Source organism: Crassostrea angulata, chromosome 7, assembly GCF_025612915.1.
Source record: "Crassostrea angulata isolate pt1a10 chromosome 7, ASM2561291v2, whole genome shotgun sequence".
Taxonomy (NCBI): Eukaryota; Metazoa; Mollusca; class Bivalvia; order Ostreida; family Ostreidae; genus Magallana; species Magallana angulata.
The window spans coordinates 57,471,962-57,544,050 of NC_069117.1; the positions used below are offsets into that span (position 1 = coordinate 57,471,962).

The 72,089-nt window shown below is 33.8% G+C and overlaps 3 protein-coding genes across 10 annotated transcripts; 1 reads left to right on the forward strand and 2 right to left on the reverse strand.

The window, feature by feature from the left end:
- The first annotated feature begins 5,380 nt into the window (after positions 1 to 5,380).
- LOC128155371 (uncharacterized) lies at positions 5,381 to 22,929 on the forward strand. Of its 6 annotated transcripts, XM_052817051.1 has the most exons (11): positions 5,381 to 5,482; positions 6,925 to 7,320; positions 14,516 to 15,157; positions 16,879 to 17,160; positions 17,244 to 17,279; positions 18,077 to 18,091; positions 19,054 to 19,375; positions 19,470 to 19,663; positions 19,886 to 19,930; positions 20,086 to 20,237; positions 20,583 to 22,929. In XM_052817051.1, the coding sequence occupies exons 3-11, from the start codon at positions 14,524 to 14,526 to the stop codon at positions 22,335 to 22,337; spliced, it is 3,435 nt and encodes a 1,144-aa protein (XP_052673011.1). In that variant the 5' UTR covers positions 5,381 to 5,482; positions 6,925 to 7,320; positions 14,516 to 14,523; the 3' UTR covers positions 22,338 to 22,929. The 6 variants fall into 6 exon arrangements, with proteins under 6 accessions (XP_052673011.1, XP_052673015.1, XP_052673010.1 ...); XM_052817055.1 differs by lacking the exons at positions 5,381 to 5,482; positions 6,925 to 7,320 and adding an exon at positions 12,833 to 13,070 and having other exon boundaries at positions 14,516 to 15,049; XM_052817050.1 differs by lacking the exons at positions 5,381 to 5,482; positions 6,925 to 7,320 and adding an exon at positions 12,834 to 13,070.
- Positions 22,930 to 24,112: 1,183 nt separating this feature from the next.
- On the reverse strand, positions 24,113 to 37,078 carry LOC128155180 (snake venom metalloproteinase ACLH-like). Of its 3 annotated transcripts, none has more exons than XM_052816766.1 (17): positions 36,597 to 37,073; positions 33,031 to 33,218; positions 32,571 to 32,660; positions 32,296 to 32,428; positions 30,797 to 30,977; positions 30,355 to 30,433; positions 30,192 to 30,269; positions 29,924 to 30,075; positions 27,636 to 27,670; positions 27,410 to 27,515; positions 26,063 to 26,245; positions 25,787 to 25,946; positions 25,562 to 25,681; positions 25,414 to 25,465; positions 25,104 to 25,220; positions 24,688 to 24,834; positions 24,113 to 24,315 (listed from the first exon to the last, which is right to left on the reverse strand). In XM_052816766.1, the coding sequence occupies exons 1-17, from the start codon at positions 36,715 to 36,717 to the stop codon at positions 24,128 to 24,130; spliced, it is 2,130 nt and encodes a 709-aa protein (XP_052672726.1). In that variant the 5' UTR covers positions 36,718 to 37,073; the 3' UTR covers positions 24,113 to 24,127. The 3 variants fall into 3 exon arrangements, with proteins under 3 accessions (XP_052672726.1, XP_052672727.1, XP_052672728.1); XM_052816767.1 differs by lacking the exon at positions 36,597 to 37,073 and adding an exon at positions 34,115 to 34,192; XM_052816768.1 differs by lacking the exon at positions 24,688 to 24,834 and having other exon boundaries at positions 36,597 to 37,078.
- A 21,516-nt stretch (positions 37,079 to 58,594) lies between these two features.
- LOC128155491 (cephalotocin receptor 1-like) lies at positions 58,595 to 71,129 on the reverse strand. Its single transcript, XM_052817215.1, has 3 exons — positions 70,938 to 71,129; positions 59,845 to 60,806; positions 58,595 to 59,124 (listed from the first exon to the last, which is right to left on the reverse strand). Exons 2-3 carry the CDS (start codon positions 60,728 to 60,730, stop codon positions 58,880 to 58,882), a joined length of 1,131 nt encoding a protein of 376 aa, XP_052673175.1. The 5' UTR covers positions 60,731 to 60,806; positions 70,938 to 71,129; the 3' UTR covers positions 58,595 to 58,879.
- Between the last annotated feature and the right edge of the window lie 960 nt (positions 71,130 to 72,089).

Sequence of the window (72,089 nt, forward strand, 5' to 3'; positions counted from 1 at the left end):
TACCGGTAACCAGTTTTTAACCGGGTTTCCAACGGAAAAATCCGGTTATTAAAATGGTGAAAATGGCGGGCGGGCGGGCGGCTCGCTGCCAAAAGGGTACCCTCATTGTACGGATAACCTCTCCTACAGTTCTCAAGATAGGAAGTTGTTCTTTTGCAGATCAATTGTACATATATCAGAGGTATGCATATTGCTAGGATTTTGATTTTTGATAATTTATGAAAAAAATATCAGGTTTTGAACTTAGTCATTTTTTGGCAAAATTTTGCATATAGGGTACCCTCATTGTACGGATAAATCCTCCTACAGTTCTCAAGATAGGAAGTTGTTCTTTTGCAGATCAATTGTACATATATCAGAGGTGTGCATATTGCTAGGATTTTGATTTCTGATAATTTATGAAAAAAATATCAGGTTTTGAACTTAGTCATTTTTTGGCAAAATTTTGCTTATAGGGTACCCTCATTGTACGGATAACTTCTCCTACAGTTCTCAAGATAGGAAGTTGTTCTTTTGCAGATCAATTGTACATATATCAGAGGTGTGCATATTGCTAGGATTTTGATTTCTGATAATTTATGAAAAAATACCAGGTTTTGAACTTAGTCATTTTTTGGGAAAATATTGCATATAGGGTACCTTCATTGTACGATTAACTCCTCCTACAGTTTTGAAGATAGGAAGTTGTTCTTGTGCAGTTCAATTGTACATATATCAGAGGTGTGCATATTGCTAGAATTTTGATTTCTGATAATTTATGAAAAAAATACCAGCTTTTGAACTTAGTCATTTTTTGGGAAAATATTGCATATAATGTACCCTCATTGTACGGATAACTCCTCCTACAGTTTTCAAGATAGGAAGTTGTTCTTGTGCAGATCAATTGAACATATATCAGAGGTGTGCATATTGCAAGGATTTTGATTTCTGATAATTTATCGAAAAAATACCAGGTTTTGAACTTAGTCATTTTTTGGCAAAATTTTGCATATAGGGTACCCTCATTGTACGGATAACTTCTCCTACAGTTCTCAAGATAGGAAGTTGTTCTTTTGCAGATTAATTGTTCAAATATCAGAGGTGTGCATATTGCAAGGATTTTGATTTCCGATAATTTATCGAAAAAATACCAGGTTTTGAACTAAGTCATTTTTTGGCAAAATTTTGCATATAGGGTACCCTCATTGTACGGATAACTCCTCCTACAGTTCTCAAGATAGGAAGTTGTTCTTTTGATTTCTGATAATTTATGAAAAAAATACCAGGTTTTGAACTTAGTCATTTTTGGGGAAAATATTGCATATAGGGTACCCTCATTGTACGGATAACTCCTCCTACAGTTCTCAAGATAGGAAGTTGTTCTTGTGCAGATCAATTGTACATATATCAGAGGTGTGCATATTGCTAGGATTTTGATTTCTGATAATTTATGAAAAAAATATCAGGTTTTGAACTTAGTCATTTTTTGGCAAAATTTTGCTTATAGGGTACCCTCATTGTACGGATAAATCCTCCTACAGTTCTCAAGATAGGAAGTTGTTCTTTTGCAGATCAATTGTACATATATCAGAGGTGTGCATTTTGCAAGGATTTTGATTTCTGATAATTTATGAAAAAAATACTAGCTTTTGAACTTGGTCATTATTTTTCAAAATGTTGCATATAGGGTACTCCATTTCACTGGATACGTGTTGACATGGATTATGGATACAGTTCACATAAAAGAAAACCCGGTTTGCTGTCACATTGACAGCTTTTCTCTTGTTGAAATGGATGTTTTTAGCTCACCTGAGCCAAAGCTCAAGTGAGCTTTTCTGATCAAGATTTGTCTATGACTGCTGGTGTCATCGTAAACTTATCACTCTATAATTATCTCCTTCCGAACCACTGGCCAATTTTAACTAAGCATAATACAAAGCATCACTGGGTGAATGGGATTCAAATTATGGTGTTCATGGGTAAAGTAGGGCTACAATTAGGGGGACCATGTTTTACATACTAGGAATATATAGAGACAAGTGAAAATCTTTTATGTGAACAGTAGCCATCATTAATTTGTTAACCCTGAATTGATAAACATTACCTATCCAGAGAAATGGAGTACCCTATACGCAATATTCTGCCAAAAAAAAGTAAGTTCAACAGACAGCAATATCACCATTTTAATAACCAGATTTTTTCCTTTGGAAAACCCTGTTAAAAATCTTCTCAAAAACTATTAGGCCAGAAAATCTCAATTTTGTGTGGACGCATCCTTAGACAGTGTAAATTCAAGTTGTTTAAATCATGGTCCCAGGGGTAGGATGGGGCCACAATTGTTGTCTAATTTTTACACAGGAATATATATAGAGAAAAATCTTTAAAAATCTTCTTTTTAAAACCATCGATGACAGTATTAATGGAGTTCGTTTTCCATGGAGTGACGTGTAATAAGACTGCTACCCCAAGAGGGGGATAAATCCTGCTCCTGGGACAATGACAATGAACTTTATTCTCATAACTGAATTTACAGTGTAGAGAAAAAACATATGTACAGTATGTACAAACTACAATATATATAATAAATGAAAATCAATGGTACAGGCATGATGAAGGGATAACAGATATAATTTAACCAAGAGAGCTAACTCTCTCAAATATAGTATCTAATAGTTTACAGGTTTATGTTTGTGACATTAAACAGTTTTTCAAATTTTGCAACATTTGGATTTGTTATGAAATATTTTGGTAAACATCTAACCCTTGAATTGGATATATACATCAGTGCATTTTAAAAGGTAGTGAAATTCATCCCTAATTTCATTGCAGGTACATAGTTTACAAATTCTGTTTTCTCTAGGAATATTAAACCATCTACCTATCTCAATAGGTAATTTAGCATTACCAGTTCTAAAGTTACAATATTTCTTACATAATTGTGTTGCCAAAGTCAATAAATATTTTTCAAAATCCAGTGAGTTTTTAAAAATCCTATAATTTAAACCTTTTGGAGAATTATGTACCTCACTATACCATGATTGCTTAAATTGGTCTAATAAAATATTGTATACTTTAGATTTTAACCAGGGTATGTTTATTGTGTTTTGATACCATATATATGTCAATACATATTGATTTAAAGTTTTCTTAATGGCTTCGCACCATGGGTTATTAAAATTCTTCAATACATTAAAAAGTTTTGCTGACAATTTTGAGTTCTGGAAATTGACTAATTTACCCCAGAAGGAAATCATTCTAACTTTAACATTAATTGTTAAGGGGTGTCTTCCAAGTTCCCCATATACCATAAAGTTTGGAGTTGAGGTTCTCAAGTGGGACAGTCGGGTACGGGGGTGACTACCAATTATCCCTAATTGCTGATTAGTAGTCAGCAAAAATAAATGAAGTCAACAAAAAACAAAGTTTTAAATTAATAACAAATTTATTTGTAACAGATGAATGTAGATGAGAAACTGGTACCTCCAGTTGAACAAATCAATGAAAAATATGTATGAAAATGACAAAATTTAACCATGAAAATATTACAAATTTCACTTTAGAGTTTAAATAAGAAACATGAAAACAAATTCCTACACGTTTTTATTTTAATTTTTATCGGGCTCGAAATTCAAAATATTAATTAAACTATGGCGACTAGTCTGAATCAATTTCTCACCAGAGGGCGCGTTCCGCAAGCTTCACTGAAGCACAGCGTAATACGCCCTCTGGTGAGAGATTGAGTCTGAATAAGATAAACTTCTGAGAGAAAAGAATTAGTTTTTATTGAACAGTGCCTTATCAAAATTTATACCGAAGTCGGTATAAAGTGCTTCGAACGGGAAGATGAGCTTACCCGAGAAGTAGGCTGCTCTAAGCAGTGGACGCAAGGCGAGCAGTCCGCCGAACTACTCAAAACACGCCTTTATATAGTGTGAGTACACAAAAGAAACGATCAGCCAACCATGAAATGTTACCCTACCCCTTAATGGATAAAATTACAGGTGATAAACCTATCAGGTAAACCCTAGTGAAATACGTTTTGAAATAAGGACCAATATGGCTGACCTGTATAAACAAAATAGCACTTGAACCGTAATGTAAGTGTAAAATAGCTTATCACAAGAATTGCCGTTACTATTTAAGTATCTTATATTGAATTATCCCTAGCTTAGTTAATTATTTATGTAATTTATGATTTTTAATAAATTAAACATATGGTATTGGATGAGTTTTATCACAGACGTTTTTGTGCAACAAGTTCCAATTGAGTGTATTACCAGTCAATACAGCTTTAGTACCTCATAAGATTGTTTAAAAAAGAAAATTTTACATATTTGGAGCTGCTCGTTCATGTTCGTGGAATTTATTAGGTCACATACATTCAACACGATTCAATTTTATATAAATTGCGTATTTTCAATTACTGTCTTTTATTTTATTTTTTTAATAAAACAATGCTAAAACCGGTAATATTAAAAATGCAATTTTTAATTCCCCTTTTTAATACTAGTACGTGACGGAAGATATCAAAGATAACGTTGTTATTTGCTAGTAAACAGAAATCCGCGGACCTGGCCAGACCACTCTCGGACGATCACGTCAATCAAACTGGGTGCTATTGTTTCAAACTTGGTTGACAAGCGGCATCATTTTGAAGTTTGTACAGGTAAAAAAGGGGGCGTTTGTAAAATGCGTCATACAAGTTTATGCTTTTAAAGGCATCCTCAGGTAGTGTAGATTCAAGGTTGTTCAAATCATGATCCACAGGGTATGGTGGGGCCTCAATAAGGGGGGGGGGGGGGTTACATAGGAAGATATAGAGAAAAATCTTTTTTCTTTTTTTTTTTAATCTTTTGAAAAAGCATTCAGCCAAAAACTCTTAACCGTGATTTTCTATAAAAGGGGGGTTAACTAGGAATAAAGAAAAAAATCTTCTAATATATATTATAAAACAACAAAAAGGGCTTGATATTTACCATAAAATCATGCAGATAAAAATCGGTAGATTTTAAACTTATTTTTACACGATCTACCCTGTCTACTGTACTTAATTGTCAAGATATTTTGAAATTGATGCCGTCGTAATGCTGATTTGATCAAAGTTAAGGCTATTATTGCTCAGGTGAGCGATTTGGCCCCTGGGCCTCTTGTTGAAAGTGCGAAATAATTCTTTCAGGGGTACCAGCTGATAAACAAAGGATTAGAATAAACATTTAATTGTTATAATTAAAAAAAAAAACTTCCTGACCAATAGAATGAAATCGATTACACGGTGACCCCCCTTTTAATTGTATTTCGTGTCATCATCATCAAAATAATATATTGTGATATCGAAAGCTGATGTACACGTACATGTCTCAAGAAAATTTTCAGTAGAGGTTGACTTATTTTTAGCCACGGGGATTTTAAGTCCCATTTGAAAATTTTCTACTTTCACTTTGCTAAACAAAAAACAGGAAGAATACAGTATGGTGTAGCTTTACTCCCACAGACTAATTATAAGGTAAATTTACGTTTCTGAGATATTTGATAATGCAACAATTCTACAACTTCACATATGCAATTATATTAATTATTCTCTCACCTCTATATTAAGAACATTTTATAGCTGCTTGGCACCTGTACTCGTCAGATACATGTAGTTCTGTTTTGTTGATTTTATTTACGGAGAGAGTTCGTTACCATGCACTTTCTCAGATAACTCTAAACTCGGTTAAATGATGGAATTAAAAATGATCTATAACTGTCCAAATAAAAAGAATCTTAATTCCACGTTGAGACATAAGGTAGGTAAATGAGATTCGCTTTATATAGAATATAAGATATATATGATAAAGGTGACCCGTCACACCTTGTATCGATTACTACGTCATCATACCAGACAGGGGTGGAATACTGATTCAATTAATGTAATGATGACGCCCGTGGGTATATAATTGAATGGTAAACATTGCAAGCATCTTCACGGAGAAATTATCAACGTACTTATGAAATTAAATTAACGTGTGTATTTAACTTTGAATTGTTATGATGTTTACTAGCTGTAATTCTGAATTTTTTTTTAAATATTCGAAAATTAAAATAGAATTTATCTGTACCACGAATCAACTACATAGCTTAGTGCTACAATATCGTTTCCAAACGTGTAGTTCCTGTTGTATTGTTCATATGGTTAAAAAAAAAACATTTTAAAAGTGTAATACAGGATATATTGTCGATACGATCAGTTAATGTGATGGTGATTGTTAAAATAAATTTAACGGCTTAAAAAGCAAGGCAATGTGAAAGTTTAAACGATAGATCACACTTTACCCTGGTTAATATGTCAAGGTCTATAAATGGAGTTTATTTGGTTTATTTATCCCTTTTAAGTTTAATAGGACATTCCGTCTATTATGGCTATGTTTAGTGTATAATAAATACTGATAATAGGTTTTTTGTATTTTTTGATAATTTATTAAGATAAAACGATTCACCATGTAAACTTTCAAATAATGGCCGATTTAAATTTATCGCGAACAGAAATTTACATTGATGTAAATGGGGAAAACTTTTTTTCTACCATATGAATTTGTTTAAGCTTTCTTTTTATTAAAACGCAAAATACTCTTATAAATTATCAGAGGTTTTGGAGGTTTTCTATATGATAAAATGCAAGGCATATATTTCAGTTTCAAGAACAAAAAATCTTAGTTTGGTAACTCTGAAGAGTCTGCTGAATATTTCATAGATAATAGTTATTTTCTTAATTTTAAATAACTCAAATTATATCACCCCCCCCCCTAAATTATACACTGAATGTCTTAAAGCCATTAATCTTGACGACATGTTTTAATTTATTATATTTGTAATCCTTGCTATCTTTCCTTATAACCCGTTTTCCGTGCCATGTGTTAGCAACATCATTTCCTTTTAAGTAAAATTAGATTTTCACTTTTGTCATAGGGCCTAGTATGGAAAACAGTGATATTTGTTTGGGAGATAAGAACAAACAACTGGAGTTTTTGAAGAGCGTTTGGAAAAAAACGGATACTTCTTCGACAAAAACAACAGATGCCCTTGATAATTCAGACAGGCCAAATATAGACCCCAATGACAAAGAAAAAACAACACCTCGGAAACTAAGCCACCAGAGGCCATACTCTCCGGAGTTTTTCGACCAATCAGACGACTCCGAAGACTACTGGAGTCCATACAGTTTCAACACTCACCCAGTCCGGAAACGAGCACCTGCTGATGACGAAAAGGATGACGTCATTCACAACAACTTTTTTGAAAAGGAATCCAAACGAGAACCCAAACAGACGGGGGAGTGGGAGAAAATCTTATAAAACATTTCAGGTACTTAGTTTTAAAATGCAAATATTTATTTTTTTATTTCGCAAATCGTGTTACGTGACAAGCTTAAAAATCCCCTTTTATAAACATATTTCTTATGGACGATATTATTCAAATAATATTTTCAAAAAATATAATGGAAAGTTAATACTGATATCGACATTTCGCTGTTATTTTTACTTGAAATTTTCTTCAATGGTTGGGCAAGGCCAAATGTCCTAGTTATGCTGAATCCCATTAAACTAATTTAATTATACCGAACTACAAAGTAAAACACCTTATCAATTTTATAAATTGTTAACCTGTTAACAATTTTCAGTTACATCACTTTGACTTGCATGTAATGATGTACACTTTGATTTTTTCCATTAATGTACATCCAATTGTTCAATAATGGATGAAGACTAACATCTTTAAAATGTTATTTTTTTACTCTATCCAATTTGACAGAATCCAAGGAAGGATAAATCATGTAACCCCGGAGGAAGTCAAAATATTGAAGATTATTTCCAACCAGAAATGTTACAAGATCAATGGAAATCTTGCACCCCTGTGCCAGTTTAAAAAAAATTGAAAGAAAAAAAAATTACCCTCAGATTTTAATATTTTCCAAGGGAATACTATGTGAAGTTTATCTGAATTTCTTCAACCAGGCAGCACATTTTTCAATTATTGCTTCCATATATGAGACAAAGGAGAAAAGTCATTATCAGGACAGTTTCACAATCTTGTCCAAATAACATTAGTTCTAAACGAATTGGAATGCCTTTTTTAAGTGAAGTATTTCTAAGTTGAAATGACATCTTTTAATTTGAAAACTGAAGACACTTTGTTGACACCGAATTATTTGCTAGCAAAGATGAAGTATTTGTGTTGATGAACATCAAATTTTTTAATCAACTACTGAGCCCGTTCTTGTGAAAAAGTTTTACAATGACAAATTGCAAAGCAGTTTGTCTTTTTAATCATAAAATGAAGTGTATGAATTTCATAATTTTATGTTGAACTGTTAATAATGAATTTTTGAAAGTTTTCTTTAATGGTTTTGTTTTCACTCTTCTGCTGTAGTTCTGCAGTATAATAATACATTAATAACATGTATATGGAGAACATTTTTTTTTAAAATTATAATTTACTGCAATATTTTACAATGGGATGAGACACAGGATTCTAAAAACTTCATTTGCTTTCTCCTGACATGTGTTATAAATACATTGTACAACACTACAACTATCATATATTGAAGTTTGTTCCTATATAATTAAAACATACATCATTATTAACTGCTTTATTACCTTTAATGTGAAATGCATTTATGTAAATGTTCATCAGCACTAAGTATTCCCCAGGAATAGAGAATGAATGTCTTTGGTATGGGATATTAAATCTAATATAATAATTGGTTCATATTAGAAAGGTTAATGTAGATTCAAGTTTCTTCAAATCATGATTTCTGGGGGTATGGTGGGGCCGCAAAAAGGAGTGGGGCAAATTTTCACAAAGGAATATTACTCCTACCTCCATCTTTTTCTCCCCCCCCCCCCAAATGATTGGAAATGAACATTTTTTTATTTTTAAGATGAAGTTTTCTAGACGAGGACTTTCCCATGGATTTGACAGATTTGCAAAATTATTGTTTTTATCAAATTTAATTTTTATTTCTTTGCTTATTGGGACAGGTCTAGCCCAGTTTAAAAAAATGATGAAATGTGCAGAGCAAGGGTTAATTACCGGTAACCAGTTTTTGAAATGGATGTTTTTAGCTCACCTGAGCCAAAGCTCAAGTGAGCTTTTCTGATCAAGATTTGTCCATGACTGCTGGTGTCATCGTAAACTTATCACTTTTTAATTATCTCCTTCCGAAACCACTGGCCAATTTTAACTAAGCATAATACAAAGCATCACTGGGTGAATGGGATTCAAATTATGGTGTTCATGGGTAAAGTGGGGCTACAATTAGGGGGACCATGATTTACATACTAGGAATATATAGTGACAAGTGAAAATCTTTTATGTGAACAGTAGCCATCATTAATTTGTTAACCCTGAATTGATAAACATTACCTATCCAGAGAAATGGAGTACCCTATACGCAATATTCTGCCAAAAAAAAGTAAGTTCAACAGACAGCATTTAAAAAAAAAATTAATTATCAAGAATCTAAATCCAAGTAACATACACGTAAGTATACAATTGATCTGCAAAACAACAACTTCCTATCTTCAAAACTATAGGAGGAGTTATCCGTACAATGAGGGGTACCCTACATGCAATATTCAATGAGAAAATGAATAAATTCAACAGCTGATATTTAAAAAAAAAAATCAAAATCCAAGTAATATGCACATATCTATGTAGAATTGATCTGCTTAAATAAAACTTCCTATCTTGAAAACAGGATGAGGAGTTATCCGTACAATCGGGGTACTCTTTTGGCAGCTGCCTGCTAATATCACCATTTTAATAACCAGATTTTTTCCTTTGGAAAACCCTGTTAAAAATCTTCTCAAAAACTATTAGGCCAGAAAATCTCAATTTTATGTGGACGCATCCTTAGACAGTGTAAATTCAAGTTGTTTAAATCATGGTCCCAGGGGTAGGATGGGGCCACAATTGTTGTCTAATTTTTACATAGGAATATATATAGAGAAAAATCTTTAAAAATCTTCTTTTTAAAACCATCGATGACAGTATTAATGGAGTTCGTTTTCCATGGAGTGACGTGTAATAAGACTGCTACCCCAAGAGGGGGATAAATCCTGCTCTTGGGACAATGACAATGAACTTTATTCTCATAACTGAATTTACAGTGTAGAGAAAAAACATATGTACAGTATGTACAAACTACAATATATATAATAAATGAAAATCAAAGGTACAGGCATGATGAAGGGATAACAGATATAATTTAACCAAGAGAGCTAACTCTCTCAAATATAGTATCTAATAGTTTACAACTATTGGCAAGTTGGTTTATGTTTGTGACATTAAACAGTTTTTCAAATTTCTAACCCCTGAATTGGATATATATACATCAGTGCATTTGAAAAGGTAGTGAAATTCATCCCCAATTTCATTGCAGGTACATAGTTTACAAATTCTGTTTTCTCTAGGAATATTAAACCATCTACCTATCTCAATAGGTAATTTAGCATTACCAGTTCTAAAGTTACAATATTTCTTACATAATTGTGTTGCCAAAGTCAATAAATATTTTTCAAAATCCAGTGAGTTTTTAAAAATCCTATAATTTAAACCTTTTGGAGAATTATGTACCTCACTATACCATGATTGCTTAAATTGGTCTAATAAAATATTGTATACTTTAGATTTTAACCAGGGTATGTTTATTGTGTTTTGATACCATATATATGTCAATCCACATTGATTTAAAGTTTTCTTAATGGCTTCGCACCATGGGTTATTAAAATTCTTCAATACATTAAAAAGTTTTGCTGACAATTTTGAGTTCTGGAAATTGACTAATTTACCCCAGAAGGAAAACATTCTAACTTTAACATTAATTGTTAAGGGGTATCTTCCAAGTTCCCCATATACCATAAAGTTTGGAGTTGATGTTCTCAAGTGGGACAGTCGGGTACGGGGGTGACTACCAATTATCCCTAATTGCTGATTAGTAGTCAGAAAAAATAAATGAAGTCAACAAAAAACAAAGTTTTAAATTAATAACAAATTTATTTGTAACAGATGAATGTAGATGAGAAACTGGTACCTCCAGTTGAACAAATCAATGAAAAATATGTATGAAAATGTCAAAATTTCACCTTGAAAATATTACAAATTTCACTTTAGAGTTTAAATAAGAAACATGAAAAAAAATTCCTACACGTTTTTATTTTAATTTTTATCGGGCTCGAAATTCAAAATATTAATTAAACTATGGCGCCTAGTCTGAATCAATTTCTCACCAGAGGGCGCGTTCCGCAAGCTTCACTGAAGCACAGCGAAATACGCCCTCTGGTGAGAGATTGAGTCTGAATAAGATAAACTTCTGAGAGAAAAGAATTAGTTTTTATTGAACAGTGCCTTATCAAAATTTATACCGAAGTCGTTATAAAGTGCTTCGAACGGGAAGATGAGCTTACCCGAGAAGTAGGCTGCTATAAGCAGTGGACGCAAGGCGAGCAGTCCGCCGAACTACTCAAAACACGCCTTTATATAGTGTGAGTACACAAAAGAAACGATCAGCCAACCATGAAATGTTACCCTACCCCTTAATGGATAAAATTACAGGTGATAAACCTATCAGGTAGACCCTAGTGAAATACGTTTTGAAATAAGGACCAATATGGCTGACCTGTATAAACAAAATAGCACTTGAACCGTAATGTAAGTGTAAAATTGCTTATCACAAGAATTGAAGTTACTATTTAAGTATCTTATATTGAATTATCCCTAGCTTAGTTAATTATTTATGTAATTTATGATTTTTAATAAATTAAACATATGGTATTGGATGAGTTTTATCACAGACGTTTTTGTGCAACAAGTTCCAATTGAGTGTATTACCAGTCAATACAGCTTTAGTACCTCATAAGATTGTTTAAAAAAGAAAATTTTACATATTTGGAGCTGCTCGTTCATGTTCGTGGAATTTATTAGGTCACATACATTCAACACGATTCAATTTTATATAAATTGCGTATTTTCAATTACTGTCTTTTATTTTATTTTTTTAATAAAACAATGTTAAAACCGGTAATATTAAAAATGCAATTTTTAATTCCCCTTTTTAATACTAGTACGTGACGGAAGATATCAAAGATAACGTTGTTATTTGCTAGTAAACAGAAATCCGCGGACCTGGTCAGACCACTCTCGGACGATCACGTCAATCAAACTGGGTGCTATTGTTTCAAACTTGGTTGACAAGCGGCATCATTTTGAAGTTTGTACAGGTAAAAAAGGGGGCGTTTGTAAAATGCGTCATACAATTTTATGCTTTTAAAGGCATCCTCAGGTAGTGTAGATTCAAGGTTGTTCAAATCATGATCCACAGGGGTATGGTGGGGCCTCAATAAGGGGGGGGGGGTTACATAGGAAGATATAGAGAAAAATCTTTTTTCTTTTTTTTTTAATCTTTTGAAAAAGCATTCAGCCAAAAACTCTTAACCGTGATTTTCTATAAAAGGGGGGTTAACTAGGAATAAAGAAAAAAAATCTTCTAATATATATTATAAAACAACAAAAAGGGCTTGATATTTACCATAAAATCATGCAGATAGAAATCGGTAGATTTTAAACTTATTTTTACACGATCTACCCTGTCTACTGTACTTAATTGTCAAGATATTTTGAAATTGATGCCGTCGTAATGCTGATTTGATCAAAGTTAAGGCTATTATTGCTCAGGTGAGCGATTTGGCCCCTGTGCCTCTTGTTGAAAGTGCGAAATAATTCTTTCAGGGGTACCAGCTGATAAACAAAGGATTAGAATAAACATTTAATTGTTATAATTAAAAAAAAAACTTCCTGACCAATAGAATGAAATCGATTACACGGTGACCCCTCTTTTAATTGTATTTCGTGTAATCATCATCAAAATAATATATTGTGATATCGAAAGCTGATGTACACGTACATGTCTCAAGAAAATTTTCAGTAGAGGTATACTTATTTTTAGCCACGGGGATTTTAAGTCCCATTTGAAAATTTTCTACTTTCACTTTGCTAAACAAAAAACAGGAAGAATACAGTATGGTGTAGCTTTACTCCCACAGACTAATTATAAGGTAAATTTACGTTTCTGAGATATTTGATAATGCAACAATTCTACAACTTCACATATGCAATTATATTAATTATTCTCTCACCTCTATATTAAGAACATTTTATAGCTGCTTGGCACCTGTACTCGTCAGATACATGTAGTTCTGTTTTGTTGATTTTATTTACGGAGAGACTTCGTTACCATGCACTTTCTCAGATAACTCTAAACTCAGTTAAATGATGGAATTAAAAATGATCTATAACTGTCCAAATAAAAAGAATCTTAATTCCACGTTGAGACATAAGGTAGGTAAATGAGATTCGCTTTATATAGAATATAAGATATATATGATAAAGGTGACCCGTCACACATTGTATCGATTACTACGTCATCATACCAGACAGGGGTGGAATACTGATTCAATTAATGTAATGATGACGCCCGTGGGGTATATAATTGAATGGTAAACATTGCAAGCATCTTCACGGAGAAATTATCAACGTACTTATGAAATTAAATTAACGTGTGTATTTAACTTTGAATTGTTATGATGTTTACTAGCTGTAATTCTGAATTTTTTTTTAAATATTCGAAAATTAAAATAGAATTTATCTGTACCACGAATCAACTACATAGCTTAGTGCTACAATATCGTTTCCAAACGTGTAGTTCCTGTTGTATTGTTCATATGGTTAAAAAAAAAAACAACATTTTAAAAGTGTAATACAGGATATATTGTCGATACGATCAGTTAATGTGATGGTGATTGTTAAAATAAATTTAACGGCTTAAAAAGCAAGGCAATGTGAAAGTTTAAACGATAGATCACACTTTACCCTGGTTAATATGTCAAGGTCTATAAATGGAGTTTATTTGGTTTATTTATCCCTTTTAAGTTTAATAGGACATTCCGTCTATTATGGCTATGTTTAGTGTATAATAAATACTGATAATAGGTTTTTGTATTTTTTGATAATTTATTAAGATAAAACGATTCACCATGTAAACTTTCAAATAATGGCCGATTTAAATTTATCGCGAACAGAAATTTACATTGATGTAAATGGGGAAAACTTTTTTTCTACCATATGAATTTGTTTAAGCTTCCTTTTTATCAAAACGCAAAATACTCTTATAAATTATCAGAGGTTTTGGAGGTTTTCTATATGATAAAATGCAAGGCATATATTTCAGTTTCAAGAACAAAAAATCTTAGTTTGGTAACTCTGAAGAGTCTGCTGAATATTTCATAGATAATAGTTATTTTCTTAATTTTAAATAACTCAAATTATATCACCCCCCCCCTAAATTATACACTGAATGTCTTAAAGCCATTAATCTTGACGACATGTTTTAATTTATTATATTTGTAATCCTTGCTATCTTTCCTTATAATCCGTTTTCCGTGCCATGTGTTAGCAACATCATTTCCTTTTAAGTAAAATTAGATTTTCACTTTTGTCATAGGGCCTAGTATGGAAAACAGTGAGATTTGTTTGGGAGATAAAAACAAACAACTGGAGTTTTTGAAGAGCGTTTGGAAAAAAACGGATACTTCTTCGACGAAAACAACAGATGCCCTTGATAATTCAGACAGGCCAAATATAGACCCCAATGACAAAGAAAAAAGAACACCTCGGAAACCAAGCCACCAAAGGCTATACTCTCCGGAGTTTTTCGACCAATCAGACGACTCCGAGGACGACTGGAGTCCATACAGTTTCAACACTCACCCAGTCCGGAAACGAGCACCTTCTGATGACGAAAAGGATGATGTCATTCACAACAACTTTTTTGACAAGGAATCCAAACGAGAACCCAAGCAGGCATTGATGATTAGGACTAACAAGGCGATGAAGACACTATTCATATTGGATTCTGGGTCATCATCTCGGTATCAGGGGGAATTTAATGAGGAAGGACAGCTTCAAGATGAGGAGGTTGTAAGCAACTCATCTGTTGCCAATGACTCCATCTCTTCCACTTCCGGCGCAGGCGGAAGTATGTTTGTTTTATCTTTGAGTAGCGGGCATGCTGGACGTGTAAAAATCAGTAACTCGGCATCTTCTTATCTGTCGTACCCAAAAACTCCAGAGTGCATGGGATATGGTAATAACTCAACTATCTCTCTGGAATTTAATCTACTGTATTCTCTTATCATTAGATAACAGAATGATCAGAGAATTTAAAAAAAAATCTTTTTGTTACCAAAATTATTTCCACTTGAGCTAGATTTAAAAACCTCTCTCTTTTCTTTGTGAGGAAATCTCCATTCACTAATATTTTTCAAATACTATATTTAATGACTGACAAACACATTATAAAGAGGCACAAGAGTGTATATATAAATCATATATATGTATACACAATTTGAAAAAAGACTTAATTAAGACTTTACAAGTAACACGGCGATATCTTGCTTAAAGTTTGGATGTTTTATCTGTAACATCTCAGTTCAATAATTCCATCCATGTGTGTTTTATCTTACTGTGCATTTTTGATTGTACCAAAATTTTGTCATCGACAGAAACCCTCGGCCCGTCTAGAATACGCTTAATTACCGACCTTTAGCCAACTTCAGTATTTTTTTTTAAAGAGTATTTCTAGTCTTTATACAGATTGGGCTTTTCATATTTTTTTTATGGAAATACAAAAATATGTAGCTACATGTACACAGCAATATAAGTATATGCTTTACTTGCATGTTATTCGTTTTATAAACCCTTCAAAAAAAAAGAAGTTTACATTGATCGATTGAAAATGAACATAAAATGAGGAGAGTTTGATTTATGTAGGCATATGCGAGACTAGTCATTAGTTCCCGGCAAAGAGGACTTGTGTTTGAATGATGAATTGGTTTATCTACTTAGTAATTTCTTGTATAACTTAAAATAAAAGCTTATATTGCAGTGTTAGAGCCAATAACTTGTTACAATTGGACTCGTTCCTAACTTTGAAACACGAAGCGTGATTTAAACTTTCGCTCGGATACTCGAAAAGTATGATATAACTAGATATTATACATCTTTGATTTTTGGGAGGTGATTGTAATTAACTCACTATACCAAACCGGAAGTTTGGACCTTAGCACAAATCATCACCACTGACAAAACGTAATACTCGAAAATAATCGATAAATTTGATGTAATGTATTCAGAATCAGAAGAAAATTTATTTATAAATACCTTAAATATAGTCAGATTTTAAATGGTACGACGATTAAGATATTTTTTGTAGTCTAATGTATTCCTACGCCAAAGTTCGATTACAGTAGTAGCGTTTGGAATAAAGATAGAACCAGTAATGGTGTATACTGGACTTTATTATCATTTGTTTGTTAAAAATTGCTTTGATACACTTTTCTCAGAAATATTTCGATTACTGATACATAATAATACTTAATTATCGTAGAGTTTGATGGCGTTAATTCTATCTTTGAATATCACACAACCTGATTTGTATGGGGCTTTTTTTTTCGTCTACATAGAATTCTTGTAAAAAAAAAAAGGTGTGCAATTATTCAAATAGATTTCAGAAACTACTTGCCATGCAAAATAACATATCGTTGACATCAACATAAATAATGATCAATAAAATCAACTCCCGTCAGTACTTCAGTACTATGATTATTCTTGTTTATCACTGGCGGAGATAAACGAACATGTCCTCTAGTAAGAAAGGAGAATAAACATGACTTTGAAACTCATATATTTAAATCACTTTTTTGAAATGAAACGAAAAAATATACAGTGGTTTACACTTGGCATACTTTGGGGGTTTTTTCTTTGAATAGGAGTCACATATATGATAATGTTATGTGTTATTTTTAGTGAAGGATGACGATTTCTCTGACGAAGCAGAGGACTTCGATGACAACAAGGAATCACGTGTCACCACCACCCACACTCACTCCCACGCGCACTCCCACTGCCCCCACATCCACACCCACTGTCACAACAAGTACCATAGACACTACCACGCGCACGGCGGTTACCATGACGACGAAGATGAGGATGTGAATGAAAAGTACCCGTTTGATTACTGCTCAGTGGAAAGGGAACCCACTAAACGCCGAACATCGTCGAACCAGTACGTCACGTACCATGGAACTGGTAATTATTTCTTATATCAGTATTTAGAGCTGTACAACTGTTTTCCTCAACACAGCAATATGTTGTAAATGTTGTTCTTGTAGATTTTTACCGCCCTTGTGTTTATGGCTACCCAGAAGGTAATTGTGTTGGTTTTTCACTGTTTCTTTAATATCATTGATCCAGCACTAGTACTGTGGATAGACAATTCTTTTTGCAGTTTTTGGATGTTTAGAAATATCTTTGCAAGAAATAAACGTCTCTTTATCTTACTTGTTCACTCGTAAAGTTTGCATGGACATTCTTTCGAATCAGTTGTGAACATTTTATATTTTCAATTCCACTTACAAAAACAAGAGAAAAGCTGTCAATGTGACAGCAAACTGAGTTTTCTTTTGTGTGAACAGTATCTATAATCCATTTGTCAACCCTGAATTGATGAACACTACCTATCCAGTGTCCAGAGAAATGGTGTACCTTATATGCAATACTTTGCCAAAAAATGACCAAGTCCAACAGCTGGTATTTTTAAAAAAAATAAATCATCAGAAATCAAAATCCTAGCAATATGCACAACTGTGATATATGTCCAATTGATCTGCAAAAGAACAACTTCCTTTCTTGAAAACTGTAAGAGGAGTTATCCGTACAATAGGGGTACCCTATATTTTGCATAAAAATGACTAATTAAGTTCAACAGCTAGTTGGAGGTGTTATCCGTACAATAAGGGTACCCTTTTGGCAGCCGCCCGCCCGCCATTTGAATTTTCACCATTCCAATAACCGGATTTTTCCTCTGGAAAACCCGGTTAAAAAGTAAAAAATGAATTGTCGCAGACTTATTTCGTTTAAATTTCAATGCGATAACTGATCAGCTATTGATAGACGGAACACCATATTTTATAAACACTTCTTTTATTTTTTTTTATTTAAAAAGCAAAGCGAGTTCAAGGTAAATGAAATAAATTGATTGCGAATATTTGGGAAACTTTCATCTTATTTTTTGCTTTACTGACTCAAACTCATTTTACACACTATACTACAAATGATACAACACAAGTATAAACACATTTATAGTCATGGTTTTTGACTGTTTCTTTGTTTGAAGTGTGATACGCTCACAATGAATGCACATTGACGCTTATAGATACTTACCCTGTTTTCTTTATATATCATTTTGATTAATAATCTATAAATATATAACTAGGTTTCAATGAAATACTGAAATATTGAAATATATTTTTTATGATATCTTTGACGAGATCATATCGACGGGTGACCATTATTATGCATGATAAATTGTTCATGTTGTCGACTTGATAAACGTTATTAATATATTACTTCATGAAGTATGTATTAAACAATACAAAATGTAACATTTAATTAAGATCCCTTGATCCTTGTTCTACCCCCCCCCCCCCCCCCCCCCCCAAGGGCAATGGCACCTCACACATGCAACTTACGGAAAGAGATTTTTTTATAATAAAGGAAAAGTCTGCATACAGTATGACAATGTAAAATCCTCGTTTATCTTTTTCACTTGAGATGCACGTGAGGCTCATCTGGTATTGTATCACAGTTGTGTGTTATCTAATATACTAAGTATTACTAGTATTAAGGACACCTAACAATTCATTGATTCATATATTCAGTCACGTGACATTGTTTAACAAATTTTTTTATGAAGAGTGTATTGGATAGAGTCTGTTTGCCTTGTTTGTCTTTAACTAACCATTTATTTCCACCTTTCAAGAATACTTCGAGAGATATGACCGTGCACGTGTAGTTATACTCTAAAATCCTCTAAACTTTCTCAGTATGTAAAAGAGCTCTCATAGTATACTACATCTAGTTTGTAACTTCCGCTCATATTTCACAGAAATATTCATGCTGTGACATAATGTGTAATTGAAGGATGCGGGCAATGCAAAAACTGTAAGTCCGGAAAAATGATGACAACAATGGAACAGTTAGCAGACAGTATCGACTGCGAGATTCATGACGTAGTTCCGGACGGCAACTGTCTCTTCCGGTCCGTTGTTGATCAGCTTAGGATGAACGGAGAGTTTTATTGGACAGCAAACACACTACGTCATAAGGCGGTGGAATACCTACGTCATAATCCCACTCACGAAGACGGAACTCACCTGGCGATGTTTTTGTCGAATGAGGCTTGGGATGAATATCTAGCTAGGATGTCTCGGGACAAGGAGTGGGGCGATCAACTTATTCTTCGGTAAAGAAAGAAAAAAGATAGAAAGAGAAAGAAAATAAGAGAGAAAGAGGGGGAATCTTTCTATTTAGACCATTAAAATGTTTTTTGTTTACAGTGGGTTGAGCAGCGTCATTGGTCGCAGGATCTCCATTATAACTGCAATAGGTAGCGGCCATAACCAGACTACGATAGAGCCTGTTACTCAGAGCAATGACGTAACAAAGAAGGAACCCCTACAGTTGGGTCACTTTGATGAGCAGCATTACGTCAGTCTCCGGAAGAAAAACTGGTCCGACCTCTGGTTTGAGAGTAAGTGAACATGCTTAAGTATTTTGGGGCTTAAATTTACTTTGAGGCCAAACATACTTTTTATTAGAGTGTATTGAGTTTCAATGTTGGTAATGTGCTAATGCTTTTATGAACTGAAAAATTAGGTAAATATGCAACTAGGTCCATCTAATGCATTGTTTCATCATCACACAGACAAGGTTCATATCCAATAATAAAAATCTTATAACTTTTTCATGACAGATGGACGTAAAGAGAACTGTGTTGCAGAGTCCGAACATTTTGAAGGTAGTTGTATATACATCAGCAAACACTGCCGCGTATCGATATTTTGTGAAAAACAAAAGAATGACGACAATGTCTTGCCTTTAAGACATTGGTCTGAATTTTCCCCCAAATCTACGACAACCTCTACAGTGTATACTATAAAATTATCCTTTCAGGTTCCAACCTGCAATATTACATTGAAAACACACAGGACCACGTAACCTCCGTGCCATTTAGTCACCTACATTTTCTCATAAAGAAAACGATCCCCCTCGCTTCTTTGTTGGAAGAACTTTCATCCACTGAAACAACAGTATCTATCGAAAATGTAAGTCTCAACGAGGTACAATGTACAAGTAGCATGATTATGATTAAATGTTACTTGATCTAATCACCACGGGCTTAAATTCATCAAAACAAGATTGATTTTATTTAGAATAAATTCTGGCAAGTATGTTATGAAATTGATTTGCATAAAATGTACCTCAACTGCTTTTAGTGCTTCTGTTATGTTATGATTAATTCTAAATTGGAAATCAAATGGCCTGGAAAAAAATCTTTGACAGTATAGATTTCGTTCAAAATTTAAGCACAGCTCATTATGCACCTAAATCTGAATAGGCATTTAACAAGGATAAGTGTGAATTGTTGTGCATTTTCATTTTTCTGAAAGGTTGGCAACATTGCAGAAGGACTGGAATGCGACTTTTATTCATCGCTACATATATCCTACAACAAGTCGAAAAAACCGTATCGAAATCTGGGAGTCACTGGAATAGGTTTTGTAAAAGAGCACATGGCATTTAACAATATGAACGACGTAAGCGAAGAAGAAAATCAGTTTTTGCTTGAGTTTGAGGATCTAGACTCTTCTCCATGGCTTAAATTGGTTGTCATCAAACCGTCAACTGTGACACTCCGATACACTAAGATAAGAAACGGAACTGCTTATTTATCTGCCTACTATACGCCCTGCGTTAATGACATTACAAGAAGCACTAAATTGGTGCGGGGAATAAAATGTCTAAACTGGCCCAAAAACATCGTGGATTCTTGGTTATCTAGAAAAAGACTCGCTGGGTGGCCCAACGAAGAATTGTCATCGGAAATAATTAAAGAGAAATGCATAGTAGTTCCGAATACCAAACATGATACTTTATCATGGAGATTGAATTTCATGCTCCCCATCCGGGCATTAATCAAGCGTGGTACAAACGTAGATCAGCGCCATTGCTACAAGATATTCAAATTGTTAGTGGACAGTGTCAGCAAAGAAGACTTGAACTTGCCATCCTATGCAGTCAAAACTATTTTCCTTTATGCTTTAGAGGAAATCCCATCTGCACACTGGGAACAAAATAAAGGTATTTGTTTATTGCACATGTTAGACATGTTACTGTCCTGCCTTCATAAGAAGCACATGTCAGACTATTTCATCACAATTTGGAATTTGCTGGAAGATGTAACTGAAGATGAATGCAAAGCTCTTTATTCAAGATTATCAGCAACACGACAGTTTCCGATTATAGCAGTGGTGCTAGCGTCAGAAGCTCACGGATTGCCAGCAAGTACTGTTGCCGAACCACTTATTGAACATATCCAATCCATTGAAAGAGGGCATTATGTAATGGGGTCTGAAAAAGATGTATTCCTGCAAATATCCATAGAAGCTGTGAAAAATAAGCTTTGGTATTACTGTTTCAAAGACTCTGTCCAAGAATTTGTGGAAATGTACGAAGACGCTCGACTCTCCAACGACTACACGCCGTCGATGGAGGAGTTCGCAAGCTCGTATTTCCAGGATATACCAAACAGACTAGTCTGGTGGTTTTACTTTTTCTTGGATCATTTCTATCAAAAGAGATCTCTCGTAGCTAATATGGGGGCGTTTGGTGGCAGGACCATTGGTTCTCTGTTGGGACCCAATAGGAAGACAGGGGTTTTCGATGAGGTTTTCGTGCCTCATCAACTGTTGACAGAATATAAAGGGCGTAGTTCATATGAACCGGACGTGACTTTCTTATTGGAACTCACTCAAAATCTCAGTTTTTCTGAAGAATACAACCACAGTGCCCACTATCAAATGGAACTTGTGCGCTTCCTAAAAGAAAAACTGAAATCATGTACTGAAGCGGAAGGCTTTCCAAACACAATACAAGGCAGCCATCAAGCAAATTACCAAGGTCAAATTATGTCACTGCAGTATTATATGCTATTGATGACTGTATTACAGCAACTTTTCAGGTCTCTCAAGAATTTGAAGTCTGTTGAACTTTTTTCCGAGTACATTGAGGATGCTGAGAACGCATGCGCAATCATTGGGAAGCCAGACAATTATTATTACCTTGCTCAGTTCTACAAGGAGCTGGGATGCACAGAAAAATATCGCGAAGCCATCAGTGTTTACAATAACAGTTACACAGATTGATATAGAGACGTTTTCAATGAAAAACCAAATGGAACGCTTCATTCTTTCATCTAGTAACTACGAAATATTTTGTTTAAAATTTAATACCACTTAAGATGGTATGGGGCACCTGTCGATAAAAGGACATTAAAGACTTTTACCGGCTTAGAATTATTAAATTTTTCAATATTTGACCAAAAATATGTTTTGAAAATGTTTGGAAAGTTAAAAAATATAAAAGCCCTAGCGGAATCGATTCGAACTCATGGCTTACAGATTCGTAGTTCTATTTCCCTCCGCTGTCAGACAACAATTTGTGGAAAGAAGTTATAAAATAGTACTTGATTTTATTGTTTATTTTGATAGAAATTCGTCACAATATGGAGGTGTCCCATTCAACTTTAAAGCTCATTTAAGGCAAAATCAACACGCTTTTTTCTTCTGCCTTGTGCACTGTTAGCTATATGTAAGAACACGCTTATGGTAATTTATCTTATATAAACTATTATGATTCTTTGTCATTTTTAAACGATATGTGTTTCTCATGTGTTTTATACAATATTGTACATGGTTTTAGTGAATAAATCAAGTCGAAATTATGCTCAGTTCCGAATGAATGCTAGTTCCTTTTTTTTAATTGTTAATCTTAAATTTTATCAAAGCATTTCATTGAAAAGGCCGGATGCACGTGGCAATTTTCAGACTACATGTACATGTATATTCATATCTTTGAGACGGAAGAGCTCTTTATAGAAGTATATAGGAAAATATTCACATAAAGATCGGGAAGTAAGGTGGGCAAATTCCTATAATAGGATAGGTAAGATACTTTATATAAATTTTTTTTTTAAATTAAAAATTCCAACTTATATGATAATTCTTTTCAAAATTTGTTGTGCGATTTATGGAAGTAGTCTTTTCTGGTGTTCGAATTGTCAAATGTAAATGTGATTAAATGTTCATTAAATCAAGATGAAAGGAATTTAAAATATCATATTTTTCTTTCTTCTTTACTATCACACAACTTGGCACAGAAATAGTATTCAAAGTTACAGTATTGTCGTAGATTCATGAGTTTATTTAGCATTTTAAAAACATTAACATAAATGTTGGAAATTTTTAACTAATGTGAACTAATAATAAGATAATTTGGTTTCAGAATATGATTAAAAATATGATCTGCCTATCAAATTATATTTCTATTAGGTTTTTAAGCTTTACATAGAATTGTGTGAAATCACTAAAATAAGTTTTTTCTGTCTTATTGAATGTTCAATATATTAGCTTTTCTGTCAATTAATATCTTTATATAAAGTCTTCATAATATGTAAATATCAGAAATATTTTAATATTGGAAGCATAAAATAATTATCAAAATTTAAGAAAATTAGATGAAATGCGGGCTAAGCAATATCAATTTTAGTTTAAATTTTTACTCCAATTTAGTAGTATAAGATGATAGACATTCCGACATGCTATCATTTCATTAAGAAATAGAAAATTCATATTTTAAATTCGGTAGCACCCAAATACAATTTTTGTGCGTTTCTTTGTTTGAACAAAATTAAATAAATTTGAAATTGTGTTTTTCGATAAAATAATAGGCATAAATTTATCTTATTCCCCCATGTTTTAAACCTAAAATATACTCAATGATATTGGTCAAGGCTAAATATATTATTTAAAAAATTTTAAGGTAGATCAAATGAGTATGCATGTATTTTAAGTACATGTATGCGTTTTACAATTACAATAAGCGTTGCTGAAATCAAATGAATAAAAGAAATAACGCTTAATTCTGGGTATATAGTTTATTTCTTTAAGTCATTCCATGCTTGGCAACTTCCGCAGCAATGTTGTTGCACAATTGGTCTGTCACACAGACCGTTTTTGGCAACAAACACCTCACAAGGCAGACTGTTTATTCTGACGAACAGATTGTCTTGACAGTTCACAGGCACAGAACGCGTGGGCGAAGGCGGCGTGGGCGCATAATGAACTGAAAGTGAAAGTAGTTGCTTAATTAGAGCCATCTTTTTTATGATACATTGGCCTACAAAAATTTTCTTGAGCGTAGTATTACATTATGAAAATCGTTAAGTTACAACAAGCAATCACATATATGAGGAATAGTTCAACCTAGTAGACGTAAAACTTATTCCATTATAAAAAATATCAATGTTAACTCTTTCTTAAGATTCAAGTAACCAGAAACGATTATATATAGAAGCAAAGTAAATTTGAGCAAACTCGGATTATAAATGATTAAGCTCTTGCCTCATACAAGGAGTAAAGTTTTAAGCTCAAGCTTTCATTAGAAATGCCTGGTTACACATCTTATAATGTGAGTTAAACCTTATTATATACTCACTATGTTTTTTACAGCTGGCGCAGCAAAAGTTCTTGACATTAGGATCATAATTGCATATCTCTTGCGTATATTTAGCAATAAATTGGTCGCATTTTAAACCGTTTATTAAAATTTTAGAATCCCTGCAAAAATCTTCTTCGGTAAAATCTGAAAGAGAAGAAGCGCATGTATAATATTAGCCATGCAATACCGAGCCAAGCATTGCAATAAGATACACTCCAGTGGTGAAACAGCTCACTATCTTAAAGCAAGGATTGATTAAATAATTATTTTTGACCCAAGCAGGCGTTTTATAGGTAGCAGTATGGTAAGTGGTACATATTTTCTAGAGATTTTGTAATGGTGGCAATAAACTTTATCAATGACGACCACACGTGATTAACGTCACACGTGACTGGCGTATATCTACTACTCACTTCTATTACAGGATTGGCAGCATCTCTTATAGAATATTGGATCTTGGCATTGCATGGGCGTGGCATCCTCCTTACACGAGGCTCTAGGCGGTGGGACGTCCGGGAAAGGACAGTTATCTACACAGAAATTTACGTCTTAAACAAAATAATCAGCAAACAGTAAAGTTTTAACTAAGTTTCAAAAACTTACGACGTATATGTACCTCTATCTTCTCCAAAATAACCTAACTACCTTCTGTCTTTTATTTCAATTTACAAATTGAACTTTCAAATCAAATTTCTTATTAATAATAATATTTTTCACAATTACCTGGTACAGTGGGAGCTTTTTCATCTCGAACACACTTTCCAAGTTTACACCACTGCAAAATCAAAACATTTCATTATGTTACTTGGCATATTTCTTTTAATATTTTATTTCTGTAATGTTGTATACATATATTTCTTTTGGTACCTACTTTTTTGTCTCCACATGAAGTTCCCATGGCGGCTCTTTGTTCACTTCCGGTTATACACATTTTCCTTCCGGGGTCAAAACAGTACATTTTGTAGCACATTTCGTCAGTTGTGGCAGGTGGCTGTAAATATTGTGGTTAATATTCAATTCACAAATAATATTTTATCCTTATAAAACGTGAGAGAGAGAGAGAGAGAGAGAGAGAGAGAAAGAGAGAGTTACTTACACACATAAATGATTCGTTTCCGTACAACTGCCTACACTGTGTATGGACGTCTTCTAACTGTCCAGGTGGAATAGTGAGATAGGGCTTGACTACCATTGTAGCGTACGACGGACCTGCGTCGTCTGCTAAACAGTTTCCCTTTCTACGGAAGATCCGGGCCCTACAAATTAGATTTATCATTCATGATGGTTGAAGATGTTCACATTCTCAAGGTGTTTCCGTTTTACATTTGTTTTAAGCTTTAATTTTCCAAATTTAAAGACACTAAAAGTATACCTTTGTGTCAATAAATTAACATGGTCTTCCATTTGAGCTATGGAACAGTCGGAAAACTTAAAGCTGTATTCTTTGGTTTTTGAATTTATAATCGCCGATGATGGTGCCATGATGTAGTTAAGCTCACGTGGACAATGCGTGGATACAGGGTTGTCGTCGCCATCATGGTAAATTACTCCCAAACTAAAATACAGATGGGTATTGAAAACAATAATATTGGCATTGTCAATGTGTTACATATTTTACACACCTGCTTACACATTTTTCTTTGTACAGTAACTTATTTGTAAAGTTCTTTGACCCTTATTATGAATAAAGTAAAAAAAATCGGACTTGGAACCTAAACTTCATGGCAAAGTAATACATTAATGTAGCCTCAAATAAGTATATCTCAGTTCAACAATAATCTATTTATATAGTACATGTTTATTTCATAAATCGATTTCACATCAGTTTAATTTGAAAAAAAATGAATTGTTAATTTACGAGATTATTGGTTACAGTGTATTTCTCAGCTAATCAGTCGCCATGTTCTGCGCAAATGCTTTGTTTAAAATGGGTGTATCTTTAGGCCATTTTGACAGAACACGACGGCTGTTTCTGTGATGTTAACCACAAACGGTGGCTAAATAGACCATAATCTATGTATATGTATGTCTAAATTAGCACAGAGTGCACATCTTGTTTCTGAAATTAACACTTCAGCGTATGAAAACCGATTAATCTTGCTACACCATTATATTCCTTGCTCTGGCCCATTACTGCCAAGTAATTGGTAAACGGTGCAGTGGGGAATGATATGTAAATCTGTTGTGGTATAAACCGTGCCCGAGACTTATTAAAATGTAAATTACAAATAAAAATTCTGGTCACCTCAGAGTCTGTTTGGCTCACATATGCAATGTCAACATGCCACAACAAGCTAGTTTAGTTGTCAAGCATCAAATTTAAACGTACAAAAATGACACTCCGGGGTTTGTTTATTCTTATAGTTCGGCGACAATAAAGCAAGGAAGAACTATGAAAACGTTGTTTAAGTTCCTGAACTAAAATGTTGCATTGTCTTTTGAAACACTCATTTTAAAGCTCGCTATATGATTTTAGAAAACTGCTTATGTGTGTTAAACTCTCCCTTATAAACTTACGACCTTTAAACTAATTTCTTTAATTCATTTTTTTCATCGTTTGTATACTGATATATTTCTTGTTTAACAATCCTATTAAAGAAGACCATTATCACATTATTTGTGAGCACTTTTCATCTTTTAAGGCCTTTTATCTATATGTGACTTTTATTTGAACACTTGTTTCCAAACTCGTGAGCTGTGGCTATTTTGAACTACTTACTTGTGTCCTAATTCATGCGCAGCAATTCCAGCGGAGTTATATGAGCCATGGTCAACAATGACAGACGTGCTCATTGCGGTACAGATACCACTTAGGTAACTCGTTCCTAGAAAATAGACACAAAGCAAATTAGTTTTCTGATGCTTTTTTCGCCTTTACTCAGTACTTAAAAACATATTTTCAATGTCAATCAAACATTGACAATTTGTAAAGGCTGTAAATGTACCTAATATGTATCCTCTTCCATTTGTAGCATCGTACCTTAAAAGAAAAAATATATAACATTTACATGTCAGAAAAAATTATTTTTTTAGAAATACCTGAAGAAAATCCATTATTGCTTTACAAAACATCCTTGATTTGCTATTTTGTTTAAGTTTAAACTATTTTCAATTTGTAGTTTTGGACTTTTTAGTTCCTTCTATTAGAGTTTAAGTATGGACTATCCAAATGCATCCTATCATTAAGTTTAGTATATATATCCATGTATAACGTAGTTTGTTTTTTTCTGAAACATTCCTATGTCCCAGCAGCAGACTTAAATTGATTGAGTTGTGGATTATTCCAATGTATTTCTACGTTTCTGTTTTATAGTGTGAAAACTGAAACACTTGACCATTTCTTTCTGCATTTCAGTTTAAAACTGAACCACTCCTTTAGGTTTCTGTTACATTAATTGCGTTTCGAACTATTCCGTTGTATCATTATGTTTTTGTGACATGGTTTGGGGTTTGAAGTTTTATCATGTCGCAGTGTTTGACATGGCGGTCTAAGAATATTATGCTAAATACCGAGATAATTCTCCTCTAATGGGACCCTAACGACAGCTTTGACAATGCCCCCAAAAGAGATCGTTTTCATTACTATTTTTAAATGAAACTCTCATTAGACCAGTTTTGATTGTTTGTGTTTGTTGGTTACTGGAATTAGACCGATTTAATGTTCCATGGTCCCTATACATTGTAGCAATGTTTAATGATGTTTATTTTCTGATCATATATGTAAACCAAAATCTTATTCAACCCTCTCAAAACATGCAAAATAATTACAATTTTTAACTTTTTAGGATAATTTTGAATGAAAGTTTGGCCAGATGAATTTTAATAATAACTTTATTTAGTCACGCCGTTTACTTTTAACAAAGACTTAATCCGATTGTCTTAAAAATGGTAATGGCATGTTGATTGAGAGGCATTTTATGTCGACGCAAGTAAAGGAATCATACAAAACAGGGATGTTTGGTCTTCGTCTTAAATTCTTGACGCCACGAGTCTTTGGTTTTAGGATTTGGTTGGTTGGGGCAAGGGTCCTTAAACAACGTTGGACGTTTCTCTCTAAATCATACGTTAATCAGACAGGTCAATGTTCACAAGGAAAATACTTCCTTTCTGTCATGCAAATTAAACCCCCATGATGACATCTGATAGACAGAAATGTTGAAGTTTATTTCTTCTGGTCATTATGTTTCGAACTTTGAATTGTAATTAACATCCATTATTAAGATTACCACGAAATGACAACAATTAACAAGATATTAGGAATTAATTATGATAACGAACAGGTTAAGGTCTTAACATAAGTAAAATTCCACTGTCTCAAACTATCTATAAGAAATGTTAGATTAATCTATGCATGCAGAATTAGCTAAAAAATGTGCAATAAAATATTATTTTATCATAGTTTAAGTTAAACACAATTATATAGACTAAACAGGGATTGAAAGACAGGCATATTTCTTATCCCTACCTTACAATTACAACACAGTTTCAATTGGTCTATAAAAATCGTCTGCCAAACAGCAATACTTGTACGTAGAATCAACTTATAATCTAACAAATTATATGGGATAATGATAATTTCTCAAGTAAATTTGACTGACCAAATCAACATATTCGTATTTAACGGGAACTAAATTCTGTAACACTTTCAAGATTCTACTGATATTGGTACAAATGTTGAAGGTTTCTTTTGGCAAAGTTATGATTTGATAGGAACTAAAGCCTTTGTCGTCAAATTCAAATTTGAAGGCATCCCTAGATGGAACTGAGCTACTCAATGGTGACTTGATGGGGTAATTACACAACACTCTGAATGACAATTGGATGTGTAGGTCTTAGGTTGTATTAAATGTCATCCTCTCTCATAGCAATGTCAGGTGATCAGGATCACGGACACATCCACGTGACTGCGAGAAAAAGCTGAGAGAGGGGGTTCACAATGTGTATTTATAAATATATGTGTACATGAATTTAGAAGCAATGATATTCGGTTACTAAAGCGTATTTCGTCGTAATTTTTTACGACCGTGGTGACAACTACGTGTTCGAATAGTCTGTCATTTATGCAGTAATTATTTTCTCATTTTCCTATCCCTGATTATGATAATCAAAAGATGTATGTTAATAATAATTTCTTTTTTATTAGTCCAAAGCCAATATGTACATTTAACGAAGTTAGGTATGAAGTCTTTGTTAGCACATAATGCCAGTATATATGTATCATCGGTTAACTTACTCAGTGAACAACATAGCGTGGTCGTGGTGTGGTAAATCCTTTTTGGACTTCAGGAAGTTGGTCAGCCCCAGAAGCGTGGAACTTCCGTCCACCTTCGAGCGCCTGTCCCCTCCCTGTCTGTACGTCATCACAAACGGAAGGTCGCTGGCATTCTGTAAAATCAGGAAATACATCGGTCAATGTTAACTAGCCATTTTTTACGCTCAATATTCATTTGCATTTCAAAGGTAATAGTGTGAGAATCTGTGATTTTGAATGCAGTCTGTACCTTTGCGATGAAGAAACCGGCCAGACGAATAGAGATGGTAAACCCTGTATTGTTGATGGAAGAGTAACGAAGGTCCATCTACAACATTCCAATTCACAGTCAACTAAAGGATAAAACAAAATTCAGAATCAAATAACAACACATTACTGAGTGACCAACTCACCCCGTTAACAATGTGCGCAAAGTAGTATTTGAGTTTTGTCATTGTTTCCAGTTCATCACCGCCGTGTCTCTTGTAGAATCTACAACATCAACAGATTTATTACAGTCTTATTGTCCGACATAGCTGGACATATCGTAATATTAAACCTAGACTCGTATTACCACAGACTATTTCTTTATTCGATTATTAAAAAACAAATAGTGAGTAAAAGGTCGTTCTGAAAAAAAGTTATAACTGTAAATAGTACATGTGATCTGTTTGATAATTAAACAGAATAGTCAGTTCAACCTTTGATTGGTACCCGCGTTTTTTGTTGTAACTAAATGGGATACATACTTTTGGTATAAACAGTAACTGTTACTTGTGCTTGTTTCTATTTGGATACCTACTTTTGGTACAAACTGTTGTCGATCAGCACTAGTACATCTATTCAGATACCTACTTTTGGTATAAACTGTTGTCGATCAGGACTAGCACCTCCACCACATACGGGCGTTTGGTGTTGTAGTTGACGTCATGAAGCATGTTGTCCTGGAAATCTTGGAAGGTGTGTCTGTCTGAGATATGTACCATCCGTCTGTCCATGTATGTCATATCATGCCGGTTTGTCGACGAATGCCAATCTAACAACAAAAAAGAGAGAATTAGATTTACTTAAAATGTGATTGTTACAATGGAAATAATAAGAGAATTTTAATAATTTTACTTGTGAGAAGTTATTTTTTTTTTGGATAACATATTTTAGGAAATATATTATGGTGGGCTCAATATATACACAAAAAATCAAAATAGTTACTCAATAGTTACTCTTAATATCCACTGAAAATGAGTTTACCTAACTCGTGTTTTGGTTTGAATTTAATTTTCTACGCAGCACTGTTTACTAAATGAGTATATATTAAAACTTAAAATAACTTTATCCATAAATAAAATTGCATTTAATTTTCCATCCTAAGTTTCATCTGCATTGATAATTCTTGTATAATAACGTTTTATAACTTTTGCAGCAGTTTAATTATTATGTAAAACGAGATCGTAATGGTTTTTTTTTATAGAGATCACGTGGTTATGGTTTACAGATTCACACAGTGAGCTTACTAAGCTTAAGGTAAAACACCCCGTATTAGTAAGATGTTAATATGTCACCGGGACGGAGGGAGAGTGATTTGTCCCTGTCAACTATACCTCCAGTTGGCACGTTTTAATTTAGCTCGTTTGTTTTACAAGATTTATTTTAAGGACAATGTGATTTTTTGTAAGTTTGTCGTTGCTTCATGACAAGTAAAATTATGTTAATTATAGCAAGGAATGGAAACCAAGGAACAAGGCCTACAGAATTATATGAAAAAGGTCCGTTTGTTTTATGTTCTAAATTAAAAAGAAGATGCAATTATCGTTTAGAATGATGGAAGTCTTTTGTGAAAGCGATGGTCTGTTGTTTGGATACAGACCCACTGTTCTTACGTCTATGTAAGATAATATGTCATTGCTTCATGTATGTGTGGCAAGCATGTCATTAGAGAGGTGAGAAACTGCAGGACAGTCCGTTAATGCTTAGTGTCCGTCTATACATCACACCAAACTAGTATCAAACAAGATTCGTGACAGAGGCAACAGATTTATACTACGGGGGAACGCAAACAGGACTGTTTTTATTGTTTACGTACGGCAGATGAAGATTTAACGAGTAATTGTGGGAGGAGAGGAAACTGTCCCTCTCTTACTTCTGTTGTCCGCTGACGTCGTCATAAACTACTGTCAAAACCGGTTTTTTTTTCTATTCCTTGAGTAGATCTTGTTAACTACCAATTATTCATTGCAGAAAATATGTAACTAACCTTCACAAAGGACAAGAGATTCGTTCAAACGACCACGCATTCTATGACCTTTATAAACTAATGAACAAGAGACGGAAGGAGGAGAAAGGGATATTATTCTTACTGTCCAGGTACTGGCTGTTGATGTACGAACTCCTCTTCATAATCCTGTGGTTGTGGGCGGGGGTCAGGCTGTGTCCCAGGGGACCATTTGGCTCCAACACAAACGCGTCTTTTCCGGAGACCAAAACGCCTTCCTGAAAAATCATAGAAAAATACCATTAGTACAATAATTCACTCAGTTTTATGAATATTCAAGTAAATTTGATTTCAGGCCACGGATCTCTCTACCGATAAAGGGGTTGGGGGAAGGGGAGGTTGAGAAGGGGTTTTACTCACAAGTTGTGTCTGTGTGTTCGTTGGTGCCGTGCGGTCCATTGTGATTGCAAACGCCCCTTGTTTATCGGTAGTGTGATAGAAGGCAATATCCTGAAACAAAAACAAACAGTTTATTAGTTCGCATTTCATTTATTAGGAATTTCAATATTAGGTTAGTCGGGTATTATACAATGTTGGCATAATCACAATCAAACTTTTGTATAAAAACTAAGTAAACTAACGAAAAACAACATACTAATACAAATATATTTTAATTTTCTCCTACAATACCACGCAGTAACGTTTAGTCCTCTAACCTTATATCCTCATAATTGTGATGTACAAATTATTATCGTTTTGATTTTCGATTTTATTTTTTTTTGGGGGGGGGTGTAGATAAATTTCTTGATTCCCTGCTTATTATAACAGTTTTATGATGTCAAGTAACATTTACTAACAAGAGACTTTGTAGAAGACTTACTTGTATATTTCCGTATTCACAAATAGTAAAACCCTGATCTATGATACAGGAGGGCACGTTGATGTTAATGTTGTCGTTCCGTTTGAGTCGGAGGGTTTGGATTTCTGGAATTCCGTGAACTGTGTATTGCACATGTCGTGGGTGAAGGTTTCCTATGTGCCACGGTATATTTAACGTGTATGTTTGTTCTACAAATAAGAAATTGTCTATATAGTAAATCCATATTACAAAAACAATGTTAAAACATATAATGATTCTCTAATTTTGCAATGTCCATTGACAAATGAGGCGCAAAAGTTGCATTTTTATCATTTGGATGACATTTTATTAAGAGATTGTCAGACACTATTAGACACCATTAACGGTCCATGGCATTTTTTTTAAAACCATTTTAACGCCCCCCCCCCCCCCCCCTTGAATATACACGTAGTTTCTCTTTTCCTTTCAAACGGATATTCTGAGCCGAGACGCCATGATGTGAATCCCCTGGGGATGTAGGTCTTTCCCTTGATGTTCATTGGGCGGGGTTCTCCGTAAGACAACGTCACAATGCCCGGATCACTAAACCATCGATGAAATACTCATAAACAAGGGCCCAAATACCTAGTTATTACCCATTTATTGCCTCAGTGGACATTTATGTCTTATCAAAATATGCTTCAAATGTATATTTCTCTCCATCTTTTCCTTCAAATACCTAATTTACAAAGATCTAGTTTATTTTTTCCATTTCGCGAGATCGAATACACAAGCAATTGTAAGCTTTATATGTTAAGATAATTTTAATTTCTCAGAACTCTCATTAATATATTTTACTAAAAACATCAAAAAAGGAACATGTCCAATAAGAAATCAACATATAGAAAACAACGAACATTTTTCTCAAATATTTGGTCATTCTAACAGTGTATACAATTCCAGGTTTTACCTCCGAATTAAGTATATTTTTACAAAAAAACTAAGCACATAGTACATTGTGTCGCCAAATTAAATATTCACATCTAGCATATAAAATGACGCCTCTTAATTATACCATAACGCAAGCACAAATATATGTATACTAGTATACAGGTGTTATATCTACCTTGTACCCCAGTCTCTGAGGTGAAACAGAGGAGACAGATCAAGCCACACACCCGTGCCCATTTCAACATCCCCAACAGTCCCCTGATTTTTTGTTTATAATTTGGAGGTTATGTCGTTGGGGAAACTTTTGTGCCTCATTACCAGAAATCTATGGCCGTTGGTTCACAATCGACCCTATTTCTGCATATATTTGCATGTTAATGACGTACAAAATTTAATTAATAACCGCAAACATATATAAACGTCTTATAATCTTCTTTAGGAATTAACAAGTTTGACAGCTATAAATTCGCTTAATAACAATCTTAAGATTCATTAAACGTATCCCAATATCCTCCCTCAAAATATTGTTTGATACGGTTTCTCACACCTTTCATAAATGTGAATAAATTTTTATATGCCTTAGCGTTTTTCTTGTTACCCAATCGGTGGCTTTAAAACTCGCATAACAATTTTAATATATTGAAGTTTCGGAATAATTTGCATTTTTAAGTGAGGTGTCTTAAGGTACCTCACTACACCTAGACTCTTATTTAAAGAGATCGTGACGATGTATTAGATGTTGCTGACACAGTTCCTATTATACCAATCAAGCAGAGGATCCTCTTTAAAATTTAAAATTCAAATTCAAAAATTTTGAAACTTAAAAAAACTTTTTGTAAAGAAAATACTTCTTAGAGAATTATGAAACTTTAATTTCCTGGTGTAGCCAAAGATAAAATTTGTTTTTCGTTTCCGTAAAACATATTCGTTACGTAATGCAGTTATACTCGTATGAATGCAATTAAGTCATTTTTGTTTATTGCAAATTAATTAGTGTTTTCAATTAGTAATACACATTATGTCGTGTGATCCGACATGGTTACATAAGAAGGTCAATAAAAATAACGGTTTTGTAGGACAGGTCTCGTCAACTGCTGCATATCATTACGTGTAATTCACTGTTACATGGTCTAGCGTGCAACATGGCACCATTAATACAGACTAATGAGTCGTTTGTTGTTAGCATACAGACGTGCTACAAAACAACAAAATACGACTGCAATTTATTAATGTCTTTTTACCTTTTTAACTTCCTGCTCATCATCAAGATAGACTCGCAACTTCAGCTTTCCAAGAACTGGATATATTAACATTCATATACATTAATACTGACAAATTCGTCAGAAAAATGTGATAGATATTTCATAGTTTAGTTGAATATTGATCTTAGACAACGTTTTAATTAACAATAAATGGTCAACGAAATATCCTATGCAAGACTGAAGACAGTTTGACAAAGACTTCAATTTGGATTGTTATGACACTAAATGTCTGCGTTCATGAAGCGTAAATTTCACTTTACTTTTTTATTCTATAAAAACTTTCGCAGTACTTAATACAAAAAATGCCTAGAGTGATTTTGATAACATGTTCTTATTTGCATTTGTGGTACATTGTGTCACTAGAGCGGTGTTAATGTGTAGTTGATGACTTATGGCGGAGTTTATTTTTGAGATGCTTCAGGACATTAGAGTCGATATGAAGAAAGTATTTAAAAGATTTTGAAATAATCACTTTATCCAGGCTTTATATAGACAGTAGACCCCAATCTTTATCATACTACCGGTCTTCTGAATTTGTCATCAACTTTGATGTAAGACAAAGCGGTGTTTCTATCCCTGCCGTATTAAACTCTAATTTGTCTTATCCTTCTATAAATGTGATCAATCTTTCTACATGTTAATACGGTGGTCAAAGTCCTTAACAATTAAGTAGTACATTATACAAAGTAAGTTACCGTGGCGGTCCCTAAGAAGAATATCAATGTTTAGAAAACATAAAAATGTCTTCTTCGTATTCACATTTAATCAATTTACTTAAAGTAAGTCACTCAGTGTTTCAATCATGTAAATGGTTTTTTGTGGTGTGTTAATGACTTCAAAGAATCAACCAGCTTTATCTACCAAAATCAACTCCTGTTTGCAAAACGACAATAAAAGCTTTGGAATATATACTGATACTAAATTCTCTTCTTGAGACTTTCATCAAGATACGGACACAACAGACATATAAATCCAATACTAGTATACATATATTTGTTACAAATCGCAATGTTTACTTGTAAATGCACGATTAAAACAGAGAGGAATGCGATACGAATATTGGTCTGTCTGCCGTGTGTTCGATCTCTACAAAAATGATATAAAAGCTCTTTACGATGAGTTCACGCGTTGTTTGGTGTGTGTGTTGGTTTGGTCGTCATTGGTTTTGGGACATAATTGGCACAAATCTATCACGATATGGACATAAGATAGTTCATGCATTTGAAGCGTCTCCAAAGGCTAGCAAACGCCGCTTACCTAGGTTCAAAAAAGCAATTTAGCATACCGATTCCAAATTAATTCATTTCTTTTAATAGTTTTTATGACGATATGCGTGCAAGTTATTGTTCATTGCAGCTTTTTTTCCCCCAAGCACCAATAAAATATTCCACATACCTTTTTCGTTTACATGTCCCGCAAAAATTAATACTCCATAGAACTGAACAGTCAGAATAAAATATAATGCTGTATAGATTGGATTTCTGGATGTGTATAGATCTCGTTTTATCACAGACATTTCGTTAGGTCAAACATTCAAATTCCAAAAAGTCATAAGGGATCAAGACAGCGGTAAGTGTCTACTGAGAACAATCGTCGGCAAAATCCTGAAGGACCGTCTCCTCCAAAAACAGTCAAAGGCTTGAATCACAGAAACAAAGAAGACCCAGAATAAAGAAAACTTTCTAAAATCGGAACAAGAATTCAACTCCACACCAATTCTACGGTTAATGGCTGTGGCTAAAGTTCTGGTCCGGATTAGAATGTCTCTTTCTACTGATGATCTCACAAGGTTCTAGAGTGGAGTTAGCGCTTCATCCATGGTCTCTACATCTCTCGTTCTGGCGCGGCTGTCAGATGGTCTTGATAATAAGGCGCTTGCACTGGACTGATGATTAAACGCCGTCCTAACCCTGACAAGCGGAGCGAGGCCGGAAGGGATTTGCGTGCGCGTGTGTATTTTAATAAATAGATCTACAACACAATACACATTTTCCCTTAAGCAAAAACTTTCACTTTTTTCTTTTTTTTTTCATTTTTCCGCTTATATATAAAACGTTTAGTATTCCCTAATCGTTTAAAAAATAGTTTAGTGTTTCGTTGAAAATATTTTTATTTTATGCGTACTAAGCATGTTGGGTTTTTTGTTTTTGTTTTTGTTTTTTTTGACAAATATTTGATTTTTGATATGAATAATTATAAATTTAGCACGATCCATCTTTCATTGTATAACCAAATAGAATGTTATTTGATATGTTGATAAGAATAACTTGTTTTGCCTCTTATTTATGACATATTTTTACATCGATAAATTGAAATAATATCTATTATTTCTATTAAGTCTATTAAACCTTAAACTACAAATGACGATTATATAAATTGTTGTGGAAAAGCATTTACAAAGAGGTCGAATATTTTAATTTTTTTATTGACCAATACATTTAAAGTCTATGAACTCTTAAAAGTAAAATAACGATTATTATTAAGGAGGAAAATACTTCCTGAGAAATTGTATATTTTTACTTACTTCTAGGAATTTTTTTTTTGGAAGTCTGAGTCCTAATTAAATTAAAGTTAAACCCCTGTCCCATCAGACAGCATTTATTTCTAAAACAAAAGCCAATTTTATCTTAGAAGTAAAATGTGTCAAAAAAGACAATATTTTTAATTTCATTCAGAGCGCAGACAGACCAATAATTTCTCTTCTGTTCTTTCAAGATCATATTTATTAAAAGTAAAAATAAACTGCCTCAAACATTATAATTGGTTTAGTAGCGTGATTGTTCCTAGCATTGGAAGGCCTGCATCTGTTTTATTAATTAAAATTTGAATTGCAAGAGACTGGCTGATTTTTTTAATTGTTAATTGCGTAACAACCTAGTATAGAGATCGAGGTGTTGCCAGTTGATAGATATATACATATTTTATTTAATGTAAAACTTTGAAAGAAAAAAATAAAACCATAGAAAGTTGTGGCTTTGTCAAAATGGTCTTGATTTATTAATAAGATTCCAAAAATAAATCCGAATCGGTTGCTTGGAGTAATTTAAATCTTTCGACATTAAGAAATACAGAGCAATAGCGCAAATTGTATGTAAATAATGACAAAATAACCTTTCATCTGAGATGCCAATCTCTTGTTAATGAATATAAATGAAGCCTTTGGTGGCTATTTTTTATCTTCTTCATTATGTGTGTCATGAAACATCAACAGTACATCAACAATTAACCAATTATCTGCACAAACTTCAACATTTACTTCTTAATTACACCAGTTAATGTTATCGCATGTATACATAAATTGTGTCAGAAATATACCCTTAGCTTGATTTCAAACAAGCACCTGTTCGGGGCACCGTTTAATTTATTGTTGTGAATTTGTTGCAACAAAGAACAAAGAAAGTATCTGCAACCCAGTTATTACGATTTGTATTCATTACCATATTGCAAAAATCTTAAAATAATAAAGAACTGATCTCAACTAAAGAACTTGGTAACAAAGTTTCCCGCACAGAACCATCCTCTCGGAGACTTTCAGACATTGGCGTAGATTTTCTGGGGATTTTTAATGCACTGGTTGATGAGTACATTAAGGGACATGTTTATCAGGTTTGTTAATTCTTATCTGAGTGAAATGAACCAGTATAGTCATTTATTATGTTAACACAATCAAAATGTGCTTTCTAATTCGGTGTTGAATTATTAATCCTTAGGATTGCATCTTGTTTTCTGAAACAGTCCGGAAGTATGTGATGCGTTGTTTATAAGTACACCGTAAATAAATGCAGATATCAATCTTCGAGAAAAATACCATTTTAAGAATTTAGGCTCGCGGCAATAATTTTGAAACAGGATGGGGCTTGGGTGAATGCAAGACCCATCCCCTCAAACTACTGTCCTTTGCAAAAAATTTGATTATTGGGAATCAAAATTTGTCATATTGTCATACAAATTTTGATTCCCGATAATCTAAATTTTTGTAAAGGACATTACCGCTCAACTGTCAAAAACACTAAAACATTTCAATTCTCGCTGTTGACATTGCTGCTCCAGTAATATAAGGAGACGGGTACCGATAATGTGATAACGGTGTTGTATAAATGTACTTCATACTCATACGGATGTCTAATTTATTTCAGGATTATGCCCAACAGTTAAACCTTATTTACAACTATTTCCATTTTCAATCTTTGATGTCTTTCGTCTGCTGGTCTCCAAAATGCAATAAAAGTATCGTGCTCCTGTTAATTTGGTGGATGTGTGTGAGAGTTTGCCTTCAACTATTTTAGAACCATTTTAACAAGAGCTTGGACTTTGGTTAGTTGTGTCAAACAACAATGTGACGTAGGCCTGTCATTTCATTGCTAGCCACTCAGCCATGGCTCTTTGAAATCAACAAGATTTGTCTGGCTTTTGAGCTAAGAATACGCAATCGATGCATATTTCGATTGAAACCGCGTCATTTTTAATTTGTTTTGACGCAAGGAATAGATAGCTATATCCTACTGAAAGTCCAAGGTCTTGTTAAATTGGTTCTATTTTTGGGCCTTGTTCATAGTGTGGAGACATTTTTCAACAATATAATTACTAATGCTTAGATTTTGAAACCGGAAAGATCAGTATCTTACCACTGAGGATAGCCTTGCCAATTTATGACCTAAGCTCAGGTTCCCAGCGGGGATCCATTCATCACACAATTGCTCACAACCCTTCCAGAAAGGTGACAAACTGGCTATTTTAAGATTTTCAATTATTTCTGAAATAAGTGATAAAACAACTAAATAAGAGAAACCCAAAACACGTTTACAGGGAATCTACATTTCAGTTGATTAAGGGGGATGTGCGGCCATCTTGCACATTTGAGGATAAGAATGAAAAAATTCTGGACCTGTAGCCCTTTTCACAAAAAATCTTACGATTAATTTTTATCGTAAGTGAAAACTTAAAGTTTTTGTTCATTTTCACGAAAAATCTTACGAGATTCTTACGTGTAAAATTTGTCGTAACTTTACGAGAATAATGTAAACACGGAAATGTGTCATAAGCATGCGCGTCAGAAATGAAAGTACGTTGTTAGGGAAGCTTTTTGTCGTAAGTGTAATCTTACGTGCGCGATCATTAAGAATTGACGTACGAGAATTTTTTCACTTACGAGTGCTTTCGTGAAACTGACTTAATATTTCTCTTACGAGATTGTTAACTATAAATCTTACGCAAATTCGTAAGATTTTTTGTGAAAAGGGCTACTGGCTTGTTTCTGCCCAAAACTGACCAAAACTGTTGCCAAAAGATACAAAAGCAATAAATATGAGATTTAATATGTTGTTTTGTATGCATATTATGCATACAAGAACAGGACATTATCGTTTTAATCACTTAAAACAGCTGTCGAACTGCGCAGCTCCAGACTTATTTTGAAGATTTAGAAATCTGAAAAAAAAATATGATGGGGGTTCATTGGTGTTCTCACTACAACCGTTTGTTGAAAAAAAGGATAAGCTTGCTTATTTAAGTCGTAACTTTGTCTCAAAGTATGGTAAAATAATGATTTTTTTTAGCTATAAACCATTTTTGTTAAAAAAAAATCCATTTTTTTATGGTAATTGTATTTTCCTTTATTTTTAGGGCTTTTCTTTAATGGAGATCAATACATTCTAAAAATGGCTACGATCATCAAAGTATTTTTTCAATCGACATTAAAAGTTTAAAGCAACCCATTGATTATATTGTAATTAGAAAATTAACCATTTTTTTCTTTAAAAAAATTACTTCCACATACTCCACACTTAACACCTTTTCGTGGAATTCAACCAAGGATACCAACTAAATATAATTTACGTATAAGCATCGTGCAATTTTTCTGTATAAAATGAATTAATGTACATGTATGGGGCAGAACAATGCTAAACTCAAAGGTTCTCTTTATAGGACATGGAACGAAATTTCTTAGAAAGTAAAACACAGCTTTCAACTCTAATTTATAACTTATAAAAATCCTTTTAGGCTATTGAATGAATCTCTTGGAATACCTTAGAAAGTGCTTCACATCGAATTTAGTAAAGACGGTTCAGGAGTCGCGGCAGATTTTTGAATGGACCAGTGGACGCACTTGTTGAAGGTCCCGGTGTCAGTCCACCGGCCGAGCCTGTCACAGACCGGCCCGACTTTAAACAGGTTTATTGCAGAAATGATGACCTTTTGACGGAAAGGTCAACAAGATTGGTGTTGCAAATGTCACATTCTGTGATGAATGGCGATCTGCTCTTCAGACCATTGTTAAAACTGTCAAGATGTAAACCTTGAAGAGATTTTTTTTTTTCATCTTGAAAGTCATAAGCAAGAGAAAATGTATGTCGATGTCTTGAATATGGTCGATAAATTTGATATGTTTCAGTGATGATAGAAGGATGAGAAACAGTTGTTGTACTATTAACTTCTTCATCACACAGGAAGGTACAAGTAAAATCACTTCATGAATAAAAATATCTCTGAAGTAAGACCTTAAGTCTGCTTTACGAACAAACCAATTATACAGAAATTATTCAGCAATGTTTCACTTATTGAAATTCAAACCTCATTTTCGATGCCGGATCATTAGGTTAACTGTCAATTCGTTCGGTTTTTAAGGTAAATCACATTAAGATTTCAGTTTATTGGGGTTAAATACATTGCATTTTACAAGTTAACGTTCGCGGTTCCTCCGGTGTGCGGCTTTACCGAACGATTGACCTTTTTGGTCCACGACACACGTCTCCGAGTGCGGAAGTAAGGCGCCTCGGTACCAATTCCCGGCATGGTCTCTTGACACTAGCGTAATACCTGCCTCTTATCCATGCTTGGAGGGCTGACCCACTGAATTTTTTTTACATCCAGCAGTCTGCCCTCTTAGAAACGCGAACACTTGTCAGATGATATTGTTTTGTAATTGGTTCATGTGAGTATAAAGGTAGCAAATATTGCAGAAAAAAACCCACAATCCTTGTTGCCGTTTTTTTTTTTCTGTAATGATTGCTGTCATAGCCATTGAAGCACCAAAAAAGAAAGCATTTTGATGTTAATATTAAAATGTATACCTCTCTTTAAATTGCTCTAAAACTTATGATTTTTAAAGTAAATGAATTGTTGATAGATATAGTATTTAAGAACGTCACGTAGATGTACGAGCCAATTTTCCATATATGGAAGTTACGATAGTGGTTGGAAAGTCGCACGTCAATTCCTGCATTCCGTGTTTTCAATACACATGTACTTGTATGATCACAAAATCATTCGCCGATCATAACATTGGAAGAAAAAAAACACACAAGAAATCAATTAACAGAGTACTACAAATAGGAAACTACAGGGGAAAAATAATATTCTCAACAGCAACTTATGCAACTGTTTCCGCATCGACTGCATTATTGTAAAATCCAGATACAACTACAAAATATATTATTGTGTATTGAATACACCTCTTTCAATAGGATTTTTTTAAAGTTTGTTAATTATTGTATCATTATTCAGTATGTTACACATTTAACTATGAAACTTCTCCTTTTAATGTACTTGACTTCTGGTATAAACCGGTTTTTTTTATCGGATGTATCATAAAAATATGTGTTGAAGCAAATAAAATTTCATTATTAACGAAAATGCAAAAAGTAGTTGACTTTTTATCGTACGATCCTTGATTGTTACACAATGAATGTGACTGAATCTAGACTTACAATCAAATGAATTAATTTATAAAGATGAAAAGTTTAAGTTGAGCGCATTGAAGTAATAGCTAGACGGCAGGTGGGCAACCTTGCATACTTCAGTGCATGGTTTGTTCTCTCTGCATTACAGTAAATTGTAATCATTACCAGGACTTGCACTAAACACCAATGTTTACCTGACTAGAGCCAATCGTGGCAGATTAGCTAAGCTGATAATCCCCTTTATTTCTTTTCCCCGCCTGAGTCAAGAACTATGTCCTAGGTGACAAATGACAATCTCCCGAAGGTACAGAGAGCAAAAAACCCGCGACGCATTAACCCTGGTGTCCGTACATTCAGAAGCTGTGAAGACACATGTTCTATATTGCTAATCACCTGCGGTCTTTGTACCTGTGCGCCGATATCACAGGTAATTATTACTCATTAACTGGTCTTCCGAGGATTCGTCATACTGTAAACTGTACTGTCCTATACAGAGTGATGTCTTTGTATTACACAAACCTAACCAAACAAATAGTATATCCAGAACGAAAAAGGTGCTATAAAAATTACAAACATGTAGAATAAAGTATTAAGCAGCGCTTTCGATTGATTCTATTAAATAGTTTCATATTTCTAGAAAAAAATACATTAGTTTGATAGTGATGTAGATGTTTTTTTTTATCTTCTTTAATGTTTAAGAAAAAGCAGTGAAGGAATAAAGGTTCTTTTTTTATCTTCTCCGATGATTCTTCGAGTGGGTCATCTTAAAGTGACTGACACAATAATACATTATTTCTGGATCTATGAATACTAGTATCGTTTTTAAATATGTTACAAACAAGAGATCAATATTAACTCGTAACATGATTTTATACGAATATTTCTTATATTATTTCAAAGAAACTGAAAAAAAACATATTAACTCAATATAATTCAAAATCTGATCTCAACTATATATGCAATACATTGTATAATATATGATAACGTATGCCAGGTAAACTTTTCAATTTTTAATGAAAATAATAAAAATGAAAATCGTTGTTTGTTGAAATATTATATGTTCTTCAGTAAAATCTAAATAAATACCAGCACTAACAATTATCAAAAAATATATTGAAACGGAATTGCGATATTCTAAAAATGGATTGTGATTTAACCCCCCCCCCAAAAAAATAATATCTATTTACGAAACAGTGTGTTTGCATGAATTGCATTAGTTGTCAAGGTAACTGTTGCGTGGCATCATGGGTAGTTGAACCCTGTGAGTCGGTTGTCTACGATTGTTTTCAGTCATAAAGTTTGTCGACGACAGGAGTTGCTGTTTTGTTGCTCAGAATCCATGTAATCCTGGCCGCTAGCTCGTGTTCACTCTATTTGATCTCGTAATTTATTGATGTGAACTGCTCTTCACTAATTTGTATTTTTACTTACAAAGTGTATCAGGCCTTTTAAATATAAGGTCGTTGAATCATGAAATGTTTACATACAGCAATAGCGTCCATTAACCCTTTACTTATTTGAGGATCAAAAATTGGTGTTCAAAACATTAAAGAAGTTGACTTATCAAAAGACAAGCTTTGCAAAATGCTAATCATATAAATTTGTTGTTGCGAGCAATGCATAGTAGGTTTTGGTTCATTCTAGCAAAGATTTACTGTATATTCCAAAATGTAGTTTAATTGACAATTGCATGCATTCTAACATGTAACATATCCGGTTTCTCGCGTGTCACACAATTTGCAAAATAAGGAAAACTTTTTAACCTTATTTTATTTGCGCCAGTGCTTTTTGCAAATTAAATAGTTTCAAAAAGCAAACAATCAAGTTATAATTTCTGCGTTTTACATTTCTGCGATGTGAACGGCATCGCAAAAATAAGAGAATTGCAAAACTAACAGGATTCACTGTCCGACTTGCTACTGCGCATCCTCGCAAGCACCATTAACGGTTGTAAACTATAATTTACCTAATATTTTATGTCTGTTACCAAACGTTAACTAAAGATTTTGTTGAAAAATATAAGTTCACATCTGTTCACTATAATCTACATTCGCTAATTATGGTTAAGAATTTTTAATCACAAATCGTAAAATTTTATTTATTAGATAAACTATTTTTATTATCATTACAGTTTAAAGTTGTTAACCCTAGTTTACAAATCAAGGTTTTGCAATTGTAAATGATTGTTTCCCGTGGTATTATACTTTACATCTTTGAAACATAGAATATCGCACAAGGTACACGTTGTTAACGAGTGATCAAGAACCTCACATATCATATTACTAAAATTCTGAAAAATGTAGGCGCCATAATTATAATTAATTATCTTCCAATACGTACAATCGCAACTACTCTTGCCTTCCCGGCAGAGCTTGTGAATACACCTAGAATGTCATCAGGTGAAGATACAAAAACGGAGTAACTTTTAATTTTGCTTAGAAAACATTGATTGCTTTGTGGTATATCTGAGACTGTATCATAAGATTTAAAACAGATATTTTAACATGCAACATAGAATCGAATATGCTTTAGCAGATCAAAAAAAAAATAGTTATCGAATCACTAACTATAGTTTAAAGTTCGTAAAGTGTTATAGTTTACAGTCGATAAACATAATAAACTGAGAAACTATGTTTTGCGCACCCCCCCCCCCCCCCCAATTTTGCGCGTCATAGATGTATAATTCACAGTTTGTTTCAACAATACCGATATCACAGTGTTATCCTAATACTGACAATTTATTCTATTTCGATTTCTGTTGCATGTACATATTTAAGTACATAAAGTTGATGCATGTTATTAATCATTCCAAAATTTAAACAAGTACGTCTATGTGCTTGATAGGAAGGGAAATACTTGTATACAAAAATGAGAGAAAGTGACTGCAATAAATTAGAAAAATTCTGAAGCATTGCAGTCACGGTCCAAATCTCGCATAGCTCTTTCCCCAGAATCGTGCACTTACTGTAATTGCCCAGAAAATCCAACATACATATAATAAGGTATCAGCAATCATAAATATACGGGTGTATATTCATTATAACCTGCGTTAGCGGGTTATGTATTTTTTTCTACAATGATCGCTACCTTCATAACCCGCATGAATTATGAAAGAGATCATTTTATTGTTTATATTTACATCTTTCTTATAACAAGTAAAGAAATTGATTGTCAAAAGTAAGTAAAATTCACTCTGTTAATGTACATCAGTATGTTAGATAAAAGAACAGCCTATTCGTCTTCTATGGCAATTTGAGTCTGACATCATGATGATTATTTCGTGCAGTCCGTGATTTTTCTTAGGTCGCTGTAGGTAGTTACAGGGTTCCAGGGCTATAAAAAACGCCTGACTTTCAAAAGTGTGTGTCAAGTTAGCGATGCGCAAATGCATCATAACCATTTTATATAACAAATGGTTTTATCTTATATAAACTAACATTTGTCTCGTACTGCGACAAGTTCTGTCTTTGAGAAGATCGCAACAATGTTTGTCTCTTGAAGTTCTACATCACAAATTCCAATGTTACGCTATTTCCTGTACATGTACAACTAAATCATATTATTATATTGGTATGACGAATGTTTACTTTACATACTTGTGAATAATATATATATTTTGGAGGATTCCGAGATAACGGCACTTCGCATTTAAGCTATGAGAGATAACTCCAATGTACGCTAATACATGTACAGGTAACCCTAAGTACAGTACTATATATTTAATAAACTCTATTAAATCCCAAGCCTCCAACTTCGGCAGGCTGGGATGACTTTTATCGGCAGACAACCAACAGATTGCATTCTGCCGACATTGTTTTATGTTCACCAGTATAGTTTACTTATTCACTTATGTTAGTTTTTGCGTATGTTTTGCACTAAGATAGTTCACATTAGTTTCCTCATGCTATAGTTTTTGCGCATTTTTTGCAGTATGTATTTGAAACTGACGCGACAAGTGACACGGTTTCAGCAGAAGGTTTCTGTCACGCGCGATGACACGTCTCCGGACACTGACCAGTTGTCCTGGGGGTACGGGTCAAACACTGCGCAAAAATAAGCAATCCTTATATACTATAATGCAGGGGTCGGTGATTCAGCATCCTTCAAAAGTAAAGAAAACAGAATGAGTAATGCTTAATTTTTTTTCATCTTCATCATAGTTAACATACATACTGGCTACATCGGTCTCCCCCAGGCCAAGCAACTGAAGATCTAGCGTCAAACGGGATCGTAAATTATCTTACTGACACAGATTTAGTTTTTATTGGGTCAAGGAGGTGCAAAATCCCTCACTTTGGAGACGATAAAAACTTCATAAAACCAGACGTCTGTTTCTACTGGCTTTTAGCACAATATGCTATAATTTATACATGGTGAAGCAGAGAGTAATGATGGAGATTCTTGTCTCCCCAAAACGATAAGAATTAAAACATTGCAATAAGTTTTGGTGGTATTGAACCCACAACCTAAAAACCCTTGTTCTATAAGTTTATCTAATGTCTGGTGCTCTAAACATTCAATTGAGCCATTTCAGTCACAACAAAGTGTGTTTTTTAAATGCTAAATTGGACTGCAGTCACGAATTTGCGTACCTGTATTATTTTTCTATAACGGTCAATTGTTGGGATACAAAATTATATTTTTAATGTATAGTGGGTCATCGGTCTGTATTCCATTAGACCTTAATTCGATTATAACAAAATATGGAGCACTGACCCACTCTATAAAAGGAAAAGCATTGAAGGCATAAAAAAATGAAACTCTTTGGGGTTTTTGATACGCATGTTTAATGAATATATTTTGAGTATTGAACATATTTATGGGTTACAAATCGATGTTTTGTTAAATATACATTTCTATCTAATATCTATAATCTTGTATGCCCCCTGGGTCCAAAATTAGATATAAACAATTATTATAATTATTATATTGTTTATATTATAATAAGAATTGTTTAAAAAAATCAGATGTGTTGATACTTTGATTTTTTAATATCTTATCTTTCCTTATATAGTCATTTTACAAGCCTTATCCTAAAATCCTCGTTGTCCATGGATTCGCTGATTTAAAAAAAAAACATTTATCTGTATTATGTACTGTACATGTAGCTTCACATCCAATTTTATGACGATGTAAAATAGTTTAATGGAACAACCGCTTTTCAAAATACATGTACTTGTAGTTGTTTTCTTGTTTGTACATTTATATCTTTTTGTCAGACGTTAAAGATGCAATGTGCAAATATGTCAAAAAAGTTATTATTTTAGTTTTTTATGGCTTTAGACGAGATTAATAATTTTGATAACCATATATGCAGTATGGTTTTTCTGTCTTAAATCTTGTTTTAAGATAAAAGCTTTTTTCATGTGCATGAACTTGTATCTGAGTTACTTTGCTCAATCCTAAACTGTGATGTCAGTCTCTCAAACTGTTATATGTAGGAATGACAACCAGAGAACTTCCTACGAGCTGCGCAAAACATTTGTGGTACTAGTATGTAGATAGACAAAATAAAGAATAAACATGACAACCAGAGAACTTCCTACGAGCTGCGAAAAACATTTGTGGTACTAGTATGTAGATAGACAAAATAAAGAATAAACATGCTGATGGTGCATGAAGATGCAAAATTTACATCAAAACTCACGTGCAAGCCCGCGGAACTGTCGCATTTTGCAGACAAACTTTAAAAATGATGACGGTCAAAAACTTTTAATTTCAAGTCCTTTAAAACAAAAAATCGTGATGTTTTAACTTTAGCACATCAAGGACGTTCAAAAAGGTTCTTTTTCCAATTTCTTTTAAACATTTTTTATATCATGCATGCGTATGAAGAATAATTTATGAGGTATGTGCTTTTTCTGCTATTTTCTAATGCTCACTGCTTATAATACCGGTATGACAGCTCCTTGAGGCCTCGCAACTGGAGCTCTAATGTCCACAGGGGACCGTTATCCTTACTGACACAATTTTACTTACCACACTGGGTTAAAAAAGTTAAACACATCACGTTTGCAAGTGAAACCACGATGCATTACTTTGTTAATGAGACATGGAGGATGGCTCCTAGCATTTGTTTCTATAATTAATAATTAGTGAGGTCAAAGCAAAACTATGAATATGATTTGGCAGAACAAATTTACTTTTAAATAACGAGAATTCCTCAGCTCAATAGTAAGATAATCTTAATTAATAATTTCTTACGACGCAAATAACTGACAAATTTCAGCTCTTCTTAATAATTTCTTTCTTCGGCTATAAACAAATCGCGATAAAAATTACAATGTTCGCATTATTATATTTTAACAATGTAGACTACATTGTGTCTTCCAAATTGAGCAAAGTTCATTGGTGGAAATATGAAACATTTTTGGGGCAATAAGGAAATTGCATCACTAAATCATTTTACCCTGCACCCCTTTCCCAATTTAACAACAAAATTTACAATATTTACCTGATTATAAACGTTATATGTTTTGGAAACCCGGTATAAATATCTTTTTTATATTTCAATGTCAACACATTAAAGTTTGAATATTCCATCAAAATAAAAATAGTAACCTATATAGCACTGCCATTTACACTTTATCATAAACCCTCCCCAAATTTGGCCTTCTAAATTCTCCAATCTTACTGTGTTTGTATGTTGATGTCATTATGAAGTGACATTGAAGTGTTTTTATTTTAAAATTGCGTGATTTAAAAGTTAAAGAGTCTGTCTCGTTTTCCTGAACAAATTAGATTTTATGATACATGAGACTGTGCTTGTCCATATTTGGTCTTTTTTTTTTATCACATTCTTGATGATTTTGCAATAAATAATCTTAATTATTCTCTCACTTAATTAAACTAATAAAATTTTCATATTTTAGCATCTTATACTTTTAGCCTCTCTGTGGCCAACTCATGTACTATCCTTTTGTCATATGATAGAATGCTTTGAGCGTATAAATAAATTTAACAAGGCCATCAGATATAAAGTGTTTGCTGTGCATATGACGGTTGATGCAACTTCAGAAATATAGCTCCCCGGGAGGAAAAATTTGATAATACACATCATATTTGTAAATACATTTAAAACTATGAATTTTTCCTCTTCCCATTAAAAAAAAATTGAAAATAGAACGAACGTGCAGTTTTCGGCGAGTCTTTAATTATCGAATGAGTAACGATGTATTAACGTAGTCCATCATCTAACACGATGAGACCCCATCAGACGCCGGCCCCGGGGCCACGTGACCCCCGACCCTCAGTCTGAGCTCGAGGGTGGGATCAATTATCTCACTGACACAGACCTGAATCTTACTTGGCCACACAGCTGAAAAGAACACCCTTATATCATTTAAGTGGTTTGTTGGCGTGAATAGTCGAACCTCACCAAAAGTGTGTAGGCTTCCTCTGAATACACGTAAAACTACTCGTGAGCATTCGGTCCATACATTATCTTTCCTAGCCAAATTTTTTCAACTGTAGTAATATTGATCTTTTTATTTTTCGGTTTGGAGTGGTGGTAAAGAAGAGGATATTTTTGCATGAAAACACCTTTTATTAACAACTTGCGATACAGTATTGAAAAAAAAGAATTAACGATGTATTATCCCATGGTACAGAAAATCTGGGTTTTTTTTTCCTTTCTAAAAACAATATCACAAAGTTATTAATGTTTTGAATAAGATGTGCACGTGTATTGCTTTTTCTGATATTGTGGCTTATTGGGACACCGAAGGGGTTTGAATAACAAATTGAAAACAAAATATATTCAAGAAAATAAAAATATGTATTGTTAAATAGTTCCTTGGTATATTAACTTAGTTAATCACGTGATTAAATCATACAAAGAACTGCAAAAATGGAGTTACAGATTACACACGAAAGTAAACACTTACTTTTATATTTGGTATTGAGGCGATATGATTAGATCATTGAAAATTGCTTGACCCTTGGGAGGGTTCTCATCAAAAAAATGTTTGCTATTTGGTTGGTTAAGGAATATAAGAATGCAGTTTTGAATATTGAAAGTATATCTACCAATTGGATATTAAGTTTTCTCTCACTTTTCATCATTTCAACTTTATACATGTACAATCAACATTCAGTTTATATTAATCGACTACTTAAATATAGTGAAGATATTTTATCGCATGAATCTGTTTTACCAAGATGCTTTTCCGCTAATCTTGGATTCATACATATTTTCAACACGAAATGTTCGACTTTAACTATGGTCTTTGAAGGTAACAGGTGGGATTTGAAATACGAAAAAAAAGCAACATTTTCATTCTTGCATTTATCAGTTAGAAATGTCAATCAAATGAATAATCTTCATGGTTTTCGGGAATATGACGCCAACTGATCAATTGTTACCCCTAATATAATAAATAACTTAATGCCCTTACGCGTTCGGTGTTCATGCAAATTTTAATTCAAATCAAACGTTAGAAACTAACAAAAATAGACCCCCTCCCTCAAATTTGATGGAATTCTCAGAAAAAATACAAAAAAAGTTTGTTTCTGGTCAAACGCAAAGAAAATGTTATTTGTAAAATTCATATAAAAGAGGAATGAGGGATATAAATGACACCTACTTTTAGTTTTTAAATATGTGAACAATGAACTCTAAATGACGCCTTTCTCACGGTAAGGTTTTGGGTAATGAGGTCCTTGGTCCGTTAGTGTGTTGAACATGTTCATCGACCTTACTGGTGACGACACAGAAAGTTAAAATAATGACTTTACTTAATAAATTTTGTAAAATATCAGAGAACCAACGTTTTTGGGGTTTAATTGCCAAATTACCAGATTTATAAAGTATGGATTTTTCATTTCATTGATGATTTCATAATTACCATTCGTTTTCTAAGCAGTATTTAACCATCACATAACAATGCAAATACAAGCAAACAAAATTATTACCAAGTCCTTCACCATAACTATTTAAATCAGAAAATTTTCAGTGCACTTTCGCAAGAATTCCTTTTCATTATTTTGAGTATGCAATGCTATGCATGTACATTTCCTGTAAAAAAAAAAAAAAGAACCCTTAAAAACTAACATTATAATTTTGAGGAAACGGTCCAAGAAAAAAGTGTTATATTCAAACATGAGTGTGTGTGTGATAAGGGGGGGGGGGGGGGAGGGTCGGCGTTCCTATTGTCTGTATTTAGCAAGCAAAAGATTCGTCATTAGTATCAAACTTTCCTTCGATTTCTTGTAATTTTTTCTAGCAAACGTACACGTATTTCAGTAAAGTGCAACTACATGTAGGCATCTGAGTAACCACGTATAGTGACACCCCTACCCTCCAACTATATTTGAAAGTAGTGTCGGATTCATGGGGATGCACCCGGCCCCCCTAAATTGTCAAAATAAAGTTAAATCACACTCATTTTGGCAAAGAAAATGTACAACTTGCGAGTTATCACTTTTTTGGAAACTCGTGGGATTTCTCTGCACTAATTAGATTAATTTAATGGAGTAGTTTGAAGGAAACTCGTGGGTTCAATGGTGTAACGTACATAGAAAATCCATTTTAGTTACGCTCTCCTTGGGTTGAAATGTGACCAATCACTCACCTTTGAGTAATGAGTTGAAATAGTTTGTGTTTTAACGACTCTTCCATGTTTATTAGGATACAAGCTGGCATCGTTATCTTTTTTAAAACTTTATTTATATGGTCATATTGAACTTGATTTTTTAAAACTGATTTATTGACAGCCATTCGTAAGAAAAAATAGAAAGAAATGTTTCTTATATTTTTTCAAGGGAGTTTTGATGGTGTTGATGGAATTTCTGCAGGTCTAATCTACAAACCTTTAATTATAGATATTTTTATTACTTTTTAGTATAATCATGGGAAGAAATATCACAAAAATCTAAATATGAAGACTTCAGTTTTATCCTACAAAATCTCTAGAATCCAGGAGTTTCCGGGGGCTTCGGCCTCTGGACGGTCCCCAGACATCCTGCCTAAATCTGACGCCCCCTCTCACTTCAAGTCCTGGATCCGCCCCTGGAAAGAAGAGAAAGTTAGCAAACGAGAGACAACTCACGCTGGCTTCATGGAGAAGTTCTTTTTTAAAAATAAAAATACACAGTACATGTATAAAATGCATCAGGCACGTAGCATTAGGTGGCTGGGAGTTGGGGGGGGGGGGGTAACAAACTTCTTTCTTTAAATTTACATAAAGGAAATCGAACTAGAAAATTTGGCTTCCACTTTATTTAGAGCATGTAAAATATCACAGGAAAATTAACATTAAAATAGAAGTTTTAGGTACTTGCCCCCCCCCACCCCCATTTAGGATTTTGAAGATTTGGGGAAAGGGGTGCTGTCCTCCCCTTTTATCTTGTTATAAATCAAATTCATTAATAAATCTCTTTAATTTGTAATGGATAAAAAATACATAACTTGCTTGCTTAAAAGATAACATAGGCAAAATTTACGCTTTATGTCAATCTTTGAGCGATATTTTTCATTTTTTAATTGATTTTACCCGCGAAACTCGAGACTGTGTTTAATAAACTTGGGTATCAGGAGTGTATTCTGTATTGTTGACGTCATTTCCACCCACCACTAGTCTATTCAGTGTTTAATTGGGTGAGCACACGACTCTCCGCTGTGTATGATATTAACATGAAGATGTCGAGATGAGGAAAATCCATCCAATCACACAGCCAGACTTTACGTAAGGTGTTCACACGTCGCACTTTACTGTATTGTTGCTTATCGCGGTATGAACGGCTCGGTATTTACATGCTATATAATATATAAGCTTATTCATTAAAAAAAAAATTGAAGCTAGCTCAGTTAGATGTAAAATAAAGTTACATAAAATCAATTGGAGAATGTGTGAATTTTTGTAATTTTGCTTTTAATTCTTGATGAATTTCATAAAGCAGCTGAAAATGGGCGAACAATGCAGTATGCACTCTTTACTGACAAACTGAGTGCACATTTCCTAAAATTCCTATTCTTGATTTTGAGTTTATTATGATCATTATGACATTGAGAATAAAATTGATTTTGATAACTAAACCATAAGATTGTCAAATTTTGACGTTTATTCAACGTCGGGTTCGAACTTTAAATTATTTTTTGACAGTAAATTAACTTCGAAGGCGTGTTTTTCATCACTTATATCACAGGAGTCGGCGATTTTATCAATTTCTGGAAAATAAATGAGAAACAGGCACAAATCCTACCAGTGAGCTTCGCGAGCGTAGCGAGCGAAGCGACAGGATGGCAAAGAGTTTTCTAGAATTTCTTTATTTCGCTATCCAACTGATATTGAACACCAGACATCAACTCTGTGGTACAATTTTATCAATTCCTTGCATTTATTTCCCTAAAATTATCCTTCAAAATCATTTTAAATCCATTTTGCACATCTCGATCTTAAACAGCGGCCATTGCCAATTTCGTGTGACGTCACACTCACTGGACTTGTCAACATTGGTTCTTTTCTCATGCGTTTTAACATGATATGTTATTGTGCGATAAAAAGAAAGGAAATCCACTTACTAGAGAGACTTTCCAAAGTTGTGTGACATTTTAGGTGTCTTAAAATCATCCGATCAAAACGATTTCCATATCTGTTTTTGAATTCCCCGCAAAGGCAAGCACTGGATTCCCTCCCTTACTTTTCAAACAAGAATGTTGGATTTAACATAGTATAAGGTAAAATTTTGAATTATGTTACTGTTTATTTGATTATTTTAAAACGAAAGCATCAATGCACTTAATTATTTTTGTCTAAATAACGCATCTTTCAATTTTATGAATGAAATATTTTCGACTCTGAGTGTGACGTCACACGATATTGGCAATGGCCGCTGTTGAAGATCGAGATGTGCAGAAATGGATTTAAAATGATTTTAAAGGATAATCTTAGGGAAATAAATGCGAGGGATTGATAAAATAACACCACGGAGTTGATGTCTGGTGTTCAATATCAGTTGGATATCGAAATAAAGAAATTCTAGAAAACTCGTTGCCATCCTGTCGCTTCGCTCGCTACGCTCGCGAAGCTCACTGGTAGGATTTTGCTTGTTTCTCATTTATTTACAACAAATTGATAAAATCGCCGGCTCCTGTGCTTATATCGGTAAGTCACTGGGGGGGGGGGGGGGGGGGAACCGGCATCCATTTAGCATGTCAGAAGATATTTCAAGATGTTACTTTAACTAAACAAAAGGATGTATAATTGATTTATTTTCTGTTTGTTTTCTTTGTCTTTTTGACCATGCACCTCTACATCCGTTCCGACCTACAAATGTATGTTGTTTACTTTACATGACACCTTTATTTCCATTGTATCTACGATAAAAGGTGCATTCTAAAAAAATTAATTCGATAAACAGTACAACATATGTAAATGCGTGATATGTATTTTTCTCCAATTGACAACATCTTGCAATAACGGCCATCTAGCGGCAAAAACTCTCAACCCAGCCAAAACATCTCACAGAAACAACGTGTTACACACGAAGGAGGTTGAAATTGAATTAATAGTACGTTAGTTTTAATCAAGTTAATCAAAGTTTTGCTTTAAATGAAGTATTATGAATAACTGAGTTTTCTAATGTTGTAAAATACTAGAACCGTAGTCGGTTAATTTCAATAAGATGACGCTCATCTGCTACCTCAGACAATAAGACTATTTATTTAAAAGCCTGCGCATTGATAAATCACTTTCAATATGCAAAATCGTAAACAAGATGAGATTTTATAAACCCTTACCCCCCCCCCCCCCCTTGAAAAAAGAGATAACATGCAGATATGCATCTTCCCGATGGCAGATATGTATAAAGTAAGGTTGTTTGTTTTGTGTTATTCCTTACTAAATGGTTCAGAAGAAGTTTATTATCTTTTTGCCCTATCCCCAAAATCCAAACGTGGCCTTTCAGGGAGAAGAGATCTACTCGGCACCAATCCTTTTTAGAATTGCTCTCTCTCTCTCTCTCTCTCTCTCTCTCTCTCTCTCTCTCTCTCTCTCTCTCTTTTCTACATGTAAACATCTATATATATCTTATTTTACTAATAGTCATAACTTTAAAGAAAATGTCACTGCTTCTTTAATAATGACGTGTATTTTATAGCGAACCGTACGCGCATAATTTTCGCGCATGTAACAGTATATAAATAGTGCCTGTTTGGGAGGGTAACAGTTGAAATTGACACCCCGAGAAAACCATTGTCAACCTCCGCTTCGCGTCGGTTGACAATGGTTTTCTCGGGGTGTCAATTTCAACTGTTATCCTCCTAAACAGGCACTATTTATTTTGTTATACTGAATGTCTTTTTTAAAATTTTTAAGAAAATTTTACTGCTTTTATATAGGAATAACGTGAATTCTACAGCGAACCGTACGCGCATAATTTTCGCGCATGTAATATTTTTTAATGTTACCCGTTGCCAAGTGCGTTGCTAACGCTGAGGGTAATAGTAAATATTATTAACTGCGTCTTAACCAATCAGATTTCAGTATTTAACATGAAAGTATAACAGTTTGGTATGTTACCCTTTGCCAAGTCTGTTGCTAACGCTGATGGTAATACAATGGATTATAAATTGCGTTTAAACCAATCAGATTTTAGTATATAACATGAAAGTGTAGTATAATAGTACCGGTAATTTGATTCTGAATACTGAATAGCAGAAAATAATTACTATGCATAAGTCTATAGCAGTCTTTCTATTATAAGACCTGCATATGAGACGTTTCTAATTACAGATACCGGATTGCTGATCACGTGATTTATCTAACAAACCATTTTAAGAAAAGATAAAATTCAACGTTTTGATAAATGAATATGAACCATTAAAAGTTGAACACTGACAGAAGTTACCAAAATTTGCTCTGAATTTGCAAAAAAAAAAAAAAAATCGTTTCCTTTTATTTGATCAGGTACCGTAATCATTTCATAGTGATAAAAATTTACATTTTGACAAACAAATGAGGAGAAACCAAAAATGATCAAGGACTCATTTTAGTATGGCAGATTATTTAATTTTGTGTGGTTTCCATGATTATCTTTGTTAATGTTGGTACCATATTCGTTAATTTTTTTTCTAACTTGATATATATCAATATATTTGAAAACTTAAAATAATCCGTGGCTCGAACAGATACGTTACCATTTCTCTGATTTTACTTGCCCAACTATTACATCAATGTGGCCCATATTTTTTTTAGTTTATTTTTTGATATTTGAATTCATGAGTATGATATATGTCCTTTCCACTTTGTACCCTCGTTTTTTTCCTCTGAATGATGCTAAGACAGAGTGTAACGAGGAAAAGAGCATGTATCATTCTTTAAAGATAGAAAAATGTTTAGAAAGATAAATATTTAGATAAATTAATACATGTGTGACAACTATTACACATTTGTTCTTAGGGGTCGCTGAAAAAATCGTGATTTTTGATCACTTAAAAAACCTTTTGGATCGATTTCCATTTAATTCAACACGGTACTCAAAAACATGCATGCTCAACTGTCTGTAAGATAACAGTTTTCTCGTAATCAGCTTCGGCACGAGGCTAGAGAGGCTAGAATCATGATCTGCGGTGGAAACAGTTTATTTTAATTTTTTTTTTGGTCAACAAACCTAAACACGCGGACCTGCACGGAATTCGTCATTGATCAGACAGTATAGCTACATGTATTAAATTAAATGTAATAAAATAAAAAATAATCTGTTCTTGGTCAATCCTAAAAAATAAAATTCTAGAGTTTATAATATATATATATATATATATATATATATATATATATATATATATATATATATATATATATATATATATATATATATATATATATATATATATATATATATATATATATATAACCCGTGGATTGCGACGATGCTGAGTTTATTTCTTGGCAAAGGATCTATGAATTCAAGATTTGAAATATTTTACAAATTATTAGCGAAACGAAATACCACTAACGAAAAGCGTTCAGAGAGAGAGAGAGAGAGAGAGAGAGAGAGAGAGAGAGAGAGAGAGAGAGAGAGAGAGAGAGAGATTATATTTTAAAATCTTAATCTTATTAAATGCATGAATTCTAAGATTTGAAAACATTTCAGAATACAAGGCAAGCTGATTACATATCAATATCGCATAACATCAAATTGGCAAAAGTTTGATCTCAACATGAAAATGTAAGCGTTCATTTAATACCATCACGATTTTCCCACTTCAAACTGTCAAAAGTAACAAATCGAGTTTTTCTCCGTCATTTATGTTCCCTAGTCTCTTGTTTTTTTAACAAGGCATCTTATATCGTAACATTTTCTCACTCGCCTTACTTTTACATTTTGACACCATAGACAGAAATACGAAACACGATGACACCTTTAGTACTGATGAGAGATTTGCAAACCTCACTACATATAGCTGACGAAAATGAATAAGGGAAAATAGTAGTGGTAACAAAATCCGGAATACCCCAGTGTATTTTCTAAAGTTGATTACGTAATATCGTACCGTTTTTCAAAAAAGTATCCCAAAATTGTTTGAGGATATCAAAAGGTCATTAGTAAATAAAACCGCCTTCAGGTTTGATGGAGTAACGCTCAGTGAAAATTGAAAACCGCTATAAAGTTAGGCAATAATTTTTTAAAGCAAGGAAACGACCAGCCCGAACCCCCAGACTTCTGGTAAATCAAGATATGAAGCACATCCGAGTTCAGTCACGCTGAAAGGCTGTTAAACAAAAAACGGGGAACACAATTATTCCAGTGGGATTTAAATTGCCTTTAGATTGGAAGTTTCCTTCCCAAAAGATTTCAATCAAACATTTTATTTCTGGAAATAATAGTAAAAACTTGCAAATAGCATCCGTCCGCAATTTCTTTTTCTGTTTTATTTCATTGTAAACCAACATTTAAGTAGTTCATCGGGATGAATACACTTTCAAATTCATCGAACAATATATAATATATCAATGACTTTTGTACTGTAACAAATAAATAGATACAAATATGGGATTTTTATGAAGCTTTGTCTGCCACTGGCATGGTGACCATTTGTTTGGTCTCGAAGTTCTTGGAGCCCCTGGTGCTGCATGAATCGGACTCGACAAAGGTCTGGTTGGTCCCCGCCAATGAGTACTGGGGGTAGGGTGACTTAGGGCGTCTCTTGTTGCAGCACATAGTGCCACTGAAAGCCAGGTAGATCCAGGGGTTGGTACAGCTGTTCAGACTGGCCAGAAGCAAGATGATGGTAAATGATGCACCTGTAATCAAACAGAAACGTGTGTAAAGTTGGTGATTAGATGAAATTAGGACAGTGAACGTCCCCAGAATCGTTCCAACAACGTCAAATAAATCTATGTGACGTGTAAAACATGTCTAGCTTACAAAGTAACTTGCGGGTGATAATTAGGTTCAAAAGAAAGTTTAACCGTTTCCACCTTTTTTTTTTGCTATGACAGCTTCTTAATTAAACGTGATGAAATATTAATAAGTTAAGCCCACATACTTCTATTTGTACCAGTTAAGCTAACGAATAAAGCTTGCTTTTAAATGTGACATTAAGGCTTCAAAATAGTATATGGTTTTTTAACTAGCTTGGCTGATACTTCTTTAAAAAAGTAATTGGTTTTCTTTAATTTTTAATCTCAAATACTGATGTGGTCCAATAAATTAACCGTGTCATACGTTGTCATTTGTATGATAACATGTAGTGTAGGGCATGATTTGTTTACACAAGGGAAATTAACCTTCAGTTGTATAGTATCACCCACTGACTGCTTCCATCTTATCTTGGGAAATGTTATTAGAATTTCCCCAATTACCGACAGATTAATTTTTGTGAAATGACTTCGAAGTTTTGAAGAGTAAACGAAGGAAAGATAAATCAAAATTAAAACATCGTAATAATCAAGGGAACGACAATAAAAGACTTTTTTTTTGCAAGTTCACTTTGCAATGTTCCTCCGTAATATATTACTTACTGGTAAATGGTGCTGTGTAGTCATAGGCTGACCACATTTGAGCGACAAAGAAAGGTCCCCAGCAAACTAAAAAGCAGAGCACCACAGTCAAAGTCAAGTAGATGGTCTTTTTCTTGGATTTTGAAGCACAGCGGGTATGAGCGCGGGGGTTTGTCAACAAATCCCCCTTTTTGTGACAGACGGTGGACTTTGTGTTAAAAGAGACTCGCACCTGTTCCTTTGATGAAACACTAATAAAAACCACATAGCAGATTCTCGAATAAGCAAATGTGAGGACCAGGAAAGGTATGAAGTACACCGACAAAAAGATCCACGTGACGTAGGTCTTCAGTTCTACATCATTCATGCTTTCCAAGCAGTTATATTCTCCATTTCTCTCCATATAAGAAAACAATATCAACTGGGGGGTGGAGAACAATAGGGACAAGACCCAGGCCACGAGGACCATGACGTTGGCCCGGCGCTTCGTCCAGGTGTGGCTGGTCAGTGGGTGACATATGCTGATATACCTGTCCAGTGCTGTCACCACCAATACATAGGTCGAGGCATACATGGCCACAATCTGAAAATATTTCATTATTTTACAAAGAAAATTATTTCCCTCAAAACTACGTGTGATATCCCATACCAGCTGAGGGAGTATGTTGAAGAATGCAACAAAAAGGTCAGCTATGCAGAGATGAACAATGAACCATTGCATTCGACTCAGTCGTTTTAATTTCCAACGGAACACAACAAGAACGGCCGCATTTCCAAAAATGGCCAGGTAGAGTATGACGGCCTGCACTATGATTTCGATTTTTGCCAGTTCCTCGGAGTATATTGAATGATATGTTTCATTATTGGCACTGGTAAAATTTGTTGAATTTTGATGGAACGAATCCATTCTTGACTTGTCGATCACGATAAACAAGGTTTTGTAATGTCCTGTGATATTGTGTCGCTATTTTTTTCTTTAATACCTACAAAAGAGAACAAAGTTAACTCGAATGACAATGAATGTTCAATCAATACAAAAACTAATAGGAAAACAAACTAGATGATTAGTATCTACCAATCACAAAACCCTGTGGAATTAAAATGCAAATATCAAAGACCCCAGGAATTCAATGCAGAGAGCTTTCGGAGAGGTTATCTTATTGTTTTTGGGTTCTAATGCACGCATTGTTACAATGTTTGTTGAAGCAGATCCTCGTCAATTCCGTTCAGATACCCTCCGGACAGCAATTTCAGGATCATAACCACTTTTAATGCAAAATTGATTTTAAATATTCTCTTTTGTTCTTATTCTTGGAAATCACGACTTAACTATAGTAATTTCAAATTCCGATCGCGGAAAGTTTATTTGTTGAAGATGCCTGCTACATTATCGGAAAGTGGATCGCTTTTTATGACATCCTTTCAAGCAAAAAATCCTAAGCAAAAAATATCCAAAAAAATATTAAAATCGAATAACTAGAATTACATCCACGTGTATATAAAAAAGTTCTGGAACATCCGATGACGATTTATTTCGAGTGGATCATGCCACATCCCGTCTTTTAGGACAGAACTAATTACTTTGCCAAATGACAAGGCATGCGCAATCAATGCTTGGTATTTCCTGTAAGATATACTTTTTTGAACTTCTACCGGGTTGAGTAAGTACTTAATGGTGGTTTGGTATTAAAGCATTATCATCTTCCATTGATTACATTTTTAATGTTTTTTGATTTGTCTTTCATGCATAAAAATTTTAATATCCACACCTTGCACATATCGTTGAGTTACTGAACCATTGGAAGAGCAAAAGTGACGGATATTCCGGAGGGAAACGTTTTAATCGTTTGAAAACTTTACTAGATTCTCTTTCCGAGAACAAATATTCCGCAATATCTAATAATTACCATAACACAAGAAAATTATTTTTACAACTTAATATGCTGCAAAGCTTTCTAAATCTAGCAATTTCCCTGATTTTCATTAACTCTTATAAAATACAAAATGAAGCCGATGTTTAATTTATAACATCCTTGAATTTCTTCCGACGACGAAATGAAATGACAAGGGAATGGCTTGGTTTTTCAGTCGTTTTGCTGTGCCAGTATTGACCGTCAATTAGGCCTTAGACGAGATTAATAGCTGCAGATGTGTTCGATTTTATCAGGACAAACCTGCTAAACATTAAAAATTAAACCTCTACTTCCATAACCAATCAAATCACTTTTTACACCATGACTTGTTTACTACACAAACAAATGGTTTTGTGAAGATATATATATATATAAAGATGTCTCGATTCAACACTTTTAAATTGAGATGGTTGAAATTATGTAGACTCTAAGATACCTTCAAAAAAATTTTGTTAATAATCTACTTAATTGAATTTATTATCTAGAGTATTTAAAATTGTCATGGTTAAATGTATGCTAAGGATAAAAACGTGAATTAATCATTAAGCGTTTAATTTCAATATAAGTACACGTATTAGCTCTTCCTCACATGCTGGTTTCGCTATTGCAACATGGAGTTGTCTAAATGAGACTCATTTTTCCTAATTGACGTTTCGTATTTCAAGAAAAAAAAACCAAACTATATGCCAATAAAAAGGACATACTGTTTTTTTTACATTAAAGACTAGTCAAAAGAGCGGGCGATATCTGTAGATGCAGCTATTGTCCTCACGAGATATCAGCCGTGCCACACCTCGTGGGCTATAGTCCATCGGAACCCGTGGTCAGGAGAACCACCGCTCTCTTAATTAGACGGCCCCAGAGTCGGTTTCGTGTCTATTTCCTCGAACTCAGTAGCGGACCTGATTAAGATGATTGACACCCAGCTGTTCTGCCCTCTCCAATTCCGTGACAATCACAGTGACAAGGACATCAACAATGAACTTCATTCTCGTAACTGATATAACAGGGATACCATCTTCTGAATAATTCAGTTCTAGTTAATGAAACTATTGCCATCATTTTTTGAATTGTTATATTTTCACTCTATATTTTTATCTTAATTCTTTTCTAAGGAAGGGGGGGGGGGCTATAGACAATCAGATTATTACAGATGTTTATGTATAAATTGTTTTTGCTAACTAGTAGTAAAGGAACATTAAGGGTTATTTTTATCTTAGCAGTAGGAAGCGAAATAATATGGCATACGAAGACCGCTTTGCATCTATCTGTGGTTGTTACCGTTTTTCCACGGATATCCGAGCTATACACCAAGAATGGCCAAGTGAATTGTTGACCTGGTGATGACAATTGTTTGATTCCAAAAGAATTCGCCAAGAAACGAATATATTAATTTGTTTGTTAGGGGTGTTCAAAAGATGAAATTATTGTATTATCTCATAATTGTCGATTTAATAAGGAACGTCCCTGACCTGAACTTGAAAAGAAGTATAAAAATTTCACTCGTATCTAAATCTTGTATATTGTTGTTCCCCAATTAAGCGCTTAAGTCTGTATTTCCTGAATTGGTCATCATTAAAAGCTTGTAAAGTAACAGTTGATTTCGATAATTAGAAGGATCGATTTTATGCGGAAGAATAAAGCTACATGCCAGGGAATCAAATCTGGTTTTATTCTTCCTTACAGAATTCTCGGAACTCTGGGACTTTGAAAAGGTCAAATCTTCACTCTACATCATCCAATTAATTAGATTCTGATTTATCTCAAAAAAGGTCGCGAAATCCCATCCTTACAGATTTTAATTATGCAATAACTTTCAGAACGAATGATCAGTCTGGGAGTCTGGAGCTCATGCGTAGGCATCTAATGGAGAGAGGAATCTGTTTTCAAATGTTTCCTCTGTCACTTCTCATTCCATGTTGAGAGCCACATTTTGCAAGATCGGGGTAGTGACCAATCCATATAGAAAATGCTTGTAATATACATATATGTAAGATAACGATGTTGTTTGATTTGAATTTCTGTATTTGTGCTTTTTATGTAAAGGTCAATACAGGCATGTTTACTTTTCTATTTGCAAGAAATCTGTCGGCTGGAATTGTGATTCGTACATAATGTGGTATTTTTGGTATGAAAATATTTACAAAATATTTTCATATATTAGTTTAAAAAGTCCAAAGCCGTGCGCAACTTTTTGTGTGCAATAAATACTAGTACACGGTTTTTTTGTATTACTGATACTAAAGCGCCACTGTCCGTAAACCCGAATTCCCCGTAGAGCTTAAGTTCTGTAGCAAAGGTTTATTCTTCCTATTGAAAATCCTTTATTACCAAATACTTTGTATAAAGATTAAATAATCCAGTATACAAAGTGGATAAAAATATGGTTGTACAATGCAAAGATGAAATAGTGCGAGCAGAGGGACTGAGATCATCATAAAACAAAGCTTATCTAAATTGGATATATAAACTTCCAGCATGATTAAACATGCATATGGCTTTAAAAAGTGGAGCATAATTTTTTTATATTTATACATATCCCCCTCCAAAAAGGTTATGTTTATATGGACTGGGTTGAATACTTTGAGTACAATTTGTCAGTCTGACTGACTGGGCACAGGCACCGTCCTTTGGTACTCTCTGTGTTCCAGGCCACGTTGTATATTAGCTGCTGTTTATCGAAAAAAAAAATCCTTCATTACTTATTAATAATGTACCTTGTATATTTGCATCTCATGTAATAATGTACATTTTCATTGGCAACTGAAGACAGTTATGAGATTTATCATTAGACTTTTCTCATTCTGTATATTTTGAATGCTTAAATTATTCATGTCCATAGAGGGCCCCTGACTGGTGAATAAACGATTACTATGGAACCCGTTATGGCTATACATTTATATTATAAAAAATAGATCTTATGTAGAATGTATAGAAAGTACACTCAAGGTTAGATCATATTCGTATCAAAAGCTATGGATATTTTTCAATGTTGCAAGAAATTTAATTAACTTTGGTATATTTTGTTTTACAGTTCTATATGGGAATAAATTCTTTGTATAAAAATTTCACGAAAAACTATTAGTCTAATCATTGCAAAACGTCGGCTGAGGTGATGCGATGGAAAATACGACTGCATCGGAACCCATCGCTTTTGCAGCGCTACATTACTACAGGAACACTATATACATGTAATTAGGAGGTATATCAGGTAAAGTTTCCAACATGCCTGGCTGTAAACAATGCTGCTATTCCACAGGCTCCATGCAGGGACGGCGGGGTATGGTTTGTTTCAGGACAGCAGACAGATACATGTTTGTGCCGTCAGTCGCCCGCCAAAACGTTTACAACTTTTTACGCACGTGTCCTGGGTTTGCAATAGATTTTGAGTGGCCACTAGGGTTTTATGTATACGCAGGTATAGCCTGTTATTTAAGCTTAAGCAGGGTTTTTTTTGTATACCTTAATACGTGTATCTTTGATTTTTTTTCTTTCCCTTAAATACATGCTGAGTGATGCTGAACTATTGTTGTACAGAAACTTTTAGTTCAATCAAGAACATTCAACATCTTAAGAGACTGGCATATTTTGAAGACCATTTAAATGAAAATTAACAGAAAAAAGATGTTGGTAAGTAAATTCTTAGTGTTAATCAATCGCATTTTGAAGACCTGCTGATCAACACAAATACACAAGAATTAATGAATATAATTATTTCCATACATATAATATTAATTCCTATAATTCTTTATAAACTTAATCTTTCTTTCCCCTTTTTCATCTTAATCTTTCTGCAAGATCAAAAATATTGCTTAATTAACTAGTTGGTATAATTTTACACTTCTGAACTCGATTCCGCTTGATGAATGTTTGATAGGATATCCACCCTGTCCAATTATTTGCATGTAAATGACTTCTGTTTATGATGATCAAACAAATTCCCTCTTAATTTGCTTTTATTAATTCCTGTTTTGTCCAGCTTTCAGTAAACACTAGTATATTATCTGTCCAAGTTTTCAGAGTATAAATTCATTATTTAGAATTGAACAATGAAAGAGGGCGCGACACTAACCATGCAAGTTTATGAAAAAAAACGGATAGAAAGAGAAAAATACTGATTGTATCTGCCGATTTTGTCACCACAGAACTTATGCCAAGTTTTCAGAGGTGGTAATCGATCAAAGAGATATGATTTATTAACATGCCACCAAAATATTATACAAATCTTCACAACTAGAAAGAGCAGAGGATCAGGGAATCACTAATGAATCAGAAACCTGAAATATTGTTCTACTTAATCCTTTAATGGCTGAATTTCACATCCATTAATTTATTGATTTCGCGAGTAACACCGCTCAATTATTCCAATTTCTTTCTTCCCCAGTAGAGTTTTCATTGTTCAATTTCATCCGACATGTCCGTTCCTTGTGATAGCAGCTTGACTTGCCGGGATTAATACAGGGATCTTCTTGAGTGGTCTATGTTTACTTAAAGGTTGACTTGTGTGTCGTCCTAACAAAATATTCGTTTACTATTTCAGGCGGTGTAAATACAGACGTTTTTACTTCTTTTATAAAGAAACTTCGAGTTATTTTTTTTCCCGGACAGCAACCAATTGAAATATAAAGCATGAACAAAGATAAACAATTTTGGGAGAATTGTTTTCTTTATTTAAAAATTCCTCCCCCCCCCCCATGTTTTTTTTTAGAATGAAAGTTGGTTCGATTACTTATTGAAATCATACACAAAATGGCTAACTCCAGTTTATGTGTAATTGTTTTGTTTGTAAACGTAGCCAAAAGAATGAAACCTTATCAACAGTAATAAAATTTGCATATTTTAAAAAATGTGGAGATTGCAGGGTTGCTGATCAAAACATCCTTTAAAATCGCTTCCCTACTTTCAAACACTTGTTTTCTCATTCCAATAGTTAAAACGATTCATTAACTAATTTAATTAGATTTTTAAAAACCTCAAAAACAGTCAAACCTTTAATTTATTTAGAGCGGATCAGAAACTCGACTTGGGAAGATGTTTCTTAACGTGCTTCTTTTCCTAAATTAAATTTCAGATCTAGATCACATGGCAGAAAATTCTGACAACTTAGTTTCAATACAAGTTGCTGTCCTTTAAAAAAGGACTACAATACGTGGACCATTTGCATGTGTTTCCAACGAAAACGTGAAAGCCTTAAGATTATCAGAGATTCCACCGACTCTAGCCCTCTGCTTTTAACCATTAATTTGTACGTTGTATTACGTATACATGTATGTATAGCCCTGACTCTTTATCTCAGAATTTAAAGGGTTCATACTTCTAAAATAATTATGATCTATCTATGAATGAAGTTTGCATCTATAGTATCAAGCATTCGATGAATTCTACTATTTGTGCACACATTACGATTCACACTACTTTGTTAACTATGCAGGGACAGCTTTGTGTAAATTAAAAATTTCGTATTTTGATGCATTTTTCTTGAGATTTAAACTTTTATACAGTGACATAATTATTCAATCATACTTAAATGCTTAAAAGAATTTAATAGGGATGTATTCTAGCTTCGCCTACTATAAAAGTAAAGTTCCATGTGTATTCGGAAAACAACAAAAAATTGCAAATTATGCTATTTGATGCATGTTGTATTTTGGCATAACATTAACTTATTTCATAATACCATGGACGTATATACTAACGTCCCTGATAATACTGATAGTTCATATCACATGCCAATGCCTTTAAAAGGAATACTTTGTTTCTGTACTGTTTACCGACAACTTTACAATTACAACGCCTTTGAACTTATGTGTGCATATGGCACGGAATCCCGATCCCGATTCAGATAAACGTGGTTCCCTGAGCTACCCATTACGCGCAGGAACCAGGCTAGCTCATGCACAGGCTGAATTTTCCCCATAGCATCCGGTCTAACCTCGCTCATATATTTTCTGCGTGGACCTCAGGGTCCACACAACAAAGAAGAATGATCTCATATTTTATTCAATCATGCAAAAAATGAACACTTTATACAAGTTTATGATTTATGAAAACCATTCGATATTTTAATTAATGGATAAGAGTGTCTAGGGTTGTCGGTAGAATATTTTATAAAGACTTGGTGTTTACTCAGTTTACAACCTTCCAAAAGATCACAATTAAATATTTTATTGAAGAAATTTATTAAAAAATTTATATAGTTATTTTTTTTCTTGATAAATTCCTACAGGGATTTTTAGGTTCAACGAAATAAAACCCAGTATTTCAGTCTACCTCCTCAATGACATGTATATATAGATTTCGCATTATACCGTGAAATCATTTTAATTCGTGGTAACCAATTTTCGTGGATTGTAGGCGTAATTCTTCTTCGTGGGGATGTAATTTCGTGGTTGCGTCGGTCTTCAGTTTCAGATAGAAAACTAACTCTTTCATACATAGAGGATGTAAATTCGTGGGGGGTGACTATCCACGAATACCATCACGAAAATATAGCCACCAGGAATTCTAGGGATTTCACAGTAGTCTCTTAAACATGTATCCCTCAATAACGATAACACAATGTTTTACTAGTCCATTTTCTTTTGTTTTTAAAAATGCATCAACTGAATTTCACGATAAAAAAAAAAGAATACACTACATTGTAAAAATACAGTAACAATTTGTTAAATATTTGAAAATTGGGTCCATAATAGCATGTAGAACGGCAAATACCCTGGCCCTGCCATCCACACTCCGGTAAACACAGAACTATTTTGTGATCGGCTTTGGTCGATCACAATTGTGTTCAGATGAGGCTTCCGGCAAATATTACTATTTATAGGCACGCATTGCGCCTTGCACTACTTTATTTCCTATGCAATGACAACCTCATTAAATCTTTAATTACACGTAGATTACAAATATCGTTACTTTTAACCGTTTGCCTTGAATGTAAAACATTTACATACATAACTTTTCTTTACATGCGTAAGAATCTTAATCGGAAGTACAAATCGCATACTGTGGTTTCATCAATATTCGTTGAATACCAATTTTCGTGGATTTCGTTGTGAAGTTGATCAACGAAATTTAATGTTCATTGAAGTGCAATTTCTACTTGAATTTTGTATTGATAGGATCATGAACAACGAATTTACGTGTCCTTGAAACTGTTAATATAATTAAATCTACGAAAATTGATACCCACGAATATTAATGAAACCACAGTATTAAAAGTAAAGATCATTCATGCCGTGCTATTTCGGAAATCAACAAAACGGCGCTATTCATTTTATTTATCATGTATATTGCATGTAGCGTAATGCTTTTGTATTACATTAACAGAGTTGACCAATAATATTACATGCCGATCATTCCTTTACAAAAATACTTGTTAATGTTTTCATAATCATTTTAAGCCTCTCTCTCGATGATATGTGAAAGGTTAAACCACAAACACACGTTCCTGCATGTGCTCATTATAAACCATTTCCGATTTTATCTCACCAACGAAAATAATTACGGGAATTTCATTGTTTGCGGATAAAATACAAACACTGGATGCGTGAAAGCATGCATAAATTCGCATATTCCAGGTGAGGGCATATACATGTAGGTAAATAAAAATTTGGTCAACAATGCAGAATCTCTATGCATGAATAACTAACTTATCTTCATGAAGTCGATAACATCAATTTCATACTTTCTCTGGGTTTGTTTTTTTTTGTAGACATATTTTAAAAAAAACGAAAAGGAATTTTTCCATTGAGAGTGCAATAAGGGTATTCTTTGTTTTCGATTACCCTTTGAAGCAAACTCAGAATTATTAATGACAAGATCAAACGACGAGAAGCTGATCTGGTTTGTCAAAGGATAATCGCCATGTAAGCGTGAGAAGTTAATCTTCAATAACGTTAGATTTACCGGATAAACGACGGAATCAGAACCAGCGCCGACGGCCGTAAAATACCGACTTTTTCGCAATGGCCCCCTTAAATCTCCAAGTGCCTGCTGATGTCTGCACATTGCTTTTATTAAATGAGTTCACTGCGATCTCTTTTTTCACGTTCGTTTTTATGGTGTTTTCAGTGATGTGTTTATAACATATAAATTGGGTTTTATTAAATGAATATTGGTATTCTATGATCAAGAAACTAAGTTATCGTTTTTATTCGCGGAAAGTGCTCAGGGTGATAGCCGGTGATTAATGCTTTCTTTCACTCTCCGCCATATACCGGAGTAATATATATGAAGTATTTGTGTATACAGTCAATATAAACGTCTTATTAAATGTTTGTCATATACCACACAATATTCCGCTTCAGTTAATATAGTTTGATTCCAATATTACGTTCTATTTAATGTAAAGTAATGAAATATACTCTCTCACCCTGGTCTGGTTCTAAAACACCCAGTCTGCTTTTTGCAATAAAGACACTTATATTATACAACAGAATTATAAATACCTTTTACCAAGAAATGGATCTTCGTGGCGTAAAGTTTAATCAAGACCACACAGAATGGTCAAGGAAACAGAAAAATTAAAAAAAAATCATATGGCGGTTACTTAGATTATTTTATTTAAGCCAATTAAGGCTTTAATTCCACAAAATAACTTGTCTCGCAAAGTCTTTAAGCCAGAAATGATTTAATAAAGGTAATACTAATTCATTAGAAATGTAGTCACTTACAAAACAGGTATCCCTCTTCTTTGCACAACTTTAACTTAATATTGGTTTTTGTTTCAATAAAACTGAGGAATGCTTGATGTAAAAAAAAGTTTTCTTATCAAAGTTTGTATGAATTATGTTTATAGAGAAAATTATCAATAAAATAGTTACTGGTATTTTATGAGCATAAAAATGTACAATTTTTTTAGCAGTAATTGCAAGTCCAAAAGAGTTCAGTATTGATATTTAACTTTTCTTTAAACCATTTCAAATGCCTAATAGTTTATAAATATGATCCCTGTTTGAAATCAAAACAATTTCTTGATTAGTAAAATAAGAAGGTCCTTTATCACAGTTTTGGTTACATGTAAACATGTATGGATCACCATTGGCATTTCTTGATGATTCACATTTACAATTTTTTTTTCAAGATTAAATATTTGAACTTTGACTTTGAATACTAGTGTTTAAAAAAAGAATTTTAAATATCTTCGGTTCAGCCATTTTTCTTTTTAAATAGACAAAAATGGGTGGAATAAGAAAATTGTCTTACCGTTAAATTGAGAATGCTTATAACCGGCACAAGTTTAACACATCTATTTGTCACTATTGAATTTTCTCTCCTTTACCGCCAAGCAAACCATTGAGACTTGTCAATAAGTATAGGCACTCTGCCATTTTATATCAAACAGCCTCGCCGTATTGATCCGGCGACACAGGGTAGCAAGGAGCCAGGAGAGAGACAGTTTCTGGAGGGAGAGACTTGTGGGGCCTGTGCTTTATAACGAAACAGCTTCTCGAAGAATGCCGAGCTCTGGCGGAAACCTTTCCTAGATGTGTTCTTCTTAGTCATTAACCAATACAAAAATGAAGAGTAAGTACTATCTGTCGTGTTACCACAGCAATGTTTGCTCAAAACAACTTGTGACTGATTGGCGGAGTTTTCAGAAAGAACAGCAAATATGATAGTCTTAACAAAGGGATTGCATGCCCTGACGTAATGTATGATGCTTTGTATAATCCTGATAACTGTGAAATCACGACCCACTCCCGAACTGCCAGGTCTCTGGATCGCTGTGAGCAGTCAATTCATAGAATTCGATACACTTGGGCATATACATGATAGATTGACGACGAAATGCGTCTATCTCGAGTTTACATTATTAATTCATCAATTTGAATCAATTGAAAAATCAGAATCAGGAAAGGTTTTGTTAAGGTATTGAAAATACAGATGGTATCTTCGATTGTTCATTAAGACTAAACAGATGGTTAAACGTATTTAAAGCTTCCTAAAATATTAATAGATGAATTCAATTAATGAAATGTTTAAATTCTTCATAGAGATGCTCAAAGGGGTGCTATGGCATCTTGGGGAAACTGATTGCATACTCGATCATGTCTGGAGTCAGAAGTGCAGAGAACCGCCAATAGTATGTTAGAAGTCTGGACTCAATCATGAACTGTTCATTCAACCGCTAAAACAGTTTCTAAAATACAAACGGATGCGATAGATTCCGAGCGAAAAGTGCTGACACCCTTCCGTCTAGAACCTTGTAGATAAACAGAAACCTTTGGGAGCTATGCTGTCAAGAGATGGCTTCTCCATGGTTTACTGTCGATTTCATATTTTACGATTGGGATACGTTTCCCAAGGTTTCTCAGGAAACAAATGATCTGGATTCAATTAATAAGATGTCATAGG

Bases quoted from the DNA above. Each gene is read 5' to 3' on its own strand.
- LOC128155371 (XM_052817051.1), top strand. From the start codon at position 14,524: ATGGAAAACAGTGAGATTTGTTTGGGAGATAAAAACAAACAACTGGAG. The intron at 19,664-19,885 runs GTAAGTGAACAT...TTTTCATGACAG, and splicing joins GTCCGACCTCTGGTTTGAGA to ATGGACGTAAAGAGAACTGT. The intron at 19,931-20,085 runs GTAGTTGTATAT...TTATCCTTTCAG, and splicing joins AGAGTCCGAACATTTTGAAG to GTTCCAACCTGCAATATTAC.
- LOC128155180 (XM_052816766.1), bottom strand. From the start codon at position 36,717: ATGTCTGTGATAAAACGAGATCTATACACATCCAGAAATCCAATCTAT. The intron at 33,219-36,596 runs GTATGTGGAATA...TCTTATTTGTAG, and splicing joins GGGACATGTAAACGAAAAAG to AACAAACATACACGTTAAAT. The intron at 25,947-26,062 runs GTATACTTTTAG...TCTAATTTGTAG, and splicing joins GTTAATTTATTGACACAAAG to GGCCCGGATCTTCCGTAGAA.
- LOC128155491 (XM_052817215.1), bottom strand. From the start codon at position 60,730: ATGGATTCGTTCCATCAAAATTCAACAAATTTTACCAGTGCCAATAAT. The intron at 59,125-59,844 runs GTAAGTAATATA...GTTTGATTACAG, and splicing joins CTACACAGCACCATTTACCA to GTGCATCATTTACCATCATC.